Source organism: Nyctibius grandis, chromosome 33, assembly GCF_013368605.1.
Source record: "Nyctibius grandis isolate bNycGra1 chromosome 33, bNycGra1.pri, whole genome shotgun sequence".
In the NCBI taxonomy this organism is placed as follows: Eukaryota; Metazoa; Chordata; class Aves; order Nyctibiiformes; family Nyctibiidae; genus Nyctibius; species Nyctibius grandis.
This window is the reverse complement of record NC_090690.1, coordinates 1,428,262-1,484,433: the sequence shown is the minus strand read 5'-3', so window position 1 is coordinate 1,484,433 and position 56,172 is coordinate 1,428,262. Positions and strand designations below refer to the sequence as shown.

Here is a 56,172-nt window from a genome sequence, read left to right as displayed (position 1 = left end):
GTGCAGGTGGTGGGCACCCGTATCCACGTGCTCAGAAGGGCTGCATTTGGCCATTGACGCCCTCATTTATCACCACCATCCAAAGGCAGCCTGCACTGAGGGCCCTCAGCTCCATCTGAGGTGACTTTTCATCTGTCAGCCTCTTCCAAAAGCCCTCTGAAACCAACAAGACAAGCTCTGAACGCAGAAAGGGCTGCAGCGGGCACTGGGAGAAGGCAGCCAGCGGTCGGGGTGGCTGGCAGCAAGCAGCGCTCATTAGAACCAGAAGCATCATCCACGCTCCTTACCTGTGCATCATGCTGTCACCCAGAGACGAGCCCCCGGACCCACACATGCACCTAACAAAGATGTTGTTTAGCAGCTTGTCAGCAGCTGTAAATTGGCCGAGGAGCGGAGCCGTTTGCATTCTCCACGGGGCTTGAACTGAGAATTAAAGAGTGGCAGCAACTGCTGCTGCTGCCTGATGGAGCAAATCAATTCTCTCCCCCCCTGCTTTTCCCCAGCACCTGCCCAGCCTGGATTCATCCCAGCATCGGCCACATAGGACAACATTAGCCAGACAGTCCTTCAGGGCCAGCAGGAAAAGGCAGCAAGAGATTAGGGGAATTAACCTGAAAGGTCCCTGGAGAATGGAGAAAGGAGAAGACTGGGGTAAAACTCAGGCTGAGCCCTCCACCTGTCTGCACGTTGCTTTAATTGATCTGGGAGTCAATCAAACCAGCAGCAGCTTTTACTCCGCTAATCTGAACTCTGTGCAAAGCAAGCAAATGCAGCGTGAAAGGGCAGAGCGGGATCCTCCAGCATCTCTGCCCAGCACAGATGAAAGCTCTGACATGGTAACAAATCAATCAGCAGAAAGAGGAGGCAGGGCAGGACAGCAAGGCGTCCTGCACCCATCACTGCCTGATTGTAGAGTGTGTTGAAACCAAGTTTATAAAGACAGAGACATTCAAAGGTACTTCTGCACCTGACCTGATTAGGAGCATCCGACTACACAGCCGGTGCCCAGCACTACCACTTGGTGATTAAACACCTTCATAAGTGACCCAGCACATCTGGAGCTGCTGGCCCCAGGATGGGGGGACAGGCTGGCTGGGCCACTGGCTTTAGCCATCCCCTGACAGCCTCTGCTGCAGCCATACCCCTTCATCCTCGCTCCAGCCAGCTCTGATGGCTATTTCCTGGGCCAAAAAGTAATTAGGAGGAACGGTTTGTAAAGGCAGGCCATCAATAACCCACCTTAAAACAGCGACGCGTGGGAACCAGGCAGTCCATCACGAGGCAGTGACAGATCGCCCGGCCAGCAGACCACAGAGAGAGGAGTCCTCCAGCACATTTATCATCCCCAATCCTGGGATAACCCTGGAGACCTTGCCAAACTTTAGCAACACTTGCCTTCATCCCTGCCACTTGCTGCTCCTCTTCTCCTTGCTTTTTTCTCATCCTTAATGCCCACTTTCCTCATCTCCTCCACACAGCATCCCCTCCCCAACATCTCTGCCAGCCCCTTTGGTGAGCAGGAGCAATAGATACAGGTGGGATGAGCCAGGGGTGATGCCCACAGCCCTGCATTCTCACATTATCCAGGTGCCCTAGAGCTCACACCAGCATCATCCAGAGCGATGAACATGTACATCCTCACCCTGTGGGTTTTGCAGAGGCAGCTGCCTGCCAGTGCCCTCTGCGTGGGCACGCTGCCCTTCCCCGGTGCCCCAGTGCCCGCAGCCTCATCACCAGTTTGGTGTGGTTGCCTTTTGCACAGCAACATCTGTTTTGCATGGGCAAGGGGAAAGGAGGGAAGTAGTAATCATGTTTATTTTAGAAGGAAGAAAAACATTAAAAGCCTCTGCCCTGCCCTTTCCAAAGCCCTCTGGCTTTCTGCTTTCTCTTCAGAAGACAATTCTGTTATTACAGCCAGCTCCGGGGAGCTGTTTTGTTCTTGTGAGTGGTGCACATGCAGAGAAATTACACTTCTCCTGAAGAGCTCTTACGTACATAGAGATGCTCTGTCAACGCCCAGCCTGGCCGATTAACCCGAGGCTTTGGCTCTCCCATTCAGTCTGAGACAGTCTGCCGAGGCATCTGCTTTCCCCCTGCTTCAGGAACAGAGCGCGAGACAGAGATGCTTCCCCTCTCGTTTTCTTCTCCTCTGTACGGAAAGGTCAGCTCCAGGCCTGCCCAAACTGTGCCAGGCTGCCAGGAGGCTGCTGAACCCAGCTGCTGGCAGGAGATGGGGTTGGAGGAATGAGGCTGTGTCCATCTTTCATAAAAGAAGCTGCTTTGCCACCTTGCTCTCTCACTGGGCATGGATAAAAACGCAGCGGGATAATGACCTGCTGATAATGTTTCCCAATTTAAGGCTCTTTCAATGCATCCCCAGGCACCAGCTGGAGTCAGAGCAGGGAAAAACTTCAGAATATCCTTGTGTACAAGCAGTGTTTGTGCCTGTACATCTCTGGATCTGAGGGGATGCTTTCTATGGACAGGGACAGATGTTCAGGCAGAAAGCAGCTGTCTGCACATGCTACCTCTGCCCAGATGTTTGCCAGTCCCCTCTGGCAAGGGGCCAGCCCAAAATACAGGGTGCAGCCATGCCCCACTGCCCCCACATCAGCAACTGTATTCCCCATTGCTGCAGGGGATCTCCTTACCGACCTCACACAGGACTCAGCCTCAAGTCTGGGAACTTCTAATCAGGGAGGACCTTTATAATAACTGTGGGTTGTTACAAGATGAAAGGTTATGTAAAAAACATAACGGCCATGGCTGTACCCCCTGTGTGTACCCACCACTCCTGTAACCAGAGCAGTCTGCAGTGCTTCCCACCTCATGGGGAAACATCAGGTTTAGACCTTGTGCTGGGGCTAATTCCTTCCCGGAGGAAACATGTGCCTCGCTGAAAATAAACATCCCCATCAGCAGCAGATATAAGCCTGCATTCTGCAATGTGATTCCTATCAGCTTTAATCTTATCCCTCAGGCTTACCACGTACCCTCCACGCGTGCCTCCATCATCAAGTGACTGTCTGCAAACTGCCGTGCAGCTCTGCCTTTGCTTTTCAGTGGGTGCATCAGCACTGAGAAGGTTTTGGGGGAGGCTGCAAGCTCGAAGTGATGGGCTGGATTAGTACCAGGTGATAGCTCATGCCCTAGTATAAACCCTGGGACTTTGGAAGAGTTTGGAGAGATGTGAAGCTCACACCGTCTCGGCTGGCAGATGCTCTCTTGCTCTGGGCTCTGCTCCCAACGTGGGCACTGGGATCATCTTGCTTTACCATTACCAGTTGACAAAGATTAGACAGTATTAGAAGGGGTAACTTGGCAGAGCAAGCCTTTGAAGCCCAGATTAGTACCAATGGGTTATCTCCTCAGTTCTTAAGGCTGGGATGAGAAGAACAATTAGATCATCAGCAATCCTCTCTAATTGTGCCATGATGAAAGGAGTAATCAATGCCTGCTGCCTCCTCTGCACCAGCCGCGGGGGACAGGCTGCTCTCTGCTCAGATCTTTGCCTCCCTGGGGCACAGACCAGCTTTGTTATGTTTACTCTGCAGCAGCTACTCTGCCCCCAGATTTTGGCATGCAGAGGCACAGGCTGGTGCTATTCCTCTCCCTGTTTACTCCAGCCCAGAAGAGGTAAAGCAGCTCTTCATCTCCATTCCAGGAGGAATTTCCAAGGCAAAGAATTTGAGGAAGAAACTGTCTTTTGTTGTTGCTACAACACTTGGTACCAATCTTCTCTCTTTCAGGTGCTCCAGAGATTGATTTTTGCATCATCTGTCTCTCACTCAGGTTTCTGGCCTGACAATATCACAGCACAGACTACAGAAAGGTTACAGCAGCACCGGCACGTGCTCCATAGGAAACACCATTAGGGAGTGGGATGTGACAGCTGTTGCCTACAGCTGCTGCCAGCCACCGAGAGCATCTCTAAAAGCAAAGTCGCAGCAAGATAAAAGTTATAACAAGACTTAGAGCAATATAGTGTTTCCATGTGCCTCTCACTTAAAAGGGCTGTTTGGGTGAACCGCAGAGCCAGCTGTCTGTGCTGTACCAGGAGGGATGGGCACAGACTGGAGATGCAGCAAAGTGCCTCTAGCAGACACCCGGCTCCACTGGCTCTTTGCTTTCCTCCCTGCTTTGGAAAGCAGGGGCTGAATGGGCAGAATGAAAAGTCTAAGCAAGGGCAAGTTTGTTGGGCAGCTAAAGGTGACAACTAAATGAAGAATGGGGATGTGCGTAACGGGATCTGCTGTTATTTCAGCTCAGCTCTCAGGGCTGCCTGGGTGATGCTCCTCAGTGAGGCAGGAGCAGCAGTACCCGGCTGCAGCTTTCAACAAAACATCCTCAAAAGGAGTCACACAGACATGCAAACCGCACGGCAATCCCACATCCAAACCAGCACTCCGAGCACGTTCAAAACCCGAGCCAAGATTCACCAGGCAGATACAACCCTAGTTTGTAAAGCCTTGCCAAATCCCACCATCCTCAAAGCGGGGCACTCCTGGATTGTGGGGAAGACAGGAGGTAGAGTCCTAAAGTCTGGCTGGAGAAGGGATTTTCACTGCTTAAGCCCATCCTGGTCCACACAGCACCGAGTGAGTTGGCAGTTCCACCTCGGCAGCTTCAAGTGCTTTTTCCGAGGGAGGCAGCCCTCATCCATCCCTTTGCGTGACTGACTCGTGCCATCTAGTGCTGCTCACACCCCGGCTCCCCACGTGCAGCGAGGCTGAAGGCCAAGTGCAAAAAATCACCAGGGACCCGGGGACATGGCTCTTTCCAACAGGTCATGACACAGGCCAGGGCTTTGGGGCAAAAAAAAAAAAAAATAATCTAAGAAGAGCCTGAGAAGGTCAGACAGTAGAGCAGAGGTCAGAGGAAGAGGGTCTTGGCAATGCTGTAAGGGGGGGATGGAGAACAAGGGCTCTTGTCTGGCGGCTGCTCCTCGGTGCCCAGCACAGCTCGAAGGCACAGGCTACACTGACCCGCAAAACCAGCCTGGGTGACCTCCAGGCGAGCACGTTTGATGCAGGGGCTGCACACATGCCGAGGAAAGCTGGGTGCCAGCAGCCCCAGGCAGGCTGCCCTGCTGCCCTCGTAATTCAGAGCCCTTACACAGGGCAGGAAAAGCCCCCCTGGCTCCCCGCTCACCCAAACCCACACACAAGCCCCTTCCACATAACCAGGCAAATCCGTCAGTCATCCAGCTGCAAATGCATCAGCTGGACAGAGAGGTTTGTCCTGGAAAGCCATCCTTGTAGGGCTGGGGGGTATCACATCCCCTGCACCCCACTAACTCCCCGGCTGTGACACTCCCAGCCCTCAGGGCTGTTCGCTTCCATCCCAGCATCGCTCCCCACCACCGACACCCTGGCAGAGCCTCTCCAACTGCTTTTGCTATAATAAGCAGAACTATTAGGCAAATTTGTTATTGACTGTTTCATATTAGACTACTTTTTTTGTACTTTCACAGCAACACAACTAATAAAAATGCACTTTATCTTTCTGGATTTATGGGTTCGTAAAGCTGCTCTCGTGTACCTTGGGGAATCAGGGGATTAGAGCTGTATTAAACATCTCGAGTGAAAATGCCACTCAGGTGAAAAGGGGGAGGGAAAGAAGGGGGGGAATTCAAGGGCAAGGAAAGAGCAGAATCAAACTTGGCAAAAAATATGGTTTTAATATATTATCTAAAGAATAAAAAACCTCATTAAAAAGTTATCACCAGGCAGGAGGAATTCATAATACCACTGCTTGTGAATTCTGCCTGGGAACTTCCTCCGTAGATGAGAGTCATTAAGCAAAAGCAAGATACCAACGCACAGCCTACCTGGATGGAGAGGGACGGAAGGAAAAGGCAGGAGGAAATGGTGTCATTAACACAAATCATTCCTCCCTCCACAAAGAAATTAACATCTAGCAAAAGCCGGAGATCTTTCCAGCCATGGCAGGAAATATTTCCCGTGCCCGACGGGGCTGGGAGAAGGACGGCGGGAGCAGAGAGAAGGGCTGACCTTGCACAGCAACGACAAACCCCAGCCAGGTGCCTTCCTTCACCCAAGACCATCCTCCCCTCACTATGAAAGTTGTCCTCACGAGCTGCAGGACACGGCTGGATCACCCCACCGTGTGCTGCGACCTCCCTGGGAGCCACCACTCCCAGGGCTGGAGAAAACTCCCTCCTCCTCTCAGAGACAGATCAAAAACAAAAGACCAGATTATACTTAAAATCCATGATACAGCAATAACAAGCTCTGTGATGATGAAAAGAAAACAGTAATGTGAAATACCAGGTGAAAAACTTCCCATCTTAGCTCGGTTTATATTACTTATGTTTATGACAGCACTATCATACCAGCCACAATAAGACGAACGACAGGATAGATCAGTAAATATTATCTTCCTCCTGCAGCAAGTCCCACAGGCATTTAAGCAGTTTGCCAAGCCCAAAAAGTGACAAAATCTAATAGAGGCTTTGCGAAAAGCTGTTCCCAGAGTCCCCCCACAACACACATGGTTACAGCTCTGCATTTTACAGCACAAGAAATACGGGCCCAAGCAGTGGGTTGCAGCACCCATCTACATGGCTGCTGTCAAGTATTATTATTATTATTTCCATTTATTTACTCCCTAACTACAAAGTCCTTGCCTGTCCCACCTCCAAGAACCAGACATTGCAAAGCAAGGCATCTTCCTCCAGAGCTCCCAGGAGGGGCCAGCTGTTTAAATACCTTTATTAAAGCTGATCCTCAGCCCTTTAGGTCAGAAATTGAGTCTTGTGCTATGTACACTCTTGCCTCAATGGATTATTGTGAAGGTAAATTCAAGGTGGTGCGAGGTTCTGTGGTACCAGGGTGTGGGTACCATCGAGCTCCGAGGTGGATCCCACCTCTCCCTGATGCAGGGAAGAGACGAGCACATTTCCAAGACCACAGGGTGGGAACAGCAGTGGCAGCTGCACTGGAGCAACCATATTAAATTAAGGGAGAGTTTGTCAGCTGCTGGAAACAGGGATCTATTTTAATGGTGCAAGAGCCCAACTCATATGTCAGAGTTATACATACATATACACAGACACAAAACAGGGGATTAAAGATCCCTCAGGTATCAATTTTCATGTTTCAGGCCATCAAAGCCACCTGGGACAGTTTCACATGCTGGTGAAAGAGGCAGACAAAAGTCAAATACAGTGAGAAAAATTGGAATATGTAAATGATTTTCATCAACTATAGGCAATCAGCCATGCTGCTGCTCACGCCACGATTCCGCTCAACTTCCAAAATAGTTTTCTTGAGTCTCATTTTCTTTCCCCAATTACCTTTTCTTTCTAACAATCAGATACTTGCAAACAATCATCCAGAGGACACAGGGAAGAGTTATAATAAATGCAGGAATGTAATAAAAAAATTCTTGTTAAAATATTACATTACCTTTCAGATATGTACAATACCACTGAGAAAATTTTGAATTCAGCAACACACACATTCCAGGATTATAGAAAATCAAATTTTGCTCTCCAGATTACCAGGGTTTCGCCAGACAGAAACCCTTAGTGTGTATGTACTGTTTTATAGCCCAATTACCTCGGTAATAACTTTTCTGTGGACTCACACACTTAACTGTTTCAGAAGCCTTAAAATTATACGCAGTTGCAATTACATTAGGTAAAGACAATTCTGCTTAGCGATTTTGATAGTGACGTGCGTTTTAAGTACAACTCTTAAATGTTTTCTCGCCAGATGGAATTTCCCCGCGTTGCCAGGTAGGAGGGTTTTACTGATCGTTATTTTAACTAACACCAAACCTATCTGAAACAGTGGGCAGAATCCCTCGCTGTTATAAAATACACTTCACTTCATTCCCATCCATCCACCTTCTGCTTCAGTGGCACAACTCAGCTCACACTGAAGCCTTGGCTGCTTTTGTGGCAGTAAATGCTCTGACCTACACCCTCCTCTCACCCCACATTTCCCCTGGCCACCTCTTTTGGGACACGCTTTTCCTACCATCTTCCCCTTTTTTTCCTCCTCCCCTAAGCAGGCCAGCGACCACTTCCACTACTGACTTTTAATCATGGCTCTTGAAAGCTTTACGTGAATGTTAAACCTCCGTGGGTGTTAATAAAACCACAGAGCTGGAAATATTTGCCTTTGGGATGGTGACTACAGAGAGCAGGAGGGAAGGAGAGCTGGGGAGACCCGAAGGACAACGCTCTGCAGGGAAGATAAAGACAATGGAAACCTTGAGAGCTGCTTCTCTGGAGCTGGCAGGGAACTCGCCTGCAATTTTCTGGAGACACAGGAGGACTTCTGCCTCGGGGGGTCTCCTCTGTCGGCTCCACAGGCAGCAGTGGAGGCTCTGCTGGGCTCTCCTGGATTTGAAGTGCTGCTGTGGCCTCCTGGAGCTCTTCAACTACGTACTTGCCTGAATGTTGATGGGGATGGGAAAGCAGAGGGGTAGGAGCACCTGGGCTGCAACATTTAGATATTAATATGAAAAATGTCTTACTGATAACTTTTTCTCATTATTTCCATGTTATTGTAATTTCATGCAAACTTCTCCTTTCCAACACCACTCCTGACTGAAGCTACACTTGTTCTGAGCTGGCTCTGCCCCCCAGCAATGCTAATAATGGCTTCCGGATCATTTTTATTCATTTTGTGTTTCACTCACAGTACTTCATGTGACTTATGTATCCCCCGAAGCTCATATTTCTGTTTGAATTGCAGGGCAAGTAGTGGGTTTTAACATTCTGACTGCACACACATTCTCCTTTCCCTCAAAATGAAAGATCATTTGAACTTTGAATTGCATTAGCGTGACATTTTTCTACTAAATTACCCTGGCTGCACTCAGTCTGAAAAGAAACAAACCCCTTTTAACTTTGTGTAGGTTATGCAGATGTCTAAACACCAGAAGCAATGCACGGGGGAGAGAAGAGGAGGGAGAGGTCTGCAGCACTGCTTGGCATCCTCACCCCAGGAGAGGCAAAGCCCATCTGTGAGCCCTCCAGATCTGAGCCAGGGTCTACCTGATCCCTTTCCAGGACAGACTGCGAGCACCGAGGTCTGCACATCAGTCACGGACTCATGAGCAGCCAGTGCTGCCAGCAGCACCAGCACCCTGCAGCTGGGACAGCCTCACATCTACCTCTGCAAGGACAACACACCAACTTCTGCACACCATCCTCCCACCCCTGCCCTCGCACATCCCATGTCCCTCCTCCTGGCCACTGCAGGGTGATGAATGAAAGAAGCACCAATGTTTTGAGACTTGGTTTTCAATGCCCACCCCAGGGGCTGCATCTCTTTGGTGGTAAAAAATGTCCCTGCTTCCCACTTTGGGAGGCTTTCACATTGCAGGATGCCAGATCCCACTCAGATCCAGGTTGTTTTTTTTTCCATTTGTTTTTTTAGGACTACCACGTGGTATCAACAGGTGACAGATGTTTTAGGCCTGGAGAAACATTTCAACTGCCTGTGCCATCACAGCTTCCCCCTCAACTCACAGCCTGGTTTATCCCCCCCATTCACCCAACCGCATCAGGACTCACACATTTGACCACCACATTCTATATTACGAGACAGTTTTCCACACCCAAACTGACTCCTCTCAGGATGAATCTCCTGGCTCTGTAGACCTCTGCCTCTCACATTTACAGGCAATGCATTTCCATCTGAAGAGGAATTTAGAAACTATTAGTCAGGGAACACAGCAGATAGTAACTATAGCAATGCATCAATCACAGCATGGTAATTACACACCACCGGGTTGCCTGTAAAAGCTGGTCTACCTGGCAGAAAATGGCAGTAATCAGCCTATTGGCAGCAGACAATACAGCATCATTTGTAATTCTTATGGCTGCATGTTCTTCATTTCACAGGGGCTGGATGCTAATCAATGAGTTGCCATGGTTACCCAACATCCCTGGCCATCAATTCACAATGAGATGTGAGGAAATTAGAGGGGCTTTTAGTCACCATTGCTGGGGAGGAGTTGGGGGACCTGGCTGGCTTTAGCCTCCCTTCCACACTGTGCCCACAGGTTGGAAGCTCTGAGCTTGGGCAGATGGTTTGAACTCTGCTCCTGGCTTCTCCTCAGAATTCTCCTGGGAGAATGTGAAGACCAATGTCCAGAGCAGATTGCAGGAGTAAAGAGATGAAGTAGTTTTAATTACACTCTGGTTTTAGGATTGATGCTCCCCCTTTCTGTGCCATCACTGCTCAGCTAATGTGGAGGACAAGATCCAAGGATCTGCTTGCCACCAGCAGGCATGAGGAAACCAGACAGCAAAGCCCAGCACAAGGTGTTGCTGCTTTATAATCATCCAGTCCAAACTATTCACATGCAAAACACAGGAGCTCCATCTATCAGCAGTGCCATTCTCAGGTGGCTCTCAGCAGGCCCCTTGGCAGGGAACAAGGTTTGTCGATATGAAATAACATACACTGCAAACTTATTTTAGAATGCATGAGGAGTAGGACCAAAACCACTCAAGGAGGAGGCCAGGCCTCCCCTCAGAGCCCCGGCCAGCAGATACTCAACCCTTCATCTCCGCATCTTCCCATGTACCTGCTTTCCCCTCAAGAGGCTGTGGACATCAAGGCCCTCCCTTTCCCCTGGCTTAAGCAGAACCACTCAGCTGCTGAGGAGTTCAAAATGGGCCTGTTTCTCCCTCCTCTACAGGGGGCCATTCCCATGGGAACACAGGTCCCAGATCCTCAAAACATTACGAAAACCACTTAGCAAAATAGGAAGGTGCAGCCAGGACAGTCTACAGCATCTCAGCACCAGCCCTGCCCCTGTTCACCATGACACAGCCCATACTCCTTCAGTCCTTGCACGGGACCACTTTTGCCCCATTCTCCAGGAGTTTTCCCCCCCAGGTTGTCCCCAGCCCCTGCGGGGCTCCTGCCCTGTCCCACACCCTTCCCTGGGGTCACCCCACGCACACTTAGAAAGCGCCTGGTCCCTCACCATTTGGAGGGGAAACTTCTTCCTTGCTGTTCTGCTCTTGTTTTATTGCCGTTATTCTTTTAGAGTGAGAATTTTTTTTTAAAAACCAAGCCAAGCGAACAGCACCAGCATCCTCTCGTGGGCACGGCGAGAGCTGCAGCCGCCCGTGCGGGTCATCTCATCGCTCGCTCAAACAGGGAAACACTTGGGTAAGGAGTTACAGCACCATCAAGCCCTCAGCTCTCCCTCCTTCAAGTCTGAAAATAAAAGTGAAACAAAACGCCCATGCCCAGGCAGGATGCCAGCAGTCCCTGCTCACCTCTGGAGTCCTGCCTCAACAAACCCTTCAAGACCAAACTCACCACCCCCAGCTACATTATGCCTCCGCTCAGCACACAGATCTAGCAAAATTAACCAGGAATTAGATGTAAAAGACATTACACTAGAAGGGCTTCACCTGACAAAATTACCTTGTGACTAAGCGATTAAATCAGCTTTCTCTACCTATTGCACTGTCTAGGCTGACTTCAAGTCACACTCTGCATAGATAAGCCAGCCCTTATCTTGTCAGCAATCCTGTTTTCTCCTCCAGTGTCTCCCACAACCGTGATTTTATCTGGCAGTACACAACAAGGACCACTCAAACCAGCTGCCACTCAGCTGGCTCCAGGCTAACCTGGGATTTACCTAGAACACTGCCTTTAACCTGCCTCCACTTAACAAACACAGTACAGATACAGGAGATGGCCCACCAGTACATTAAGGACTAAGCAGACATGAAGGGGGAAAATATTTTGCCCAAGACCATCCAAACCCAAGAACTGTGCCAAAGCCAGCAGCATAATCCTCTCAGCTCATAGCAAGCACAAAATTGCTAAATCCTGCTCCCTCCCCAGTAAAATCCTGTCTGTTCCCACCTCTACAACTCCACATAATCATCTTTTCAGCTTCCTAATGCAGCTTTTTAAGTAAGATGGACCTTCCCAAGAGGATACAAATCTTTACCGCAGGGTGAGCAATAATTAGAGGTTTTACAGAAAGGCCCCAGATGACTCGAGCCAAAGGGACATCCACCCCAAAGCAGCTCTGCCAGGGCGCACTGTGGAGCCCTGCCCAGGGCAGTGCCAGCTCCTCTGCACTGGCACTGCCCCAGCCCCTCCCCACACAAGGCACCAGCCTTTTGCTGGGTTTCCAGCAAAAAATCTCAGCTCTGTCCCCTCCCAGGGTTTTTTCTCCATTAACCAGCTGGCTGCACAGAGCTGCCAAGCACAAGCAAACAGGGCAAAAACCCCTCCTCTCACTCCAGAAACATCACAGCCCTCGTGCTCCTCAGAAACACACGGTCCCCCAAGCAGGAAAACAGCAGACCCTTTTTCCCAGGAGACTTTGTATTGCAAATTCTCCCACACCTCAAAAAGGTGGAGAACACCAGACTAGGGGCCAGACTGCAGACCACTACCTGCAACACAGCTGTCCCACACCTTCTTTCCCCTAGCACTGGAAGCAGCCAAGAAAAGGGTTTGCATCTCTGTTTCTGCTTTATTTTTTCCTCTGGGCTGTTAATTCCTAACTGGAGAACAACACCCCAATGCTCAGGTGGCTCCGGGGACCACTCTGTCCTGCCTCAGGAGGACCAACCACAAGGCACACAGTCACAGAATCAATCAGGTCCTACCCACACCTCCTCTAACCTGGCCAGGTAACACCGAGGACACGCACACTTACCTGGCTCTGCCGCAGCTCCTCAGCTTCCAGCTCCCCCACCTGCAGCCAAACCCTCTGTGTTCCCCAGAAGCCCTTTTATGGGCTTCATCCCACCCCGCCTGCACCACCCTTGGGTGCTCCCCAGGTGCCAGGAATTCCCTAATTGCCCTCTGCTCCCAGTTAACCCTTTCGGTTCTTCTGGGGGGGGGGACCTGCACATTCACAGCTCTGCTTTTTTGGGCATCTCCCCCCCGCTGTCTCCCAAAAAGCAGCTCCCACACCTCGAAGCCTCCTGCCCTGGGGAAAAATGTCACCTCCTTACAAGCTGGTGTCTGGGCAGGGTTATCTTCAACAGAGGTGCAAATCCGGGAGGTTTGGGCTGGGACTGAGCCCGCAGAGCTGCTGGTGCTCACTGGGCTGTTGGCAGCAGGAGCAGCTCTCCCGGCTGCCCAGTGAGGACGGGGAAAGTGTCAGTGTCCCACCTCCCCCCGGACAGGCTTAGCTTAAATCAACTTGAAACTGGTTTAAACTGCTCTGGAGAAAAGGCAGAGCAGCGGAGCTGCTTCGAGTTCTGCCCTGATTTAGCGAACCCAGTTTGTATCTGTGTTTAGGCAGACCCCACTTTGGTAAATCCCTGGATTACTGTTTGTGTTTGTAAGTGATTTAAGTTGATTTAAAGCATTCGAATTTGCAACAGTGTAGCCAAATCGGTATTTCACACCAGGGCAAAATAAATAAACAAATCTCGAGAAGAGCCCTTAGACCTCACTGAAACTGATTTCTCATGCGCTGCCTCCTGCTCCTCCCCAGCAGCAGCGCGGGAGGTTCTCACGCGTCCCCCAAACTGTCCCGGTGGGGCCTCGTAACCCAGTTTAAACATCCTGTGTTTGAGCTGGGATAAAAGCTCATTACGAAAGCTCTCCTTTCAGCTCAGCAGTGGATGCTCCCAGCTCCGCGGGGCTGTTTTCTGTCTAGTTGCAGCGGATGCAGCACAAATATTTCACCCTGCACACAGAGCTGGGGTTAAGCGATGCCCAAAAGTGCCGTGAGACCCCAGGAGCCTCAGCGATGCAGGATGCGGGGTCCAGCCGTGCGTGCAGGCAAGGGTAAATGCAAGGGGTTTTGCATGTGCCAAATTAACAGCTCACCAATTCCCCTCGAATGATGCCTGCTGTTGCCTCATCTCTGCTCAGGTCTGAGGACTCCTGAACCCTGACTGTGCTGGAGCAGAGACAAGGCCTGAGTCATGATTTAAAAAAAAAAACACTTCCCTAAAAATACCTCTTGGCATCCTTTCATGGCCTCCTGCCCTGCACAAACAGCATGTGGTGAAATAACCCCACATCCTCCAGTCCTGACCCAAAACCCAGCCCAGGCTGCAGCAGAGCATCATTTTCGGGAAGCGGTCCCCGCAGCAGCTGTGTCCAGCACAGCCCCTCTCCCTGTGGCTCCCACCTCCCAGCCCAGCCGGGTCCCTCCAGCACAGACCCCCCCCAGGTGCTGGGTGCCCCGGTTCTGTTCATCTTCCCACCAAGGGACCGACGTCTCTGCAGGGGATGGTCCCACCGAGCCCCGACCAGCCGCTCCCACTGCTCTAATTGCATAACTGCGAGGTGAAGAGCTGCTGTAACCACAGCCCTGGCACGCTACAAAAGCACAGAGAGAGACGTATGCGATCATTATGCAAAGGGCTCGCTCCTTTATGGGGTTTGGATTACAGTTCATAATACATGAAGTTAAACTGCAAAGCGCGCCGGGGTTTTATGGGCACCATAAACACGAACGCAGCGCGCCTGGGAAAGGCAGCAGCACGAGGGGCAGCGCATCCCCATCGGGGTGCAAAGCCAGTTACACCGGGTGAACCCAAAACCAGAGGTTTGTCCAAGCCCCTTTGCCTCTGCTGCTGCAGATGTCATGCCACAGCGCGGGGCGAAGGGGCCCCTGGGCAGCAGCATCCCCCTCCTGCACCCCCAACTCAGCCCCAGTCCCTAGGGGACACTGGGAGCAGCCTGTCCCACTGCTGCCCCATCTGTAGAGCAAAGGGGCAGGAGGAGGGGAAGGGGAGCTGCTTGCCTGTCATTTTCGGGGGGAATATTCCCCAGTGCATGGCTCACCCATGCCCGGGAGGCTGGGGAATCCCTGAGCTACAGAGGAGGTGATGGTGGTGTCAGCCCAGCCACCACACTCACCCACTTGGCTGCAAATCTCGCCTTTTATTGTGGTAATTGCCAATGCTTCCACCGCCGTGCAAATCAAATTACTCTGTGCGGAGATAAGGCCAAGGCGCAGCCCCACGCTGGGGGAGGAAGGGCACGGGGGAAAGGAGCCATATGGCAGCTTTTTATCACAGGGATGCAGCGGAGAAAAGGATGGGAAATACAAGGAGACCAGTTGGGGATTTAGGTGATTTTTTGCAGCCCGCAGAGCAGGGCATTGCTGGTGAGCAAAACGAAGAGGGCCTGACCAGTGGAAGAGCATAATCCATTTTTTCCTTGCCTTTGCTCAAGCTCTTTCACCCCCATTTCCCCCAAGAGAAACGCTGTCACCCCCAGCCCGGTCTGAACCTCAGGCTGCATTTCTCCTTCCTCCTCGAGCCAGGGCACATTTGGGGTCTGGGGTGCAGACCAGGAGGGGTTTGGGGTCCAGGACACATTGGCAGAGGAGGGAAAAGCATCTGTCATCATCCAGCTTCTTTCTACTGTTTCTAAGTCACAAAACCATCCAGCTCTGTTGCCTGACACGGCACAGCATCACCCCCAAACGCTCCCCAAGCTGGCCCCGCCAGCCCCCGTCTTGTGCCGGTTGCGGAGCTCTGCACCCCTCTGCAACTGGCTGCGCCTCAGGCCTGGAAGGATTGCATAAATATTTAAGCAAAACGCTTTCAGCATGATACGTGTACGGTGTGTGCTACTTACACCGAGCCCTGAAACTGAAACACACAGGGATATCTCTGTGTGGGTACCACGTTCACAGATGCCCTCTGCAGCCGGTCTGGCCCCGGCTGGGTTAATGATCATCACTTTGTCCCGGCCACCGGTGGGGAATTTTTAATTTAAACAGCCCCTTGGAAAAGCAGGCACATATGTCTGCTCGTGCAGAAATCAGCTGGCTGCTGACCTGAGGTGCTCAACAATTCCCCATGGGAGAGGCATCTCCGGAGAAAGGGGTTTGAAAACACAACACGGGTGTTTCACATGCGGCTGCTCGATGGCTCCGACCCCCCCCGCAGCCGCCCCTTCCCCGATGTCCTCCCCCAGCACAGCCCTGGACCAGGCTGCCTGCACCTCCACCTTCAGGGACCCACAGCAAAGGGAGACTCGAGGGACTCCAGCCCTTGGTGGCTGCGTGGGATCCAGCTCCCTTCAGAGCCCTTCGCGTGGCAGCTTTTCTCAACAGCCCTGACAACAGGAGCTTCTTGGTCTGATCAGAGGGAAACTTTGCTCTGGGAGGGAGTAGAAGAGCCCCAAAAGCTTTGCTCTGAAGGGTGATGTAACCACATTTCCCTCCTCAAAGATCCAGGATGAATTATTTAGACCCGTAGTGCAGCAGCTCTGCTGAATTATTTAGGGGGATTTGGATTTGTAGGCCAATGAAGCAGAAGCAAACTGAGCTGAGCAGCACATCGAATAGTCCCAAGAGAAAACCAGGCCCTTCTTCCTCTTCTTTTTCCCCTGGTAAGCAGTAGGAAAGCAGCCTGTACAGGATTCGAGGTGAGTCCTGGGAACGAGGCAGGCAGAGTCAGACAAACTGCTTTTTCCAGCAGAATATTTTTTGCTGCCCAACTGGTTACCGGCACGTGTGCAGGGCTGGAGATAAGCATTGCATAACCCGTGAGTAATGCCGAGGAGGAGGAGAGGAGCAGGAGGAAAAGGCTGTGAGAGGGGAAACCTCTGCTCCTCTCTACCTGGCGAGAAACCCCCCCTGAGCTCCGGGGTCAGGACAGCACAGGGGCTTGGGATATTGCAGCTTTGCAGCCGATTTCAGTCTCTGACCCCAGATGTAACACCCGGCTCCAGCTCCTGCCCGCAGCTCGGGATCACCCGCTCGCTCTCCCCGCCTTCACCCCCCCAAGATACCATCCATCAGCTCCCTCTGCAAACCACAAGCAGGTTTTGGAGCACACGATGCTCTAAAAGACAATGTACCTGGGGGTCTGTGTACATCTGTCTCTTGTCTTCAATGCCCCAAGGAGCCAAATTTTCCAGCTTCTCTGCCTGTCCCTGAGGACTCGAAACTGTGTTTACTGTAAGAGCTCACGTAATGAAATGACGACAGGATGATGCTTTAGAAGAATTCCTGGTTGCGTGAGATCTGGACTAGACAGGCAAGACTTTGCGGCGTGACCGGGATGTCCAGCTAACAGATACCCAGATCAGCATCGCAGATCAACACCGAGAATCAGGCAGCAACTTACCGCTGTTTTGCAACTCCGCCGGGCAGAGGAAGCTGCTTTGTTGGACTGTGGAGTCAAACTTTGCTCTGAGGCTCTGGGGACGTAGTCTGGGCTTGTCTCTGTTTTAGCACCGAGCAAAGGAAGAGGCTGAAGAGCTGCCAAGGAGCTGAGATGTGCTCTTATCGTTAATTTTAATGGCAAAGGAATGGATGAATCCCAGAAGTGGAAGAGGAAATTTCAGTCTGCCTTTATAAGCTCGGATGGGATACGCTTTTCTCATGACCTTTTGGGGTTTTTTGCTGCTAAACTGGCTGGGATTGAAACCAGAGCTGCCGGAAAAGGAGCCGAGAACAAAGTCTGGTCTACGTAGGCTTGAACTCACCGAGGGAAAGACTGCTGCTAGGCTGGGAAAGCCACGTGGAGTTTACTTTTCATTCCAGCTTTGGCTGGATTTATCTCACCTAAAATTATTGAGCGTGCAAGGAGAGAGGGCAGAGGAGTGCTGACAAGTGTTGTGTCGGTGCCACGTCACCCCGCTTTGTCCTTCAACCCCGTCGGGAAGGGCACGGTCAGAGGGGATTAGCTGGATGGATTCTCCCCTCCACCTCAAGCAAAACAAGAAATATCCCCAGCCCTGGCTGGAAATCGCTTTGTGCAGCACAATGAGGACAGTATCACGGGCACGTCAGGGACATCAGCTGGTGGCTTGGCCGCAGCGGGGCTGAGCTGATTAATATGCATCACCCCCAGCACAACAGCCTTGCAAAGCTTAAAGCAAAGCCCGCATGACACATCAGTAGCCACCACTAGCATCAGTTGAGATGCTCCTTGGCCGCACACATAAGCTCCTCTCTCATTATCTTGCAGATTGCTCCCGCAGTATCCACCCGCTCAGCCAGCACTTCCCGGCTTGGCTTCACCTCCAGTGCCTATATTGCTATTTAAAATTCATCTGCAAAAATAAAGGTACTATTTATTACACTGGTGTCCTCATCCTGTTCCTCTGGGCACCATCCGAGCCCTCCAACCCTCCGGAGCGTTTTGCAGGTTCATTTCTTTTTCCCAGGCTTGCCTCACTCTTCCAATATTGCTTCATAGCTCTGTAGGGGAAAAAAGTCATTAAATACACCTACTTCTTGCTTTTATCACTGATCTTATTATCTTGTAATTCCCTTACAGAGCAGTAAATTAGTATGAACTAAGTTATATCCAATTTCAATGGATTTGTAAATAATTCGCTACTAAAAAAAAAAGAAGAAAAAAAATCCTTTGTCATTTCTGCTTATCCTTTATCCTAAAATATAAGGGAGAAGGGACTCTTATTCAATCTATCCGTGCAAATCCACTTAGGGCTGTACCCAGGATGACTACGCTAAGTGATTAAGACTAGTATCAAGTGGAAGGGATCGGCGACTGACTCACTCACCCACTACCTGCGCCGGTCCCGGCGCTGCCAGCGGCAGCCGGAGGTGCCAGACTCGACTCGAGTGAGGTGAGCGAGGCAGACTCATCCACTCGCTGCCCAGATTTCCCCCAAGGAAACAAGTCATTGGTATTTCATTGTCTGTTTGCAGTGAGGGTACAAAAAGTGGATTATTTTAATTTTATTTTTCAGTTGGATTTTGTTGGAGGAATTTTTAATCTCTCCGTTAATGAAGGTGGGAGACAGGGGCATGTTTGCAGGGAGGCCTTTCACCAGGGCTCAGCTCCCAGTGTCAGGGAAATCCAAGCTCTACACCGTGTTGGCAGGACAGCCCCCTGGACACAGGCTCGAGCACCCCACGGCCAGACAGGGGCTGGGCGCTCTCCCTGCACTCCTCAATAACCCACATCCCTGCGAGGGCCATTTACTGTCACTCTCTGGGGCTCCCCTGCCCTGGGAAGGCGTCCAGGTGACTCGGGGAGGTGAGGCAACACCACGTAGTCAGACTCGTTTGCGGGGGCGAGGACACGGCAGACGGGGCGAGTGCTGACACGAACGGGACGGATGAGCCGGGGAGGACGAGTTTCAGCCCCGGAGGAGCTGCTCCAGCACGAGGCCGAGGGGGTGATGATGCGGGCTGGGGGCCAGCAGCCCCTCCGCAGCCAGGCAGGGACAGCCTAGGGACACAGCGGAGCTGTCACCCCCCTGCCACCCTGTCATCCCCCTGCATGGTTGAACTCCTGAGCTCCTGGCTGCAAAATCTGCCCAAGTCAGGACGATTCCTGAAAAGCTGCAGATACAAGCGCTGGCCCATCTGGTACAAATAACTTCTTGGCTTTGCTGCCTTGTTTTGTTATGACTTACTATAGAAACACGAAGCTCTGCTCGACTGAAAATGAATCATGCTTTTTTTTTGTGCCTTTTCCCCTTGAGTGAAATCCTGCTAAAACCATTCCTCTGCACTCACATGAATACACTTTCTTCTTTTCCTTCTCCTTGTTCTTCTCCTTCTTCTTCTTCTCCTTCTTCTTCTTCTCCTTCTTCTTATTCTCCTTCTTCTTCTCCTTCTCCTCCTTCTCCTTCTTTCTCCTCCTCCTCTTCTTCTTCCTCTTCCTCTCTTCAAGTTTTAGGTCCTAAAATAGCAAACTCCAGCTGACTGCTTTCAAGGCAACAAGGCACTGCAGGATTGTGGGAGCGTTGCTCAAATCAGCAGAGAAACCAACTAAGCTGCCAGGAAACAATATTAAAAAAAGCAGGGGGGTGGATCTCATCTGCCGAGCGCCAGCTCCATAAATCAAAGCCCTGCGGTCTGTGCAGAGCTAAAACCTCGCTTCTCCCGTGCTCCACCCCAGCGTAACTATTTTTGCTCGGTGTCAAATGCCCCGATAGTGGGAGTCGAGGGCTGGGATTTGGGTGCACGCCGGCGGGAGGCAGGGCAGCAGCAGCCCTAGCTGCTCCGGTTCGCACCGCTGCCTGTTCACAGGGCGCCGGCCAGGCTTCCGCAGCGGGAGCAAAGCAAACCCCGGCGCCGAGCCCCAGCCGCTCTCCTCGAGTTGTGCCAAAGGCTGGCAACCACAGCGTGACCGTCCGCGGGACACGAGCCCGGCGGGCTGATGGGTGCACAGACCAGTTTGAGACTGGTTTAGTCCCTGTCCCTGAGGACCTGCAGTCCTCTCATTCCTGGGGATCCTGCTGGGCCCATCTGCCTCTCCCTGTGCTGCTGGGGCTCTGTGTGTGTGCACGCTAATGCGGTACCCAGGATGGTTTCCCACGCCGACTTTGGGAAGTGAATGGCTGCAGCTCTCCTGCCGTACAGCCAGGCACCCGCTGTGATGTGTCCGGTCTTCCCTGACCCTGCTCCATCTCAGCGCTGAGAAGGGCAGGAGCCAACACAGGGCTTGGGGGAGCCGCCGGCCGCTCCCCAGCACAGCACAGGTATGTGCTGGAGCAGGGGGAGCCTCCCTCACTGCATACCTGACCGGGACGCAGCCACGCAGCACCGTGCACGGGGCAAGTCCAGATGTGCTGCCAGCCAGCCGGCGAATTCCTGAGCGCTGCGTCAGCTGTCGGTGGCAAACAGGCCTGCTCAGCGCACGCAGCAGGAAACCTGCCTCCCTGTAGGAAGAGATTAACGACTAGGTGAGGAAGAAGGAGGCAAACAGATTTCCCCAGGGGCAGATATACAGGGAAGGAAGGGATGTGGGAACATAACTGTACCTCCAACCTGGCTCCAGCCTACGGGGGAGCAGCGGGACGTACCGAATGCTGCGCAGCACTTGGGAAGTCAGCAGTGCATGTGGGTACCTGCTCGGCTTCCTCCTCACATCTGCACATGCAGGACGGACCTTACCTGTGGACAGGCACAGCCTGCTTGGTCTACAGAAATCAGTACCAGGGCCCCAGCCTATACCACTTCAAGAAGGTGATTTATGGTGTTTTTTTTTCTTTAGAGCATCCCTCCCCACTGTTCAGCACTGCAGGTGAGGCCAGGAGGGGTCAGGAGGCTGGTCCCCCCACATCTGCACCTTAGCACAACAGTTCCCAGCCCCACAGGAGCTCCTCAGCCCACACTGACCTCAGCCTGCTGTTTTTGGGACATTTTCAGTACCTGAAGGCAGGGCTGTGCACAGAGCAAAATCTTGCAAGGCTTGACAGCACTGGAGCCAGGACAGGAGCAGCCACCCGCGCACATGCTGCTGTGGCTCAGCTCCCCCTTGTCCTGCATTTATTTGCCTTTCTGCCTAATAAATGTACCCACAAGGGCGCTCTCAGCGCTTTCCCAAAGAGCTTTCCAAGGCTCCAGACTGAATCCCAATGCCAGGCAGCAACGGCCGCACCGCTGGTCCCAATCCGGCCGCCTTTAACCCAAAGCACCTCTCACCTCTCCTTTAGCATCCGCCCCGGCCCCAGAGCGAGCACAGGACCCCCCCCGCCGCTTCCCCAACCCACCGGCGGTGAGCGGGGCCGGGCCGGCGGGGGCGGACACCCCGCGGGCCGGGACACAAAGGCCGGGGGCTGCGCCGGGGCGGGCCGGTGCGCCGGGCTCCTCCTCCTCCTCCGCCGCCGCCGCCGCTGCCGTCGCGCCGGGGATGCTGCTGCCGCCGGGGCCGCGCCGGGAGCCACCGGCCACCCGAGGTGGGCCAAGCCCCGCGGCCGGGGACGGAGGGGACGCGGGGAGGGAGGGAGGGAGGGAGGTGGGGAGGAGCGCTGCTGACCCCCGGGGTGCCGCTGCCCCGGGAGCTCTGGGCAGAGGGACAGCGACGGGGCGCGGGGGGCTGAGCTGCGCGGCCGGGGCTCCCCCCCGGGCTGCGATCGGAGCGTGTCGCTTTGGGGAGAAGCGGCCCGGCGGGCACCGTGCCCCCGGGGCAGCCGCCTGCCCGCCCCGGCCCCGCGGGACCCGGGGGGTCCGGCACAAAGCGTCGGAGCCGCTGCCCGAGCCCTCGGGGCCGGGCTGCACAGCCCTGTGCCGGCTCTGCCAGCTCGGAGCCTCCACCGGCTCCCACAGGGCTCAGCTCCAGCTTTTCCTTCCCTCTGAAGTCTGGAAAACTTCTTTTCAAGGCAACGAGAAAATTCTGCGTGTTCAGCACCTTGGTTCAGGCTGCTTCTGGTTACACGCTCCCCAAACTCTCCGGGAAGAGAAGGGAAGGAGCGGATGCCTTTGGTTTGCTGTCGCCAGCATTGAGCCACCTTCAGGAAAGGTGGAATTTCACGGTAGAAATTATTTGCCGGTAGTGCCTGTGTGCGTGGGGTAGGTCGGACAGCAAGCGGGTGGGCAGCGTGGGTGGAAGGGGATTAGCAAGCGCGGAGGCTTGTGTGGGCATCGGGCACCTCTGTGTGCGTATACTAATCGCATCTGGATGCGGGTATGGTTGGGTGTGAGTGCAGCCCGGTGTCGCTGGCAGTGTTTTAGCCTTTCCTTGGGCGCACACACGCGTGGCCAGGCAGCTCTGTGTGGCGATGCTTTCCTCGGCGTGTGTGTGCGCTGGGCAGGCTGCAGGATCTGTGCCTGTTTGTGCACACAGGGAAATGCGTGGTGGGGAGGTCACTGCTGCCCGGAGGACGCACAGCTCTTGGGGGTGCCCGCCCCGGTCCTGGAAAGCCAGGGATTAACCTCTGCCTTCAGCAGCGGTGCTGGAGCGTTGCCGTGGCAGAAGTCAGCTCTGGGCTGTCACTTCTCACCCCGCTGATGCTCTGGATTTGGTGCCAGGTCTGTGCAGCCCGGCAGCTGCCGACTCTGGTGGGGAGCAAGCACAGAGCTGGGTCCTGGGCTCAGTGCACGATGCTCCCTTCTTTGCTCAGCTGGCTGAGGAGCTGGCACCTTGCTGTCTCCAAAGGGGCTGGATGCCTGCTTGGGCTCTGCAGAGAGCACCTCGCTTTTTCTCATAGTTCAGGCATATTTGGCCACAGGTACAGGTTCCCAGTGGAGTGGCAGGAGGGTCCAGCACACAGAAGTTGGCCCAGGATTGGGGGGGATCCCTGAGGATCCCCAGCTCCCATCCAGACCCCTGCAGCCCTGATTTCCCCCCCACCGCTGTGCCCACACACCTCCATCCCAGCCGCAGCGGCGGTACCACTACATCGCTGCTAGGAACCCCATTCTTTCCCGCTGTCCCCTTCTGCTAACTCGCCCCTGGCCCTGGTGTCAGCCACTTCCAGCAGTGCTGGGCCCCTCCTCAGCCAAGGCTGCCCCAGCAGAGCAGTGCTGGGGGGTTTCTCTCTCTTTCCTGAGTGAGCTGAGGCCTGTGAACTCGCTGCATGCGTGACTCCGTGTGCTCATCGCAGAGGGATCAGCACCCGACCCCTTTTCCCAAGCAAGCTTGCATTTCTGCAGTCATTACTGTGGCTGTCCAGATTCCTCTGGAGAGCTTGTTTTCCTCACTGAAGGCTGCGGCAAGTGGAACATGAGCAGGAAAAAAGTCCTCGCGAGTCTCTACTATCCGTTTTCCTGATACCATCGCTCCAGACGCTGATTAACCTCCCTTTGAAACCATTGCCAGGGCAGAGCCTGCCCGGCTGCTCCTCGCCTGGCCCCAGCCTCCCACACCGTCCAGCAGTCACGGCCATGCACCGTCGCACACCGTCTCCCTCCGTGCCACACCGACCTGCCCGGCTCACCTCCGCCTGCAGCCAGGCTTTTCCGAGGGTCTGCAGAGCCCTCCGTTAGCCCTTCTGCCGTATCACCCATGCAATTAATCACCAGGGCCATTAATCAGTGGGACAAAGAGTGCAAAATCATCAGTGCAATCAGCGGTGGGGGCAATTAATGGCAGCTGCGAAAGCGCGCTCAGGAACACAATCGCTCGCCACGGGGGATGCTCGCAGCTCCCTGCCAGGCCTCCAGCCGCAGCCCCGAGCACACGCGGGCTCGAGGGGCTGCGCTCGCCCTCGGAGCCCCCAGCTGTGCCGGTGCCCCCCCTGCTCCCCAGGTGACCCCCTCCTCTTGGCACCGCAGGCTGCTAAATTGGGCTGGAGTCGTTCTTTTTTCCACCCACCCCTTAGTCACTCTTCCCTGGCAGGCAGCGCTGCGGAGCGGTGGGAGGCAAAGGAACGTGAAAGGCAGGAAAATGAGATTTCAAGAAAAGCCAGCTCCCCTGCGAGCCACCGCAGCAGGCGTAGGGACTTCCAGGGCAGGCTGCCCGTGCCGAGGGTGTGTGAGACAGACCCCCCCATCCCAGGCGTGGGCAGAGGGGCTGTGGCACCAGAGACAGGGGGGGAAAGCCCAGCCCTTGCAGATGCTCTGCTGCAGAGCGGCGCCAGGTAGAGACAGGGATGCTGCCCCAGCGAGCTGCTGCTGCTCTCCCGCCCCACGCCTCCCGCGGCCCTTGCTCGGATGATATTGTCAGCCCTAAATCTATTTTCCCCTCTTTGAAAGCCTCTGTTTTGCTGCGGGCAGGTACAGTCATGCTCAGCACACACTCAGGTGAGGCATCTGCGGCATGCAGGGAGGTGGGCAGCCGCGGAGCAGCCGCTCTCAGTGCAACAGGGAGCAAAACCTGTCCGGGGGCTGGATCACGTACCTGCTTTCCTTGAGACCGTTCAAAAACCCATCCCCGTTCTCCAACAGCGAGAGCTGAGCTCCAGGCTTCCTCCACGGGACACCGTCACCCACAGAGTTCAGAGCCCGTGGTGCGAGGTGCTGCGTGGACAAGTGTGAAAAGATAGTATCACCGCAGGGAACGGGGGCTGCAGCCGCTCCTCAAGGCAGCACAGACTGGCAGAGGCAGGACTGTGGCCCTGTACTGCTCCATCACGGAGCCGTGTGGGCTTTCCTCAGGCAGTGCTGCCCATGCCCTGCGCCCTGGGGCACGGGACCTTAGTCCTCCAGCGCTTAGAAAAAGCTTAGCGCTGACAGGAAACCTGGAGGCTTTTTTTTCTAGTCCCCTGAACCACTGACTTGCATGTGTGTTTATAAATACTTCTTTCTCTTGGGATGTCTTAAAAGTCCCCCACACATAGTTGATTTGATGTTACACGTTTACCTGCTGCCCATGGGTTTGCTGTCATGGTTTTTTCCAGGAGACCTGTAGGTATAAGGCTGCAGAAAGCTCCTCTGCGGGCAGGGACAGAGAGCTGCAGCAGGAGGCAGGTTGCAGGCAGGTTGCAGGCAGGTTGCAGGCAGGTTGCAGGCAGGAGGCACGGAGCACACAGTCCCTGGGTGAGTGGAAAGCAGCGGCGAAAGCGTGCGGCCGGGAGTGGGCAGGACCTAAGTGGACAGTTGCCATTAGGGATTAGTTAAAAATAGCAGGGAATGTACAAAGATTTGGCGCGTAGGTCACAACGTCTTTCCTGCACGGATTTTTTTGCTGCTGTTGGGTTTTTATGCTTGCTGACATTAAGAAAAGACACCCCCCACACCCCTCGAGCAGGAAGACTCAACAAATTGTTTCTGGGAAGCCCCGAATGTGTGCACACGTGGCCAGTGCCTGGCTTTGGAGAGCAAATTCTGGGGGCAGGGGGACACCCCGTTGCACAAGCAGTGCTGGGATCCCTCCAGAGGTGAGGGAGCGAACGCCAACCCTGCAGCGCTTTGCAACCGGGTCCTCTCAACAGCAGTGCAACAGTTCAGACCTTCCTCTTCCTCACACCCAGACGTTTTCCTCCTGAGCTACAAGGAGATCTCCATTAATCTCCTGAGCAGCGTCAGGCCTGTGGGAAAGCCAGCGCCTTCCAGCAGAGGGTAGCAATGCACGGGCACGCTCTCCTCCTTGGAACAGGAGGATTTTTAATCATGTATCAGAGATCTTTATCTCCCGAGCCTCTGCCTTGTGGAGAACCGAGCATCTCTCCCCACAGGGCACTGGCAGTGCTCAGGTCTGAGAGCCAGGGAGGCTGCAGCCGGGCGCTTGCCCCCCTCTTGCTGGAAGAGAAAAAGCCTCCAAAAGGTCCATCTTACCTTGCCCTCGTGCAGTGACACGGGGCTCTTTGCCAGCCCAACAAGGCTGAGAGGAGCAGCACAGATTTGCTTTATGATCCCCAGATGCACCGAGGAGGTGCCAAAGGGCTAGAGGAGACCCAGCTCCTAAGCGCTTACCTGGCAGCCAGGGGAGGTGGGCTGGGCAGCTGTGGCCTGCAGGAGCATCGAGGCAACACGGGCCGTGCTCCTGGCTGCTTTTGAACCGCTTGGCAGAGGAGGAGAGACAATAAAAGGCAAGAAGATTGCAAACAGAGCCCTGTCTCCATGGCAGCATGCAGCTCCCCTGCTAAATTTTCTCTGTACGCAAAGAGGATGCTTCTCCCCTCACCAAGCGCACTCTTGGGGGCGTTTTGCAGCAGAAAGAGCCTTAGCCCAGGTATTTCCTGGTGGCTGGAGAGGGACTGGCTTGTGGAAGAAACCCTTGGCTCTACCATCTTGTCATAACCTGCGGGAAACAGGCTCACTGTCCCTCATTACTGTTTTATCCCTAATTAGGGGGACAGAGGAAGACAGGCGCGAAGCCTGCGGAAGCAGAAAGCTGGGAGGAAAAGTATTCAGGGCTCATCTCCCGTTACGTGAAGTTCTTGCTATTTTTAGCTGAACAGGCAAGCCCTTTCCATCAGTTAGACCCCAGAGAAAGCGCGTGGGAGACGTGTAGGACACCAAAGCTCACCGGCCAGGCTGCTGCAGGCAGGCAGGAATTAAAGGACGGCATCTCTGCAACTCCCCAACCACGCTCGGAGGCACCTGCAAGATGTACGGAGACCCTGAGCTGCCTCGGGCAAGCCAGTCCTTTCTAAGCAGCTTTTTTGGATGCCCCCCACGCTCACACCCCGGCAGATTGTGTTTGACGGGGTCGGAAGTAGATGCGTGAGAAGGGGCCTCGCGGATCCCAAGCGAAAGCCCTGCTCAGCTGTCACCCACCCCGGCACCAGCTGCCAGCCCCAGACAGCTCCCAAAATAACTAACCCACGGCGGGGACACGAGGGCCCCCTCGCCCTGTGCCCGGGGAAGGAGCTGTCGTTTCGCACCTGCCAGCCTCGTGGGGACGGGTCACTGCCGATGGTACCTTCTGGAAGGTCCGCCCTGGGAACGGGAGCCCTCTCTCCCCGACGGCATCCCTGGGCTGCAAAAACCCCTCCCTGCTTTAACTGCAGTATTAGTTGTTCATTAGTGGGGAAAAACCAGATGCTCTTAGGAATTAAGTAAGCTGAAAAGATCTTTCTCTCCACCCCAGGAATATTTAATTATGTCTCATACCAGCGTTCCCTTTGTACCAGAGCATGACTGGTGTGACTTGTGTGGGCGCTGTGCTCAGCTGCTGACTCACCCGTGAGCCCCAGGACCCGGGAGGCTGCTGGCAGGAGCGGCAGGAGGGCTGGGTGTTTCTGGGTGGCACAGGTGGGGTGTCTTTGCCTGAAGGTTGGGAGCTGGAGGGTCCTGGAGTTGCATTTAACCTAAAACAGAGTGAGAAAGCGTTTGGATTCTGGTCTGAGCAGAGAACTGGGGGTGTCACGGGTAGGACAGAGCGTTACTTACAGAAATATACGGCACCAGGAGCATAAAGGAGAGCTACAGACCAAGCCAAGGTGGTAATAACACAAAGCATGAGGCTCCCGGAGCGGTGCAGGGATATTCCCACGATGCCCTGCTTTTGCTGTGCGTGCATCCAGCGAGGGATGGGGCCAGCTCCTCTTGGGGACACCCCTCCCCGAGGTCAGACGGGGGTACGGGGAGGAGGGAGGCTGGGACTGTCTCGAGCCCAGCTCCTGATAACACTGGTTGGATTTGCTTGCATACGAAGCTATTTAATATAAACTGCAGCTGCCCTCTCCCAACTTTGCTCATCTCCCGACTTCCCTGTGGGCTGTAACTCCCTGAAGGCTGCTTTTCCTGGGAATAAACAGCTGCTGGCTGAGGTTGCAGCCTTTCAGCCACCAGCAACAAGGTTTGTCTCATGTCTAAGTCCCTCTGGGGCTAGGGAGACAGAATAATGCATCCCTTTTTCTAGCCCACGCATTTGCTGGTGCTATTAGTTCGTGCCCAGGCTAACTGTCCAGTAAGCATTTGCTGGAGAGAAAGCACGAGGCTCTGCAGAAACGCAGACGCTGAAAGTCATGGGACTTTGCTGACTTACACCAATTTTCTGTGGGTTGAGCAATCGTCCCCGGGCAGGGACAGGAGCCTCTCCCTGCTCAGCCAGGGCTCCCGCAGAGGGAAACGCTGCCCGTGGAGGGACCGGGCAGCATGGCAGCAGGCACAGCACAGCGGGTGTTGAAGCTGATATCCTCTAAATCTCTCTCTGCCAATATGATTCATTGTTCATTTGAGAAATTCCTCTTGTTCTAGTACTGGCTTCCCCAAACCAGTCGCCTCAGTGCCGTCTGTGTCATCACACGGATGATTTCGCCCTGCTCTCCCATTAAAGCCACTTGTTGCCTCATCCACGGTCAGGACCGGCGCCTCGATTGCTTGGTGGATAGAACAGGCGTACACAGCTCCTTCAAGCTCTTCCCAAAGCTGATGCTGAATGCAGCGTTGATTTCTGGCTTTTCCAGCAGGGCTGGCAGGAGGAAGGGGGGCATAAGCGACCTTGACCTGAGCCGCCCTCGATGCTGTCAATGGGCTCCAAAACGGATGCAATTGCCTTTTGTTGCTTTTTTCCCTATTGAGCAATTGCACCTTCACCTCCCGGGCGTGCAGCAGGACCGCTGGTAGGAGCCCAGCTGCCAGTGGACACTGGCAGAGACACACAGCCTGCTAGTGCTGCGCTGGCGTGAAGCCCACCCAGATCCCTGCCAAAGCCACTGCTGGCTCCTCTAACAAGCACCAGCCCGTGGGTGTGAATTCTCTTAGTGTTCATTGAAATAACATTAAGTGTGATGGACTCCTGGGCTATTGGAGTGGATGTAACGTGTAATTGAGGCTGGTTGTCCTTCATCTGGAGTGTCCCCCTTCCCTAATGGCAAATCAGGGCAGAACACATGGTGCGCGCTTTGTGAATCCCGGACTCAATTCACTCCCTGCCTCCCATCAAAATGATCCCAATGAATGTCAATGAATGAGCGGGGGACAATGAATGAGTGAATGAAAGCCTTGTAATGGGGCCCTTCACCGGCACCCAGCCGCAATTGAGTGCCACAAGGACGGCGTCTGCCTGGGCGGTGCTTGAATTCATCCCCATTAGCACAATTAGGGTGAAGATTACAGGGTGGGGGCAAGGTCGGCTCCGCTGATGGGGCTCTCCAAGCCCTATTGCTGCCATTTCTTTGGAGACCAAAATGAGCAGGTTTCGGAGAGCCTGGCTCCAGATGGGCGCGGGGAGAGCGGGCTGAGCACATCGGGCTGAGCAGAGCCAGGCAGGTGGCTCAGGCAGCCCAAGGTGGGTCCGTCTCGTCAGCCTGGTCTTCGTTAGCATGCGGGGTTGAGGGTCCCAAAATCAGAATCTAGTTTTGATTGCAGATCCCAAATCCAGCTCAGTGGGATTGCTGCACTCCAAATTTGGTATTAAGCCCTTCTCTTCATTAAAAAAATGTAAGTCAGATGCTCCAGGTAGTATGTGCATGGCTTTTCACCATGGAAATGCCCACGTTTTCCCCTGGGGCCACATTGGTGGTGTCTCAAAGACCCAAATCACTGAGTAAAACAGGGGCACATCTCCTGGCAGTGACAGAGGGGAGGAGGAAGGAGGCTGCTCCTGGATCCGGGCTCTTGGCAGCTGCTGCTGCTTCTGTATTATCTCTGCATCTCCCAACAAACACCCAAATGTGGGGGCGCATCTGCACAGAAATTATGAATAATAATTCAAGAGGGAAGAAGAGTAGGCGAGAGAGCGCAGGGGAGAAGGAAGCTTTCTCATACCGAGGGGAGAAGAACAGGATCAGCAGGGAGGGAGTAACACTGCGAAGCCTGGAAGGAAACAAAGGCTCTTGCTAAGATGACCCGTCTGGGGAAGGCAGAGAGAAAGGTACTGCCTGTGAAAACTCTGCGAGGCAGAGGGAAAGGCTTCAAAGAAACCGTGCTGCAAGGAGATAAGATTAAATTCCTGCAGCCCATTCAGAAAGGAGGCAACTGGGAGAGTCGCTCTCCCACGGGCGATGGCAGGGTCGGCACGGCTGCAGTGAACGTGGGATGCCATTCATTTTTTCCCCTCTTTCTGTGAAAGAGCGGCTGCATCCACACCTTCAGCCCCTGATCCCAGGGGTCTGGCCCACACTGGCCAGGTGCTCACTGGGGGTCCATCCCACCACTGGACCCCCACGCCTCCCGGCTCACCACTCTACCTCACTGGGGTTTGTTAACAGCCCCTTGAAGTCCCACGCAGGGTCATGGAGCAGAGGCAGTGCCCCTTGGCACAGCATCGCCCCGGGGGTTCAACCACCACGCACCCCATCTCCAGCACCCTCCCTGCAGCGGCACGGACTGGCCCACCCACCATTGCCAGGGCATTTTCAGGCCTTGCACTCTCAGTATCACATTTTTTTCCCCCCCAGCTCCTTTTTGCACTTTGCAGTACGCCCAACCTAACCCAATTGCTGCCAAGCGTGCAAAAGCCCTTAAAATATACATATATATACATGCATCTAAATATATATGTACGTTCATAATGACTAGTTTTTGTTTGGCTCAGCAAAGCAATTTGGCTCCCTGCAGAGCCACACCGTCACTAGATTTGCCGCAGGAGGATGCAAGCATGTAGCACAGAGGCTGAACAAGGAAGGGGGACAAGCCTGGTCCCCCAAAGCTGGAGCAGAACCTGTGCCCTCTGCTCGCTTGGCGTGCTCCCAGCCACGCTGCCTCCAGAGCCTTTCTCCTGCTCACGCCACGCGTGAATGCCAACCCCTCCACAGCTTTCAAAGCGTTCATTTTTAAATCGAAAGAGGGAAGAAGGAGAAAAAAGACATGCCCAACCCTCTCAGGCATGTGTAGGAGGGCTGGGATTGATGGAAACGCCTCCTGCCAAGAGGCTGGAAAGTCCCAGCTCTCCCTCCCCACATGTCTGCAGGCACCCAAAAAACTCAAGGGGCCTCCTTGCTCCCCAGCAAGGTGCTCCAGCCACGGGGACAGCGAACCTGGCATCCCCGGAGCACCAGGTCCGTGCACCCTGCGCTGCCTCATGTTTTAAGGCATCAAACCTCCCCGACACCTCTGCCGTAGGTGTGTGTAAATACAGCGGCTGCTTTGCCCCCGCTCGCTTGCACACGTTGAACGTGTCTCCGGGATGCTGTCACTGTCGCTGGCAGCCTGGCTGCTGTGACACTGCCTTCTCCCTTCTGCAGGCACACACACACACGAGCACAGTGTCGGGAACACACGCTGGCGAAGCAGCCTCCTGTGCCAGTTATCCTGCTCCCCGCAGCGATTCCTCCCCCTCCGTGCACATCGTGCCTCTTACCCTGTAAAACTGAACGGAGCCAAAGTCATCGATCGCTTTTAGCGTATCAGCATCCAGGCAGCAGCTCAGACCTTGGTACTTGCTCCTCTTAATCTCCCAGAAATGGATTTAGGGATTAAAGCAGATATTCTGTCTTTCTGGGATTCTTTGACACTTAATCAATCTGGGTCCTCGGGGCACAGAGGAAAAGGAAACAAGTGAAGCTGAGGGATGAGCGCAGGTTTGTGTCACCCTGTTCGGGATGCAGGACATGACGAAGCACGGGAAAAACACAGGAGTGACCCTCCAGGCCTTGGGGACGGGGCAGCGGGATGCGCTGGCACACCGTGCCTGTGCCCCCCGTCACCCCACCCTCTCCCCGCAGACCCCGAGCGCTCTCCCGCTGTCGGATGATGTTTTACCCCCGGGATGCCCGCTTGGGCGATGGGAGCCCAGCGTGGGGCAGCTCCGGTGCTGCCAAGAGTGGAAGCTTTGAGCTGCTTCACACACAGCAGAGAGCAGAAACATTTCCCATCTCATCATCCTGTGCAGCCTTTAGCTCATTTTGATTACGCATTAACTCCTGCCTACGAGCAGCTCTTCCCCCTTCTCCCCACCCCACCCTTTAATTACCTAGATGGAAGGTGCAGCTCCGTTATGGCCCTGACACTGGGAGACAAGTGCCACAAAGGCCACCAGGAGCCGGGATTTTATTTTATTTTTTTTTTCCCCATAGCAAAGAGAATTAATGCACAACCCTGCATACCTCTGAACCGTAATCACAATACTTAGCACACACAGAACGCCTCTCCTCCCCTGAAGTGCTGCACAGACATTAAGCGTAATTAAGCCTCACAGCATCCCTTTTCAGGCAGGTTAAGAGGAGCACTGAAAACTGGAGAGAAACCAGGGAGCGACAGGCTGATGCAGGGGAGGTTGTGAGTGCATCTCACAGCGCTGAGCGCGGTTGTCAGGGGATGGGATCCACCCGGCACGGCACAAGCAGGAGGCACGGGCATGTGTTGGAAGAGGTGCAGCGTACACAGCATCTCTTGAGGAGCTCCAGGCACGGGGCAGGATGTGCCCAGCCATGGTGCCATGGCAGCTGCCAGCCAGCCCAGGGGACACAGGCAGCTTGTGGGCACAGGGAAAAGCCCTGCTCATCCCTGCTGCCCTCCTTCACACGGGGCTTCTGCGGAGGGATGGGGAAACGCAGCCCTGGGCTGGCAGCAGGTACCAGCCTCAGCAGGCATTCCCCTCCCTGTGCACACACCCGAGGACCGCCCGGCTCATCCACACACACCCCCCCAGCCCGGCACACGCTGACCCATCCCCGGACACACACGTGTGCGCACTGAGGTGCACGTGTGCCCTTTGCACAAGCCCTTTCACGCGCCGGTGCCAGCTCGTACCCAAACGCGCGTGCAAGGCGTGTGTTCACACGCTCGTATCACCAAACCGCTCCTGCCAATGCCCAGAATCGCACCCCCCTCCCAAACCCCTTTTTCTCACCCCACCTTTGCCTCCCCCAGGCGCAGCGAGGTCTCTGCTATGATCGCAGCCGCGGCCGTCTCTGCTCGCTGCCCGGAGCCCTCGGCGCGCGGTTCGGCCGGGCTCCGCTCCCCCTGCCGCTCGCCCCCTGCCCGGGAGCAGCATGGGCAGCGTCAGTAGCCTCATCTCCGGCCACAGCTTCCACAGCAAGCACTGCCGAGCCTCCCAGTACAAGCTCCGCAAATCGTCCCACCTGAAAAAGCTCAACCGGTACTCGGACGGGCTGCTCCGCTTCGGCTTCTCGCAGGACTCCAGCCACAAGTCCAGCTCCAAAAGCAGCAAGAATGAGGATTTCTTCTACATCAAGGTCAGCCAGAAAGCGCCCGGCTCCCACCGAGCGGACTACACCTCGCTTGCCAGCGGGGAGCTGGGCAGCCAAGCCGGGACGAGCGGCATGGACTTCGGGACGCCCACGCCGCAGAAGCTGATGCCCTTTCCTGGTCAGCTGGAAGTGGTTAGTAGAGGACACGGTGGTCCCAGAAGCAGGGGGTGCCCACTGGACCGTGTCTGCCCTCAAAGCGGGTGCAGGTCCCACCACAGGGCTGTCCTGGTCCAGGAGGAGGCTCAGGGAAAAAATAGTTCGTGCCAAGGCAGTGGGAGGAGGGGGGCGGCGGGGAGGTGCGGGGGGCACCCCACCACCCTCCGCTTCCAGGGATTCGGATCAGCAACGTGACCCGTGTCCTTTCACTCCCAAACGTCCCTCCCAACTGAGGCAGTTTTAGCCATCACCATCCTCCCGAGCTTGTGGCCCTTGAGGGAGCCCCAAGCTGTCCCCGCCACGGGGGTCTCATCCTTGGGGGCAGACGGGATGGGGGAGAACACACGCCGTGGTGTTGGTCTGTGCTGAAAGCTCTGCTCTTCTCCCCAGGGCGCAGAGAAGCCGCCTGCACGACCAACCGCCTTCAAGCCGGTGCTGCCCCGGTCCGGCGCCATCCTCCACTCCTCCCCGGAGAACGGGGGTCACCTCTCCCAGCAGCTGCACCCCTCGGACAAAGCCAAGGAGCAGGAGCTGAAGCCGGTGCTGTGCTCGGGGGGTCTGTCCGACTCCGGCAGGAACTCCATGTCCAGCCTCCCCACCCACAGCACCAGCAGCAGCTACCAGCTCGAGCCCCTTATCACACCCATGGGACCCATCAGCCGCTTCGGGGGCTCAGCCCACAACATCTTGCAGTGCGCCATCATCCAGGACAGCAACATGATGAGCCTCAAGGCCATGTCCTTCTCCGATGGGGGCAACAAGATCCTCAACCCTGGCAAAGCCCCCCACCACCACGCCGCTGAGAAGACCACTTGTATCCGTTCGCCCATCTCCACGGATGAGTCCACCATCCAGGAGCTGGAGCAGAAGCTGCTAGAGAGGGAGGGAGAGCTGCAGGAGCTTCAGTCGAGCTTCGAGGAGAAGGAAGTCAGCTCCTGCCAGGCTTATGAAGAGAAGCAGCGGCGCTGCAAGGAAGAGCTGGAGGGCCTCAAGCAGAAATGCAACAGCAAGCTCAAGCAAACCTCGCAGAAAACCCAGCGGACGCAGCAGGTCCTTCACCTCCAGGTGTTTCAGCTGCAGCAGGAGAAGAAGCAGCTCCGGGAGGAGCTGGAGAACCTCATCAAAGAGCAAAACCTGCTGGAGACCAAGCTGAGGTCCTACGAGAAGGAGAAGACCAGCTTCGCCCCGGCGCTGGAGGAGACCCAGTGGGAGGTAAGTGGCACTGGAGCACCAGGAGGTATCTGGGGCTGCCAAGGCCGAAAGCAAAGCGTGCGTGTGGAAGGTGATGGCTCCGGCACCAGCCATAAACCACGCAGCTCTTCTCCATCTCCATACCCCCATCCAGCAGCACCGCGGAGGGGCTGAGCAGAGCAGGTGGTGCTCACGCCAAGCCCAGGCTGGAGGAGATAGATATTAAAGCCGAGGAGAGCCCTTGTCTGTCACATGGAGGTGCTGTAAGGTATAATTGAGTGACTCTCTGCCCCTCTTAACCCCTCGGCACTTCACAGCACATAAGGAAACGACGACTGCATAAAAAGCCCAGTCATTAAAATAACTTTGCATTGCCAACCTCCAGCACAGGGTTTTTCAGGCTGCCTGGCCCCAAGCAGCAGCAAAGCTGCCTTCCCACGTGTGAACAGGAACTACTGGGACTTGCCGTGGTCATTTATTAGGGAGCAGTAAAACCTTCCGCTCTGTGCTTAAGCTTAATTTTCTCCCTGATTGGGTATCGATGAACAAAGGCCATTAAACTGCTGAGAATCCAGAAGCGAGCCTGCTCGGCCGCCTGCAGAACACACCTCAGCTGAGGGGTGTCAGCTCCTTAAACCCTCCATGTCAGCTGGGGTGTTGGTGCATGGAGAGCATGGGGTCCCCTCCAGCCCCCCCGAGAGCCTGGGACATTGCTCCCTGTGCTGAGGCATCTCCCTGGAGGGGCTTTTGTGGCTGGGGTCTCCACATGGCTTGCATGGAGTACCATGGGTGCTGCGGGCTTTCTCCGAGGCACAGCCCTAACTCGGGTGCTGCGTCCCTCCCCACAGGTGTGCCAGAAGTCGGGGGAGATCTCCCTCCTGAAGCAGCAGCTGAAGGAGTCCCAGACAGAGCTCAACACCAAGACCACCGAGATCCTCAGCCTGAAGGCTCAGCTGAAGGAAGTGAGGGTGAAGATGGAAGGGCTGGAGATGAAGACCCAGGACCTGGAGGGCTCCCTGCGCACCAAAGCCATGGAGCTGGAGGTGTGCGAGAATGAGCTCCAGCGCAAGAAGAACGAGTCCGAGTTGCTGAGAGAGAAGGTGAACCTGCTGGAGCAGGAGATCGTGGACCTGCGGACAGAGCTCGCCGTCCTCAAGGAGCAGCTGAGCGAGGCCCGGGAGGTGGCCAGACCCTGCGCCGTGGTGGACGATGCTCAAGTCCTGCAGGGAGAAGTGGAGAGGCTGAGGGCAGAGCTGAAGGCTGAGCGGGACAACAACGAGCAGATGACCTCCAGCTTCCAGCACGAGCGGCAGACGTGGAAGGAGGAGAAGGAGAAGGTGATTCACTACCAGAAGCAGCTGCAGCAGAGCTACCTGCACATGTACAAGAGGAACCAGAACCTGGAGAAGATGCTCCAGCAGCTCGCCGCGGGGGAAGATGGCAAGGAGCCCATCGAGCTGGACATACCCGGCGCCGACGTCCCCTACGAGGACATCATCGCCACAGAGATCTGAGCCAAGCCTGCCTCCTCCTCCCTGCAGCTCGGGCGTCTCTTCCACAGCATTGTACAGTTCAGACGAGCCATGTATTTATTAGCGGAGCTGGTGGCCTGGCCAGCTCGCCAGCCCTCTCCCCTCCCTCGTCGCGCCGCGGTGATGCCCTCCGCTGCCTGTCGTGTTACAGAGGTGAACAAGCAACTCGTGCCAATGGTGACGTGCCAGCAGCTGCCCCTCACCCCTGCCTTGGCAGCATCCCTTCTGCCCCCTTGTAGGACGGAGAAGCCGGCAACGGGGGCCATCGGGGACCAGGACTTCAGCAAATAACCTCCTGTCGGGTGACGAGATGATGCAGAACTCCCAGGGGATGCTCTGCTCCAGGCTCGGAGGGGTCCCATGACAGCCTGGCTCTGGGGACGGGGACACCACAGCCCTTTGAGAGGAGTTGGCCATGGCATATTCCCAGTGCCACTCGCAGCCCGGGGGAAGCTCCAAGCTGCTCTCACACCTCCTCAACCTTCCTCCGGTCTGTGCTGATCCCCGTGGGACCAAGGAGCTGCCTCCCGCCGCCAGCACAGGCTGCACATCCACTTCCCCGTCCTTCAGCTGCTGTGGTGCCTCAGGAAGGACCCGACCCGCACACACGCACACCCCACCTCGTCACAGCCACCACCCCCACCCAAATCACCTTTCACTAACGAGCACAGCCCGCACTGCACCCATCCGGTCCCTCCTCCCTGGCCCTGCACAGACACGGCGAGCCCAGTGCTCCCCGCGCCCACAGACCAGGACTCCGTGTCCCTTTTCTCCAGCTGCCAGACAGGCAACTGGATTTAAGAATGATCAGAAATTTCCAAGCCACGTTCTGACCTGAAGAATCGAAGGGGAGGTGGGTTGTATTTGCCCCCCAACCCCACATGCTCTCACTTGCTCTCTGCAACCATCCCTCCTGGGAACCCCAGCTGCCTTATCCCCTCCCATGCCCTTACATCCACGGATACCATCAACAGGAGCTCATTAAAAAACCCCAAACCAACCACTTTCATTTTGTTTTCTACCCCAGCTCTTAAAATTTCCTCCTGCCCCCAGCAAGCCGATAACAAGGCTCCAGTGCACAGCACAGCGGGGACCCTCCCGTTGCCCGTGGCTTGGCATGGGCCAGGAGGGAATGAGCTGGTGTCCAGCTTGCTGGGGTGGAGGTCTCCAGCCGGGACCACTTTGCACTACCACAGTGGTATTTTTACTGCCATGTGTTTGTTTTCCCACTAGCGAGCTGGGCACCAGCCCGGGAAGCCCTGTCCCAGGGCTGGGAGGGGGGGTCTTGCACGATCCTATGCCACAAATTCAGCCAAGGGCTCAACACTGCGCACAAGAAGCAAATTTCAGCATCCCTCACCCCACTGCCTGTGAAGGCAACACACGGACACCAGCCTGTGCCTTCCACACACACCCCCGAGCACCCCACCACGCACCACCCAGAGCATCCTGGCGCACAGCACAAGCCCATCCTTAGCCAGGATCCGCTGGAGAAAAGCCAAGCTCAACTCCTGCGGCTGTAGGTCGGGGCCACGTCGCATCAGCCAGCCCTGCTGAAGGATGTTTTGGAGAGAAGACCAGGCACGAAGGACAGCACCTGGCTCTGACTTGCGAGGCCAGAAGGGATTTTCTGCATCATCCAAGCCACAGCCCTGTACCGAGGGCTCTGCACCCCTCGCTGGAGCCAGGGCACGGGGACAAGGACCTTCCCAGTGCCACACACACGGGGTGCGGAGGGGAGCAGAGCCCTCCCCGGCTGCCCCGTCCCGCAGCCCCGCGCCCGCCTGCACAGCCCCGTTCCTGCTCCCGCTGGCCTCGGTGGCCCCGGCCCCGTCCCTGTCACCCCGTGTCCTCCCCAGCCAGCGCTGTACGATGTGATCGCCCGGAGGCACCGACGTGCTGCCTTTGCACAACGCTGTGTGTGACCGTCCGCGTCGCAGCCGTGTCGCTCCCGGTGTGACCGGGCTCAGCCTGTACATATAATTATTTTTCTGCAGGTTTTTTTTGGATGTTATTTCTGGTGACTGATGTAAACTACTGGTAATTTTATGTTTTTATTTATAAATAAATTTTTTAAAAGTTATTTAGCTTCTCCAAGTGCCTGGCTCGGCAGCGTCCGGAGGGTTTTCATTGCCGGTGAGCAGCAACGCAGGGCGATGCTTCACCGTGCCCCCTCACATCACCCCCCCAAGCCACAAACCATTTATCACGGCACACCAAGGTCCCCTTTGGGGACATCCTTCCACCTGGCCCTGTTTGTTTCCAGCCCCGCGAGCGCTTTGCTGCGTGGGAGAGCGGCGTTATCTCCGCCGTGCAGCTGGGATAACCCATGCGTGGAAAAGCAGCAACTTGCCTCCAGCAAACACGGGGGTAACGGAGAGGAGGAGATAATCCTCCTGGCCCCGCTCCCAGCCCACACCCCACGGGCTTCACCCTCCTGCTCTGCAGGTGAGGCTGATTTTCATCCCAACACCACACAGCCCAAACCCCCCAGCCCCAGCGGTCCCCGACCCACCGTGCCCGGAGCGGGCAGGTCCATCTCCCAGCCAGCAGAGGCAGAGAAAACAATTACAGAGGGAGAGATACAGTGAAAACGCCTCAACAAAAGACAAGGACATGTTTTGGCTCTTCAAGCTGTTTTCCTCCAAAACGTATCAACTCAGAGCCTATTTGCACTGCACGGATCTGGCGGTTTCACAGGTCTAAACAGCACCGGGGGAGGTAAAAGGGGATGTTGGGGGGCAGAAATTAGGGGGAAACACTCAAATTGCAGAAAGCACTATTCATCCTGACTCATCTGGCTGTTCCCACGGGGTACTCGCCCCACTGCAGCACAGGGTCGGGGGCCCAAGCCATGCAAAAACTGCTCCGTGCCCCCCAAAAGGGCACTCGGCTCCTACTGATGCTTTCCAGGGAAACCTTGGCTTTGCTCACACTGCCCGAGGGAAGTTTATTTTTGGAGCCTTTGAAAACTGTTGAGGAGGAAGGAGATAGAAAACCAGCTGCCAGGGCTCTTTCTCCTGAGTGGCACCTTCTGTTACACATCACCCCCAACCATCACCTACCCCTGCTGCCGGCTCAGCTGAGCCCTTCCCAGGCTTGTCCACGTACCTGGGTCAGGGGAGCAGTGAGAAGACCCCCCAAGCTGGCTGTTGTCCCTGTCCCACAGAGGTCACAGCCAAATTGCAGATGCTGCAGCGCAGCAAAGCAGAGACTTACCAGGGCTGAGCAGCCACAGGAGTCAGGGCAGGTCCAGGAGGAAGCGCAGCATCCCTGAGGACATGTACACCCTAAGGACAGCTTCTTGGCAATGCCAGGACACTGGGAAGATGAAAATCCCAGCCCTGGGCTGCTGCTTCCATTAAACCAGGTGAGGGTCCCACCCCTTTTTGACCAAAACCCTAATGAAGCTACTGATGAGAAAAAGCTGTGTCCTGGTGGGGCTCCAGCATCCTCTGCCTCAGGAGGCAGCAGGAATCGGGTAGTGGGCACCACCTGGCCCTTGTAGGGCTGCTGCATGAATGGGGGCACAGCTCCAGCGTTAGGATGCCGAGAGGTTGGAAGGAAAGCTCAGCCTCGCTGGTGCGCACCCAGCACGAGGAGAGAGCGAAGGCAGGAGCAGAAAGCCCTGATAATACCGGGGTAAAGCCGTTCCCTCGTGATACCCCATGCTCCCTCTGTGGCAGGTTGAACATGCACGGGGCGGCACTGGTGTGTGTTGTGGCTCCAAGTTCAGAAAGCATCGGAGCACAAGGGGCACAGGCTCAGGTGATGGGGGGACCAGGAGGAGCAGCACCAGCTCGTGCGTCTACCCCCCCAGTCCGCGGGGTTCCCTGCTTCGTCTGTGCTTTGGATCAGCTCTGCTCCAGCTGCCCGAGCACCAACTGCCCTCAAACAGAAGGAGTTTGAATTAGTTATTGAACTAATCAGCAGATGCAAATAAGCTACAAGATGGAGAAAAGCTGATTTGCATCTTCTTTTAACACCCCGGTGCCACCGCACCAGCTTCTGGCTATGGTGGGGGGGGGCAGAGTCAGACCCAAAATCCCAGCAGAGACAAGGCCAGGGTTGCCTTTGAAAGAGCAATTAAATCGAGCCACCTCGTGCTCACAGGGCGATAGAGGGTCGGAGGCAAAGCTGCTTTTGATGTGCAAATAACCTGCGGCAGCTCTCCCCACCAGCCTGCTCCCCTGCCTTACATCTGCCGGCCCCAACCGCAGCCCCAAGGGGCAGGGAGGGGGACGCGTGCCCAGGGTTTGCTCTGCCCTCCTCAATGAGCCGACAGCTGGCGTGTGCTTCATGGAGCGACATGCCTGACGTCAGTTGGCGAAGGGGGCTGAGACCCCCAGGCAGTGCTCATTAGTCGTTACCAGAAGAAAAATAAATAGAAAAAAGAAAGCAGAGTGTAAATGCGCTAAGGCAGCAGCTGGGAGATCAGCGCGTCCCGTTTAGCAGGGTACCTGCTGTCCCCACGTTGTGAAATATGGGGCTGTTTGTTTAGCATCCAGCTAAGCGCCGTGCCAGGAACTGCCCGATGACAGCTCACAGCACAGCCCGGCCCGACGCCACGCAGAGGGGCACCCCTTCCTCCTGCTTTCCCACCCCATTTTCCCAGCAAAGGGCCACGTTCTCGGCTCACTGCTAAAATAGCTGTGCTGCAAGCCCCAGCCTGCTCCCGGGGCCTCCGGCTGCTGGCAGCTAGAGCTATTTTTGTCATCCCTCCCTTCCAGGGCCCTGGGCCAGGCTCAGGCTGGGAGCTGCCACTCTGCAGGACAGGCTCCTGACAGCGATGCTCTGCCCACGTTGGCACATGTGTTTCCTCCAGCAGCCGGGGAGTGTGAGACAGCAGGAAGACAGAGATTTCTGCCCTGCTTTGAGTCTCCAAAGCTGGAGCAGAGCAGGCTCAGGCGTGCCCGGTGATCCCAGCAGGAGTCACGGCCAGCGAGGAGCAGCGTGGCACAGACAGCGCAGCAGCTCACGGGCACAAGCCCAGGGAGCGGAGGGACAGGTCAGAGCTGGCTGTTGCCACCCAACCTCTGCCAGACACACATGCCTGATTAAACCAGCAGTTCTAGGGGTTTCAACAGCAAGTAAGCCTGAATTAACTCCCCCAGGAAAGAGCTGCAGAGCTTCAGCAGGCTGGTTTTGTGCCTGCAAGCTCAACCTTCTCCCTTTACCTTACAAAGCCAAGCAAATCAGCCCCAGCCCACCGTTCCCACAAACATCGTTCAAAAATTCAGTGCATTTACAGTCAGTGGCATCCCAGCAAGCTAAGGAGCATCACTGTGTGCGCTGCTGCTTCCAGCAGGTCTGGTAATCTCTGAAGCAGTTCTTGCACTGCTGTCTAAATATTTCAGTTTTAAAGAATTCTATTTCCAGGTGATACAGGATCTGAAAAGCCCTGTCCTGGGCTGCAGTAACACGGCTGAGTCAGGAGCTGACACGCAGCAGCTCGCTCCATCCCCTCTCGGGCACGCAGTGCCGCTGCGTGGCTGCCACGCTCCATCCCCGCGACACAGGCTGAGCACGCAGCTCCCCTGTGCTGCAGACAACAGCTATTTTATCCCCAGCACAAAGCCACCCTCACTTTTTATATTCAACCCCAACCTTTGTCTGGCCGGGCTCAGCCACGCTATCATTGACGCTTGCCTGGGTGTCGGAGCTGCTCACCAGCCTGCCCTGAGCCACTAAAAACATCTCAGTCTTTCCCCTGCAAGTTAGTGGAGCTTAATTGCCATGAATATTTTTGTGATTGCAAAATCCTTTTGCTTTGCTCTGTGACACTTGCACATTTCAGGAGCCATGTGATCCATATGCAGATGCTTGCAGGTATCTCGTGAGAGGGAGCTGCCTCGCTCCCCAGCACTCACCCACCCTCAGGAATGCTTGTTCAACCTTTGTCCCTAAAACCCGTCACCTGCTGAAGGATTTCAGGAATTTACCGGACTTTGGAATTGCTCCTCTTAGTCACATTCCCAAAACCTGCGTTACTGAGCCCCGACTGCACCACCCACCCACTCCATCGGCACAAAGTGGTTGGTCCTCAAGGTGAAGGACAAATCCTGATCAACAAAAGTGACCAGGATTTGATTTTATGGTAAATAAAATCAAATTATCAAATTATCTAGTAATAACATGGGGGTGGCTCAAGTGGCCCTCACTGCCCACCTAGAAAAGGAAGGGAAAAGTCTTTTCAGCACATTATGAAGTACTTTCATTCATGTAAACAGGATCCCCAGTGGCAAAGGACATTTTAGCCACTGCTGAAAGTCCTGAAGTCTTTAACCACAGAATCACAAAAGCTTCCATTTTGTTCAACATCTTCCATATTTAATTTATTTAGATATTCTCTACATTAAAGTATTCTCATGCCAACACTTCCAACCTCCCATCTCTACCTCAAGAAAAATAGACTTGACACAGCTTTAGGGTGGAATGCACTGGAATAAAGTTGCTATTGCGTCCAAGTTACAGAGAACACTGAACAAACCATAGAAAGAACTGCACACAGGAGACGTCAGGGAGTGCTGGAATTCATACACTATCGTTCGAGTCATGTTAGCACCTTCCTAGACAAGCACTGAAGGCGTTTAGAGAGGTGCAACATGCTTTGGTTAGCTAGACCAGAGCTTAGACTACATTAAGCCTGGAAAAAAAGCAAGCAAGCCTGCCAGCACTGGGCTCTGAGCCTCATCTAAACCCATCTGGAAAAAACAACACCGAATTGACTAGCCAAGTTTGCAGTGTTTGGGAATGCTGAGCTCTCCTGGCTAGCCAAATCTGTGCCTGGAGTGCAAACCACAACAGTTTCAAACAGGACTCAGGACCCAGTGCTGCCTAGAGCATGCTTTATGACAGAATTCAAAATATCCATTCACACAAAGTTGCTTTCTCCTGTTGCATCGTTTAGTACAAGACATACTTTAAAAGCTGACCTCCCACCAGTACGACTGTGTCAGGTATCAGAGTTTTTTCACTTCTCATATAATCCCCTTCAGTAGCAGCACAAAGCCTCGAGTTACCTACATTTTTGCCCACTGGAACACTACTGATCTCAGAACGCTTCAGCTGCTGGTTTGTGTCTCTGGCATTTCCAGAATTCAAAGGAAAAAAAAAAAGTAGGAAACTTACTCTGAAAATATCAATTTAAACCCTTTAATTCAGTAATTAAGCCTTATCTCATGCTACCATCAGGTAGCAACCCCCTGGCCTGTGACCTCTGAAAAGCCCCTTTGCTAGTGGAAAAGCACCTAGTGTGCCCACAGTGTCCTCAGTTCATGCACACCTTTAAGAATCTTAAGCCATAGCTGAAAGCCAGTGATCTGCAGTTTTCAGAAAGGTATGTTGCCATGTACCACGCTTCCCACACATCAGCCTGGTCTTCAGGCACAACAGCAGGACAGCAGAGTGCCATCTGTTCTACCAGCAGCACGGCTACTGCGTGTGATCAGACTGAGCAGATGCTTTGGACAAAAAAAATACATTTGCTCTTTCACGTTTTCTAAACCATGAAAGTAAAGATTTGCAACCTCTGGCAATCCTGACATTCCCTTGAAATGCCTACAAAATGTCCCATTCAAAAAACAAGCCTTGTGATAGCTATTGCACATTGGTAAGAGCTGGCCTACATGTTTTCCTGAAGATCCAGGCTTTGGAAGAAGGGATATTTTAAAAACTGGTATCAATGTACATTGGAACACTGGCACAAATGTCACCTGTTCTTGGTTTTAATTGTAAGGGCGACAAGTAAACACCAACACATGAATAAAGAAAACAAACAGCATTTCACAGAGCAAGGAGTTAGAGATGAAGCTGTGCCTAGTGTTTTGCAGTCGAGTCTCGAGGATAGAATTCAGCCAGTGTTGCCTGAGGAATCCTCTTCAACATCTCCTTGGGGAAGATTCGCAAAAGCTGCCATCCAATGTCCAAGGTCTCGTAAACAGTGCGATTCTCATAAGGACCTGTGGAAAACAACCCCAGACTGAAATACAGGGCAGGAAAAGTGTCTCACCACCAGGGAGATCCAAGAACAAGACCTCCTAGGTGTTAACACACGCTGTGATGCTCTTGAAACAGACACTCACCCTGAGCAATGAAGTTCTTCTCAAACTTCTGCAGAAACTCCAGATAAAGAAGATCGTCTGAGGTAAGAGCTTCCTCACCAACTACAGCCTTCATAGCCTGGACATCCTTGCCGATAGCATAGCAGGCGTACTAGAAGGGAGAGAAACAGAAGTGCTTTTACCTCGATCATCCATGTAATGATTTCTGTTCAAACCCAAAGGGTCTCACTAAACACTCAAAGCTTTACATCCCCCTCCGAAGTGCTCTGGATTGCAACTGTTTGGCATGCCCTTTACAGGCTGTTTAGGGAAACGTATATTCGAAACATGCCTCTGCTTCTCTGAAGAAGTTTTTACATACCAGTTGGTTGGATACATCTGCGTGATCCTTCCTGGTCATACCCTCTCCAATAGCTGACTTCATCAGTCGAGACAAGGAGGGCAAGACATTAATAGGTGGGTAAATCTGGAGGGAAAAAAGACATCCAGGAATTTCAACATTAATACTTCAAAAAGTGCAGAGTAACCTTCAATCTGTTCTAACCACTGTGGTACACACCTGCCTGTTATGCAGCTGCCTATCCACATAGATTTGTCCCTCAGTGATGTATCCAGTCAAGTCAGGGATAGGATGAGTAATATCTGTGGAAAAAAAAATGGTTTGACAGTTTTCAGACCTTTTATATCCATTGTAGCACTGATGCAGCAGCTTTTTACAGTTAAATGACTTCTAAAGTAAAATACTATCAGTTAGTACCCCCATATATCACTAAGTGCTCTTGTGCAAGGATTAGAGCTGTAAGCACTCCTGACAGAGGGCTGGAGAACAGTCCTAAAGTCTGAAATGGGCAAAGCATTTCTATTAGAAATATAGACAGAGAAGGCAGCCAAGAACTGCAATATCCAAATGGAAACCAAAAGGCCAAAGGACCTTTTGTCTTGCTGTGTGTCCAAAGTAAGGCAGCTTGCTCTAAAGGAGACCTTTAAAGTGCTAGTTATTAAAAACATTTGACAATAACTCACCATCATTGGGCATGGTCAGAATAGGAATCTGAGTAATGGAGCCATTTCTGCCTTCCACACGCCCAGCACGCTCATATATAGTAGACAAGTCAGTGTACATGTAACCCGGGAAACCACGACGGCCAGGCACTTCCTCTCTAGCTGCTGAAACCTGAGGCAATCCAGAAAAATGTTTCCAAGAAGTCAGATCACTCACACAGACTTGCTATCTCCCCTGCTTAAGCTACACTAGTGACTTGAAGTACTTCTTCCTGCAGGTGATACCAAAATACAACCACACAAACCCCTCTTAAGAGAAGTATGTCACCACAACCACGTATGATGAGACAAGATGCCAAGGCAAATCAGAAACTATAACATCAAACTGCTGAATGCCACTAGTCAGATAAGTTCAGCTATCACACAAGCAATAGCTGTTTGACTGCTGAACACAACCCTGGACAATCAATGAGTAACTAAAAGCCTCGCTGGCTATTTAAGGACATTGGAATGAATACTAATTGTAACAGGTTGAGCAGAAGTTTCCATTCTCACTTTATACTACAAACCCTTTCTGCCAACACGCAGCACGTGAGTTAACAAACGCATACCTCTCGCAGAGCTTCAGCATAGGAGCTCATATCTGTCAGAATGACCAACACGTGCTTCTCACACTGATATGCCAAGAACTCTGCTGTTGTTAGAGCTAGACGAGGCGTGATAATGCGTTCGATGCTGAAACGGAACAGTACGGCTTTATTTATGACAAGTGCTTTAATGCTGCAAGGTAACAGTCCAAAGCTACAAATACTTAAATCCTGTGAAAATCCGCTACTGCACCAACTGGAGTACCAGCACTTCATATTCAACTCTGCTGCAACATGCCAACATAAGTGACAGCTGGCAGGACACCAGTGAGGCTTCAGCTTCCAGTTTACTTGTTCCTCTCAGCCTTTTCCCAACCATCACAGTGTAACTACTTACGTTGGATCATTGGCCAAATTCAGGAACAGACACACATTGTCCATGGACCCGTTTTCTTCAAAGTCTGTTTTGAAGAACCGAGCAGTTTCCATGTTCACCTAAATCACAATATTAAGGCATCAGTGCCAGACCAGATTTTCACGTACTACACTTTGCATCCTGTGAAGGTCTAAGCACCTCATAACTAATCCATAAGCAAAGCTCTCTGTATCATGAAGACTCCCCTACGTTCCAAATGGAATGAGTTACTTCTAGGCTAGAAATTAAGTTTCAGATACTTTATCCTGATCAGACATGCTTTGTTACAGTACTTGTGGCCATTTGGGACTTTCAGCCATTCAGCCAGCCAATTTAGCACTGTTTAGTTATATATATATATAAGACCTACTTAGAACACTTTCAAAAACAATGTTCAGCCACTCTCAGCATTGCCTTATTTATTACCTAAGCATCATTTTTCTCCAATAATACTGACTTACACCCATAGCAGCAAACACGATGGCAAAGTTTTCTTCACTGTAGTCCATCACATCTTTGGATTTCTTCACCAAGCCAGCTTGGCGACAGATCTGAGCTGCAATCTAGCGAAAAGAATGTTTCAGTCCGTCTGTATATTTGATGCTATTATACAGACCAGAATTTAACTTAGCTTACTTTTTAAGCCCAGTGAAATGCAAGCCACTAACTGTTTAGAGAGTAGCTTTGAGTCCTCACCTCATTGTGGGGCAAGCCAGCAGCTGAGAATATGGGGATTTTCTGTCCCCTGGCAATGCTGTTCATACCATCTATAGCAGAGATGCCAGTCTGAATCATTTCTTCTGGATAGATACGACACTGGGGATTGATTGGCTGACCTGTTATTTTTTTTTAAGAGAACACAAGTTATTCCACGTATATGTTTGAAGCTTGATCAAGTAAAGCACTGACCTTGAGCACTGATCTAAGGCTCATGTCAAAAGGTGCAAACCCCACTGTTAGACCTACAAGTCTTTAGACACGCCTGGTCCAACCTGAGCCTTTTGTAGATCCCAAGACTCCGGCATTCTGTGGCGATGTAAATGGTAAAGAGTGCTTTCAAGCAAAGGCTGTCAGGTTATTAGCTTTTTATCTTTGGAGGCTGTATAATTAAGATTGTCTATAAATACTTCAAAGAACAGGTTCCAAACATTACTGAAACCAGTTATTTTCTGCTACCTCATCGTCCTGCGCTTGTGTAAATTTGATTTGAGTTTAATGCCACACACATACTTAAAAATAAGATTAAACTCCCCCTAACAGTTAGATCCTATATTCAAAACCAAAACTATGGTAACATTCAGAAATCAGAAACACCAGATTTGTCTTTAACTCCATACCAGAAATGGACTAAGAACATACCCATTATGTCAAGGAAATCTTCAGCCAAAACAATGGGGCCTCTGTCTATCGGTTTTCCTGATCCATTAAATACTCTGCCTACAAGAAAAAGCAATAAAATTAAGTTACTGTGAAAATAAGTTAGTGTGTGGTAAGTTTGATCATTCTTCAAAGCAAGATGCAAGTACTTACCAAGCATATCCTCAGAGACAGGGGTTCGAAGAATATCCCCAGTAAACTCACAAGATGTTTTCTTAGCATCAATACCTGAAGTTCCTTCAAATACCTGTAAATAATACCAGAAGAAAAAAAAAACACAGGAGAAAGGAGTAACTATGGTTACTTTACAAAATAACATACCAGAATGCTGCTTCCCAGCTTGAGAACTTGATCAGCCACCGGGCAGAAAAGCAAGGGGCTCCTCTGCAAGCAAAGGATTTCAAGAACAGCTCACTAGTACAAAACATCACATAAAAACCTCCTTTAAACAGAATTCATGAAGTGTATCAGCAGCAACTAACAAACCCGGCGCCATTCCTTTGAGCTCAAGTATTTCCCTTTGCCAACAGGGTAAAGTTCTTCAGATAAGAAGAATTAATATTAACAAGAAACAGCTGCTTCGAAGAAATACCTGAACCCACATAGCACAGGAGCTGATCTTGAACCTAATACTGTAGAATTACAGTAGGATTCCTTTAATCTAGCAGCAAAGAAATCTAGGGGGGGATGCAAATAAAAAAATGGCACTGTACTCCAGTTTTCAGTCTTCTAAAATTATTCATGCCACTTGCACTTGGAATAAGTCAGTGATTTTTTTTAAAATTTACAGTACCAAAAGAACATATCACAAGACATCTCTGACATGGCTCAGATAGAAGCTGATCAATTAAATACTCTTCTGTTGCAACAGGAGACACTCCTGTCCCTAATCGTACCTGAACCACAGCTTTGGAGCCGCTTACTTCCAGCACCTGCCCACTTCTTCTTGTGCCATCAGGAAGAGTTAAGTGGACAATCTCTGCGTACCTAGGAAACTGAAGATGGTGGAAAAGATTAAAATCCAGAAGAAGAGTCACAAAACTAATGTTACCAGTTTCAAGTAAGCTTAAGCTTAGCAACTACTAATTTTTTTTAAAAATAATTTCATCATCAGAACAAAACTCATTCTAATACAATTAAAATTTATCAGGCTAAAGCCATTTTTACAAGGACTATACAACATTTGCTCAAGAGTTGCAGGCTGCAGAAAGACCTCACAGAACCTCTTCTAAAAACCTGAGTAGTCCTGACATACTAACGGAAAGCCACGATGCCTGACAGTAAGAAAAAGCTGGCTTTTGCCTGTGCATAGCACCAGTTGTTTGCCTTCAACAGTAACTTACCAGTAATGTGAAACCAAGCCAAAACTGTTTATAGTTCCCTCTTAGAGAGCACTCATGCTTTGGTAACAAAAAGGTCAAGAACAAAGTGAATATGTAGATTTCCACATTCATGTTTAGACAACATTTGGGGGATTTTGGTTAAACTGAAACAATGTTTCCTCTCTTTCCCCCACCAGTCTCAGCTACTCCCCCTTTCTTCCAGGACACAGACAACTCTCCTCAGCCTCACCACAATTCGTGTATTCTCATTTATCTCAGCAGACAGAAACATATCTTGCATTAAAATTCCTCAGTGGACCCAGGAATTTCACAACACACTGGATTTAACCTCTCGCAGCTTTTCTTGTAAACTCTCCCTCAGAAAGCTTCATTCATTAATAATCTGAATCTTTACCTTCACTTGATCCAAGATAACCAGGGGACCATTCACACCCGACACGGTTTTATAAGCTGAAAAAAAGCAAGCCACAAGTCAGGTACTTCCTCAGAACAGCAGAAACATCCTACATAAAGTCTTCCAAGTTTCACTCCTATCACCAGTCTCAGGTTTACAGATTTTGGGCTCACCTCTGTACCGCTTCTATGTTTAGTATGAACCCTACAAGAAGGATTAGGTACTGAATTGTGTGGTGGGTACTTTTCGCTGCTTCTTGCAAAGCACCTGAGGTAACATTAAGATACCTGATATTGCCATTTTTTTGCCTGTCACAGAAATTAACTCCAAGTCTATATCCAGGGACAGTGCAAATGCCACCAGAAACACCAATACAATACAGAGTGGACATTTTAAGCTAAGAAAAATACACAGCTGCAAGATCTTTAAAAAGCAGAGATAATTACGTCTGTGATTTATGATAAAGAAGGTGCCACTACAATTTATGTCCAACAAATGGTGAGAAGTTCTTGATATTAATACTCAACTTCTAGGCTTTTTTTTTTTTTTAAACCACAGAAATGTCCTGGTCCATGACACTGAAACAGCCCATGTGCAAGCCCATACCTAGCAAAGCAAGCAGATCTCCCTCTCAAAAGCTGATCAGCAGAGCTTCTACAGTAAGTTCTGGTTTTTGGCACACTGCTAAGAGGAAACCTCACAACACCTTTCCTGTCTCCCACGAAAAGGTCAATGCACTGTACTGTAGAAGGCTGAATTTCAGTTTAGCTAAACTCCTCCTACTCTTGGGTTATCCTGGCTTAACTTAAGGATTGACACCTGATAGAAGGCCACAGCTAGCCGGCTCATCTCTTAAACATCAGCAGCTCAAGTATTAGCACTACATACAGCTTCTGAGGTACCAGAATTCAAAACTCTTATCAGCTCAGTAGGAAAGCTGTGAAAACAGAGTAGATAGTCCTCTCGTGTTGCTCTAAAGAGACATCAGTATCCCAGTTAAAGCCCAGCATCACTTGATCCACAGCTAAAAGTCACATTGAGTCAAAGCTGTATCAGGGTCACAAGGAGCAGTGACCAAGAGGGTGACTGTTAATCACTTATCCCTGGGAGGGAAAAATGAGCAAGTGGAGCCATTCGCAGAGCAGGAAAGACACCGGTACGCATCCCTGGTCACGCTACACGGCAGAGGAAACAGGCACACATGGTACTACGAAACATCACAAATTCCACCAGCACCAGGCCACAGGAACTCGTCTGGCTTCGCCACTTCAGCCTGCCCAGGCCTGGCACACTTACCACAGGTTGTGTAGACTGTCAACAACGCGGTATTTACACTTAAACAAGCAGTTTGAACTGTTGCAATATTATCTCTTAAATGGCAATAACCAAAATTGCGTTAGGTAAGGTTTGAGGGTTACTGGGTGTATAAGATGGTCTAAAGCTGGAACTCCTGTTCCTCAGTTTTACTCTTGTCAAAATCTTGCTAAAGACCCTGAGACAAGACACATGTCCCTGACTCGACCTTAATCAAAAGCACGGGACGGGCTGCTCCTTTCACCCAAGCAAGGAGAATTACACAGACATTGCGGTACGAAGAGGACTCTGCTCAGACTGCAAGTGTTTGCAGCGCACTGTCTGCAAGAAATGGAAAACATTATCTTGAGCAAAGCATTTCATCTCATGACTGACTCATGAGCATTTCTTCCTCAATCAACTGGAAAGGGCTTACACTGCTTGCTTTGTCCACAATATTTCCTTAGCATCAATTCCCCTTGAAACCAGCGTGCCACTGACTCAAAATTCCTGTTTCCATTGAGATCAACCAGTTTTATAACAAATCAAAAGCAACTGAAATGTTCTTCATATCCAGTTTCCAAGCGATGTCAGTTTGGGCAAAAGCCAAAATCTACATGGAAAAACATGAATCGATGTCACCTTGGCTCCCGCCTTGACAGAAGCCTCCACCCCAGAGTAAAGCAGAGCAGCAGATTTGGGTAGGGACGGGAATCGTCATGATCGATTTGGCTTTCAAACCAGACCGACTTTTCAAAGAAACCATCACAGAGAAGCTCCTTGGTTACCACCTTGTATGCACTCATGCTATTTAGGTGTACAGGTAAAGTCACTTGTGTAATTACTACCTAGGTAAAATAAAAAAAGGCCAGAAAAAAATGCACCTTCAAACAACTCTGACTTCCCCCTCCTACACTGCAATAAAGGGGTTTTCACAAGGCTATTGTATTTCCCCTTTTTCATCAGATTTCTCAACTTCATTTTAAAGGAACACAATCCACACCACGCCCGACAATTTACAGTAATTTGCAGTTCCTGCTAAAAGCGTAAGTTTTTCCACGAAGGACACTGGAATGGCCGGTGTTACCCGGCAGGGAACAGGCTCGTGGCTCCAGCGGGAGCCGTGACAAGCCCCACCGCAGCACCCGGTGCAATGCAAAGCCCTGCTCGAGCCCGACAGCGCCCTGCAGCCCTCCGGCAACCCCCGCGCACCCGCGGCCCAGCCCGAAGGAGCAGCCGGGCTCGGGGGCAGCCCGGCCTGCGTGCGGCCCAGCGGGCGGGCGCTCGCCCCCGAGCCGGGCCCAGCCTCTGCAGCGCCTCCGAGGCGCCCCGGGGAGCCCGCCCGCCGCCCGCCCCGGGCCCCGCACTCACTGAGGCGCGGCTGGGACAGGTAGTCGCGGGTGAGGGCCGCCGCCTGCTCCCGCGGCCCGCCGGGCCCGGCGCCGTTCACCAGCCCGCGCACGGCCCGCACCGCCGCCATCTTCTCCGCCACCCGGCCCCGCGCGCCGCCGCGCATGCGCTGATATAGCGCCGCCGCGCAGGGCCCCGCCCGCCGGGAGCGGCCCCTACGGGGCGGGGGGAGGAGCTGTCCGGGGTGCTGAGGGGGGCGGGAGCTGGCCGGGGTGCTGGGGGGGCGGAAAAGGGAAAGGGGAAAGGGGAAAGGGGAAAGGGGAAAGGGGAAAGGGAAAGGGAAAGGGAAAGGGAAGGGGAAGGGGAAGGGGAAGGGGAAGGGGAAGGGGAAAGGAAGAGGAAAGGGAAAAGGAAAAGGAAAGGGGAAGGGGAAGGGGAAGGGGAAGGGGAAGGGGAAAGGAAGAGGAAAGGGAAAAGGAAAAGGAAAAGGGGAAAAGGAAAAGGGAAAAGGAAAAGGAAAAGGAAAGGGAAAAGGAAAAGGAAAAGGAAAAGGAAAAGGAAAAGGAAAAGGGGAAAAGGGGAAAAGGGGAAAAGGGGAAAAGGGGAAAAGGAAAAGGAAAAGGAAAAGGAAAAGGAAAAGGAAAAGGAAAAGGAAAAGGAAAAAAGTAAAAGAAAAGGACAGAAAGAGAAAGAGAGAGATATAAAGAGAAAGGGAAAGAGAAAGAGGGAAAAATAGAAAAATAGAAAAAGAAAAAGAGAAAAAGTGAAAAGGAAGAAGGGGGGAGGAAAAGGAAAAAAGGAAGGAAAGAAGGAAGCAAGTAAGCAAACAAGCAAGCTAGCTAATTAGTTAATGAATGGATAGAAAGGTTAAATGGCTGAGAAGACAAGAAAAGGTGTAATTCTGCTGTAAAAGAAAAGCTCTGGCAATGACACACAGCTGTCAATGGGAACACCCCACTTGCACTGACGCCACGTACTCAACAAACATCAAGGGCTGACTGGTACAATTGTTCAAAGGTCAGAATGAGAGCTGACTTACCCTCTAAACCTTTAATTTAATAAAAAAAAAAATATAGCAGGTTATTTGTAAACACCTTTTTCCAGGAAACCATTAGTCTGTCAGCCTTCTGTTTCGTTATGGGTTATGTATCTCTTCATACATGTTAAATTTTAAAGGTTTGTTCTCCTCCCTGCTTAGCAGTGAGATAGAATTATTTGGTGTTATAAACCAATATTCTATCTCCTTCTATGTTAAAACTTGAAATATTTTGGGGGAATATGTCTTCAAAGAGATATTGGCAATTCTGTGCTTGTTTGGAGGAGCAACAAAGTACCAAGGATTGGTGAGACTGATGGAAAAAAACTAAACAATCGCACAAGAAACTGTTTGGCTAAGGAGGGAGTAAGCACAATAAATAATCCCCAGACAAAGGGACAACATCATCGAATGGATTAAAAACAAAACTGGAAGGCTCTGGCCAGGTTTCAGCTCTCCTCCTAATGCAGCGTGACCTTGAGCACATTACCGAGCTGTCCCATTTGTTAATAGCCAAAAGGACTTAACAAAACACCGACCAGCAGGACTCGCTGAATGGCACCTCGAGGGTCACGTGGCACCTCTGTGCCAACTGCTTCCACCTGCACTCAACGCCTGATGAAAAGGTGGCCCAGGGATGCAAACTCCAATTGCTCAAAACAGACTGTTTTGTGTTGTAAACGGTTTTATTCAGTTTTTACAGGTCTCACAGGATGAGAAAAATCTCCCCTGTGGACTAACAATAAAATAGCATTTGACAGGATGACGCAAATTCGCCCACTGGAGAGCAGAAGGCAACAGGCAGCGGCCAACACCAGGGCAGCGGATCCTGCGCTGGGCAACAGAAACCTTCTGGGAAAGGAAATACCAGCAGGGAGTGAGTTGAAAGAGAAGTACGGTTTTACGGGGTCCTGCTGCAATCTCTGCTTACACTGCCATGCTCACCCGACCCCAGGCTGGCAGTGTCGATAAGCCAATTGTCTCACGCTGCTTTTAAAACGCTGCATTGTGCTGGTACATGGGCGCCCGCGCCGCACAGCAGATGGGTTTCACCGCACCTTCGAGGTGCGTCAGCAGCAGAGAGCAGCCTCGCCGAGCCAACCTCGCTGTCAACCGAATTCACTGGAATTCCAACCAGCCCGCGGAGCCGGCGTGAGGTCTGCTATCAGCGATTTTTTCAGGCCCCCCGTCAAGACAGCCCATAAATTCTCTTATACTTTTCATTACATCAGAAATGTTCACTATACTTTACTACCTCAGTCTGGCCAGGAAGCAAATTGTAGTCATTCTTTTTCCATAGGGTTATTGAAAGAAAAATTCACGGCAAACAATCATAATGGTTAAAAAAAAATATATCTTGGAGAGAAGTGCCTGGAAAAATGTGACAGACACATGGAAACGCTTCCAAAGCACATCTGAGTAATCTTTCCCATCATCTCTGCAAAACAAGTGGCACAACACTGCAATCTCCTTCAGCTGCCTAGGGGTGCCAAATGAGATGGTGTCCTGACCTTGGGGCCTACAAAAGAAGAAAATAATAATAATAATAATAATAATAACAACTGTCTCCACGTGCCACTCCTCACCTGAAGGAGAATCTGAATTATTTTCTCTCCTGAGCCCAAAGTGCAGCTGAGCAATTCTGAGCTCCCTCAGTAGATGGTAGTGCTGCACTGCTCATCCTCTGCCTACTCTGCAGATATTTAGCAAGACATTTCCAGGCCCAGCCATTCAACTCTCAGCTCATGAAACATATTTAAAGGCTTCAACTTCAGCTCTAATGCACACCCAGGGAATTCCTTGGTAGGATGTTCTCATCTCATGTTATTGGCAATAGTTTTTGGCCATGCAGAAGCCAGATAAATGGCCTCAATGGCAGATTTACACACCAACAGAGAAAAGGTGGATATATTTAGGATTTGTTTTCTCTCTCTGTGGTAAATCTCTGTACCCTGAATGAATGATAGTATCAGTTTTGGTTTAAAAAAGAAATCACGGAGCAAAGTGTCAAAAGTTTAAGCAAACAGAAATGGTGGAAGAAAAGTGATCACATTTTCAACGGCGTTTGCTCCCTGAGTTTTGGAGTTAACCATCAGCCCCTGGGATGCTGCAGGTCTCATCAGTGAAATCTGCTTGGTTTCACCCCGGGACATGTAACATGGAGTCACAGTTGGAAGGAGGGCGGCTGTGCCAAGGACAAGCAGCATTAGGCAGCAAGAGAACGGCCATCAGCCACTGGAGAGCAGTCCAAGACCTAGACTATCACGTATTTTTAAAATGCATTTCCCAGGGCTGTCTAGCGACGCCAGTCGTGCCTCCCAGTGATGAACCCATTCGCTGCCACTCATAACTACCCGCCGGCGGGGCAGAGCAGGCTTCCCCAAGGAGGAGAGGACTGTGCAGTACGGTGTGCTCATACCCAGGCAAGAGTTAAGGTGCTCAGACAGAGATAAGCCTTGATGAAAGCCTGGAGAGCGGGTGCAGATAAACACTCCTGCCTCTCTCCTCCCCGTCCCCCTCAGCCCACCCCACCATCCTGCTCTGACGCAGAGGGAGCTGCAGGGCTGAATGAAACTTGTTTGAGGTTCCAATTAAATCTCCATGGAAGAGGGACACTCATATCCTCTCCTGATAAAAGGCAATCATAAACCCTGCAGGAGCAGCGGCTGCAGACCACACCACCTCCCGCAGCAGCACCCAGCTCCTCGCACCAAGATGGGCTCCAGGGTAAGAGCTCGTTCTCCTCTGCTCCACTCAACAGGTTTGCACTGAGAAGGGGACAGGGTTTGTGGCTTGAGATGTAAAGGCTACGTTAGTCTGCATGTCTTTATTGTCTATGCTTCCTTACTCATTCTCTCTATTTTTAATATAGATATATATATATATATATTCTCTTGAATTAATTCTATCACTTGGTCTTTGCTACTGCTTGGAGGCACAGTGAGCAACCATCTCCGTTTCCCAACAAAATGACTTGTGTGGCGCTCATACTCGATGACAGAGGGTTTGGACGGTTTCCTTTTTGTATTAAAAATTGACAAATATCATTGGCCGGGATTTCAGGAAACCGCAGGAGTATTGGAAAGAGCGACAGTCCAGACTCAGCTCCATCCATTTTGCCACTTAGCCTCTGAAGTGCCTACGAGCTACAAGAACGTAAATGGCTAATTGTTTGGTTGGTTTATTGCAAATTTCTGATTGATATTTTCAGTGCAACCGAGCAAGCAATCTTCTCTCAGTCCCTCTGATCTTAATCACGTATGTTAGGCTTTTAAGTCCTGTATCTTGCCATGACA

General features: G+C 52.5%; 3 protein-coding genes across 7 annotated transcripts; 1 reads left to right on the top strand and 2 right to left on the bottom strand.

The window, feature by feature from the left end:
- Window positions 1–18,000: 18,000 nt before the first annotated feature.
- Window positions 18,001–25,091, bottom strand: LOC137675391 (TBC1 domain family member 10B-like). Of its 5 annotated transcripts, none has more exons than XR_011049954.1 (5): window positions 24,956–25,091; window positions 24,494–24,612; window positions 20,451–20,591; window positions 19,444–19,609; window positions 18,001–18,153 (listed from the first exon to the last, which is right to left on the bottom strand). XR_011049954.1 is itself a non-coding variant. In XM_068421463.1 (5 exons), coding segments are annotated over exons 2-5 (384 nt in total). In that variant the 5' UTR covers window positions 20,811–20,826; window positions 21,358–21,488; the 3' UTR covers window positions 18,001–18,151. The 5 variants fall into 5 exon arrangements, 1 of the variants encoding a protein (XP_068277564.1); XR_011049953.1 differs by lacking the exons at window positions 24,494–24,612; window positions 24,956–25,091 and adding exons at window positions 20,694–20,826; window positions 21,358–21,488 and having other exon boundaries at window positions 19,444–19,703; XR_011049952.1 differs by lacking the exons at window positions 24,494–24,612; window positions 24,956–25,091 and adding exons at window positions 20,694–20,826; window positions 21,358–21,488.
- On the top strand, window positions 21,554–38,051 carry LZTS1 (leucine zipper tumor suppressor 1). The gene is made up of 4 exons (XM_068421462.1): window positions 21,554–21,611; window positions 32,797–33,269; window positions 33,684–34,505; window positions 35,333–38,051. Exons 2-4 carry the CDS (start codon window positions 32,919–32,921, stop codon window positions 35,996–35,998), a joined length of 1,839 nt encoding a protein of 612 aa, XP_068277563.1. The 5' UTR covers window positions 21,554–21,611; window positions 32,797–32,918; the 3' UTR covers window positions 35,999–38,051.
- Window positions 38,052–42,324: 4,273 nt separating this feature from the next.
- On the bottom strand, window positions 42,325–51,977 carry ATP6V1B2 (ATPase H+ transporting V1 subunit B2). Its single transcript, XM_068421337.1, has 14 exons — window positions 51,862–51,977; window positions 49,198–49,253; window positions 48,357–48,455; window positions 47,614–47,707; window positions 47,443–47,520; window positions 46,780–46,919; window positions 46,545–46,646; window positions 46,066–46,163; window positions 45,693–45,816; window positions 45,103–45,253; window positions 44,639–44,721; window positions 44,441–44,545; window positions 44,101–44,230; window positions 42,325–43,977 (listed from the first exon to the last, which is right to left on the bottom strand). The coding sequence occupies exons 1-14, from the start codon at window positions 51,968–51,970 to the stop codon at window positions 43,835–43,837; spliced, it is 1,512 nt and encodes a 503-aa protein (XP_068277438.1). The 5' UTR covers window positions 51,971–51,977; the 3' UTR covers window positions 42,325–43,834.
- Window positions 51,978–56,172: the final 4,195 nt, after the last annotated feature.

What these genes read in the sequence shown, in the direction of transcription:
- ATP6V1B2 (XM_068421337.1), bottom strand. Translation starts at nt 51,970, where the DNA reads ATGGCGGCGGTGCGGGCCGTGCGCGGGCTGGTGAACGGCGCCGGGCCC. An exon ending in GCTCCAAAGCTGTGGTTCAG is followed by an intron (nt 47,708 to 48,356) that starts GTACGATTAGGG and finishes TATTATTTACAG; the next exon opens with GTATTTGAAGGAACTTCAGG. An exon ending in TCTGACCATGCCCAATGATG is followed by an intron (nt 44,722 to 45,102) that starts GTGAGTTATTGT and finishes TTTTTTCCACAG; the next exon opens with ATATTACTCATCCTATCCCT.
- LZTS1 (XM_068421462.1), top strand. Translation starts at nt 32,919, where the DNA reads ATGGGCAGCGTCAGTAGCCTCATCTCCGGCCACAGCTTCCACAGCAAG. An exon ending in TTCCTGGTCAGCTGGAAGTG is followed by an intron (nt 33,270 to 33,683) that starts GTTAGTAGAGGA and finishes TCTTCTCCCCAG; the next exon opens with GGCGCAGAGAAGCCGCCTGC. An exon ending in TGGAGGAGACCCAGTGGGAG is followed by an intron (nt 34,506 to 35,332) that starts GTAAGTGGCACT and finishes CCCTCCCCACAG; the next exon opens with GTGTGCCAGAAGTCGGGGGA.
- LOC137675391 (XM_068421463.1), bottom strand. Translation starts at nt 20,810, where the DNA reads ATGTGCAGATGTGAGGAGGAAGCCGAGCAGGTACCCACATGCACTGCT. An exon ending in CAAGTGCTGCGCAGCATTCG is followed by an intron (nt 20,592 to 20,735) that starts GTACGTCCCGCT and finishes CTCTTCCTACAG; the next exon opens with GGAGGCAGGTTTCCTGCTGC. An exon ending in CGTGGCTGCGTCCCGGTCAG is followed by an intron (nt 19,610 to 20,450) that starts GTATGCAGTGAG and finishes TTGCTATTTTAG; the next exon opens with GACCTAAAACTTGAAGAGAG.